This window comes from Cydia fagiglandana, chromosome 2 (assembly GCF_963556715.1).
Source record: "Cydia fagiglandana chromosome 2, ilCydFagi1.1, whole genome shotgun sequence".
Classification (NCBI taxonomy): Eukaryota; Metazoa; Arthropoda; class Insecta; order Lepidoptera; family Tortricidae; genus Cydia; species Cydia fagiglandana.
Genome location: NC_085933.1, coordinates 7,827,297 through 7,899,385, shown reverse-complemented (window position 1 = coordinate 7,899,385; position 72,089 = coordinate 7,827,297). Strand labels below are relative to the sequence as shown.

Below are 72,089 nucleotides of genomic sequence, written 5' to 3'. Positions count from 1 at the left end.
ATTTGTTTTGTTTATTTGTTTGTTTATTGGTACCCACAAGCACCCTTACCCCATTCTAGATGTTTCGCCATGTAGTCTACGCCAGCTAGCGAAGCGCTCGCTTAATTAATTTATCTGTTAATGCTAGCTGTTTAGAGAATTACACACCGGGACGCATTGTTGTATTCTTGCGGGACGAGCTATTGACGGGCGCCGCCGCACAAACAACGCCGCCAGCACCAACGGCATCCGCAGTTAACTAGATCTTTGAGCGCAGTAGGACTTCGGTTTGATCGTGTTTGCTCGCTGCTCACTAGTTAGACTGCGAATAACGGATAGCTTCTTTGTATTTCAATTCGCAACTTTACTAACTAGCTGCCGGTGACTGATTAACAACTTCAGGGTTCCGAATAACACGCTCTAATTATGACCTAACTTCATTAACAGATAGTTCATTTTAGTGACTGTATACTATGTGGTTGTAAACAATTAAGTGCTTGCCAATTTATAGATATAAAAATAACTCCCGGGAGTATTCAAGCGTTGTTACATTCACTACAAAAAAAGCTCAAAAAAAAAGTAAAAATGTAAAAAAAAGAAAAGTAAAAAAGTTAAAAAAAAAGTTGGTAGTAGTTAAGTAAAAAGTTCTTCCACCCCAAAGTACCTTTCCAAATAGAGATATATCTACAGTTCGCGGTCAAAGATATCTTTAGATTATTGTGTAGTAGAACAATTATGTTCTACTTGGTAGTTATTAGAGAATGACAGATACTTTTGACACGTAGTCTGATTCGCTACTTTTGATGCTGGCTGTACCAATAAAAATCCATTTTCTTATAGGCATAGGTACCCCAACAAATGCCAAATTTATAGATACGCAAAATTATCATTTTGGTAAAACAATCAGAGAATCGGCAATGTCTTAAAAGCTTTAATTTATTAAGTAGGTTATAATTCAATGTTCTGTTTCGTAAAAATCACCTTTTGCGTATTTTCATTACTGTTTAAATATTGAAATTTCGATAGCTACTTATGTCAAAAAAATGCACGAATGTCATGTGGTGATAGATATACTTACAAGAAATTGTTTCAGCCACGTGGCTACTTTTTCTGGTATCACGTTGTGAGCGTCAAATAGGTTTAGGTTAAAACATTTATTGATTGGTATGTAGGGTAGATTAAAACTCCGCGCTTTTTCTATGGTCGCTCTTTATAATTTAAGAGCAACTTTGTGATAAACTAGGACAGCCAGGAGGCCAAAATATATGTAATAAATGGAGTGTTCGTTTACGAATTCCAAGTCAAGGCCTGTTTTTACGGAATCCTCGCAAGCGGTTTTAGAATTACTCGCCGACGATAGACAGGCACGGGATGTATCTTATATTTGGATTTTTTTCTCATTTTGCTTAACATATGCACATGTCGATTCAATTTAGCAATATTTGCCAATTTAAGTAGCAGCAAACGCCTTTGCAACATCTTTGGTTCTGTTAACGGAGCTTCATTCAGTAAAATCGGTGGTAAGGGCGGTAGGATGTTTTTCCTCAATATTTCGTTTTCCACCATTCCTTGATTTGAATTTAAAATAAGTGGTGTAGTACTGCGACTTACTGATATGGCACGTGGATTTGTCAAGGTTTTTGCTAAATTTGGATGGCCTACATCAGAACCACCAGTTCTTAAAACATCAGCCTCAGTGTGCGGTTTGTCAGGCAGTTCAGGCAATTTGGGGTCTTTATTTGATACTTGTAAAGTACGAGACGTGGGTTCATCCTTCTTATCAAGAGTTTTATTCAGGATCTCTTGAAGTTTATTAATTTTATCATTTAATTTCTTAAATTCTGTCTGCAGTTGCAAATTATCCTCGGCATGCCTTAGCAGTTGTGGTGGAATATCAAATTGATTTTTGTTTATAATTGCACCCGCAATTGGAGGTCTGCCTTTAGATGGCTGGGTTTTCATATGAGTGAGTCTGTTAATTTTCGGTTTGTCTGTGATATTACCCGAGATATTTCTTAAACCTGAAAAAAATGGAAGATATGTAATAGTCATATTTTTTCCTTTGATTTTGGGCTTTGGTTTTGGCGTTGTAGTGTGCATACGAATCTTTACTGGAGGATTTGGAGATTCAGGTGGTTTTTCGTCTTCAATTTCAAAAACTATTTCCTCCTTAAGAACAACCCCTAAACCATTATCCGTCGGGTTATGAATAGTAGGAGGTATTGGTACATTGTGACTTAAACTGCGTCTAGGTGGCAGATCTTCAAATCTTTCTTTACTATCTTTATAATTAAACCACGGTAGTTTATTACTATCTTCTAATGATTCCAAATTATATTGTGGCTCAGTTCTTTCATACATATTTTCGTTATCTTTAAAGCTTGGTTTTAAATTTGTACTATCACGTAAATACTCAAGTATATTATGGTCGTCATGGCCAAAAAAAGGAAGTGGCGTTTTATTTTCACTATCTATTTTGCCATCTCTGGCATGTTCTAAAGACTTGTTCGAAGGAAAATTGTTTACGTAAATGATTTTAGAATTTTTATTATTTAAATCATTTTCAGTTGAATTTACACTTGCATCTGCACTGTCCGTATTTGGAACTGCTGTTGTGGTTAAAACCTGCCACTTTTGTCTTTCAGTTGATGGTTCTTGTGCATGCTTTTGTTTCTGATTTTGGTTCATGACTGTTTCTCCGTTTGGAGCTGGTGTATGATTTCCCTCAGTTCTTGCAATTAGTTGTTCCATCATTTCATTGAAATTTTCTATAGGACTTTTTCCTCGTGCGCTATTAGTCTCCACTGACACACAGTTTTTTATATTTGCAATCACGATCAGTGCGATGAAAACTGAAAATTACATAAAACATAATTTAGGCCCACCTGCACCATTTCACTAACCCTATTGTTAGGCAACTCCAGGTTCACCGGTTAAACCTGGAGTTGCCATGGTTACGAGTACAATTTGACACTAAGTTAACTGTTTAACCGCTTAACCCCGGGTTAGTGGGATGGTGCAAGTGGGCCTTAGTTAAGTATACATAACCGGACGATTTTTTTTATTTTACTTTATTAGGTACACTAAACAGACATCGTACAATATCATGGGTAATATATTTGCACATTATGGCTTAAATCTAGCACGAGATCCAAAGCAAGTGTACACAGCATGTTTTACAATTGAGCGGAAATATTACAAACTAATTAACACCATATTATAGCTACAGTGAAAAATATCAGAGAAGAAATAACTATCTAAACATTACAATATAACGAGTAACGAACTTTACATTAAATTATAAAGACTATTAAACATCACAAATGAAACAAACTTAAAAGAGGATTAAGGCAGATGTCATCAGTTAAGTGGGAGAAGAGGAGAAGAGGACGGCAGCCAAGCACTTCCTAAACCTAGCGATTAGGTACTTAATTTAGCTAACAGTGCTGGATAGTACAGGTATGGATTATCAAATAAAGTATACTATACCTACTGATGTAAGCTACTTACACACAGTTGGCTCCATGGCCATCGATTTCGGTCGACTCGCGCGAATCGCACTTTATATTGCCTCAATTATTCTCGGCTCCTGATTAATTTGTGTTATCGCTTTAATTCCAACTTCATTAACTTTCATTTGCTGTAAACACTACTAATGCGCCAGACAGAACTAATTGCTATTTTACCATTTACAGAGTGATTACTTACGTATTTTATATTGCGAATAGCTATTATGATGGACAAAAATCTATACTTTGGTTTCTAACAACTGATAAAAGGTACATTTTTTCAACTTTTTAAGGGTTACTTTTCTATATTTATTTTCTGCGTAGGGAGTTTTATTATTTTATTTTATAATTATTTCAAGGTTTTTAAACTAACCTAGGGTTTTATCCATTGGAGTATATAACCATTTTATGCCAACAATGCCTTACCTACATCATTTTGGAAAAGAGCTGACGTTAAAAACTGCTGAATCGATTTTTCTCAAACATAGCTAAGAAACACCACAAGATAACCCGTTTTCACGTAAAAAAACCGCATCGTAATCGGTCTATCCGTTTCAGAGCTACGATGCCATAGGCAGACAGATAGACAGATATTGGCGTTAAACTTAACACACCCTCTTTTTGCGTCGGGCATTACAAAACGATGTTCACCCTGTTATCGTTATTAAATAACTTGGGATTGCATAGTAGTTTGCACCTGACCTCCACAATATTAATGAGGGTTTGTTCACTAGTACGTAGTATAAAAATAGTAGTGTAAATGATTATATTTATTCATATTTATCCAATACCTTTAAACGAGCAATTCTTGTTTATTTATATAATATATCTCTGGGAAAACCGCATTTTGGAGTTTTTATATGTTTTCCAAGCAAAGCTCGGTCTCCCAAATATTTAATATTTATCATTTTTCGAGATTATTAACAACTCTAGCATACCTCCAAAAATGGGAATCATTTGTACAGAATTACGACACAAAGTACACTGTTTTTGCTCTTGAGTGTAAGAAATAAACCTTAAGTTTTACCAGCTGCATTCAACATTGAAACCCAATAACATTTTTAATTTACGCAATAGCAATTTACAAGTGAGTGGACATTGAAAAAAGCAATCTTGGGCGCCGTTAAGTTGGCTGCTGCGGCGGCATCAAGTAAACAGCTCGCTCCTGCCGCATTTCAATCGCTGAGGTATTTGTGTTTTATTGGAGATAGTCGGAGCGTGCGGCGCAGCCGGAACCACGGACGAAACCTTTGTTTTATTGACTCGCTTTATGGACTCGTCAATAGAGTTAGTTATTAATAGAATATTAGTTTTAATTTGAACATTTTACCGTTTTTAAGTATTAGTCAACGAAATAGAAACCCTTATATTTTCGCCTTATACCACACCTATGTCTGTCTGTCTGTCGCTTTTACACTAAGTATGTGTTGTTCGAAACGAATGGACGTCTTCAAAAATCATTTTTAACTAAGTAGAGTCAATATATCTACCTATATCGGAAATAATAACTATGCAAAGAAAAAAAAGTGTCACCTTCCGTGTAACTTTGAAACAAGGCAGTAAGGCTTAATAAGACTTTCAATTAAAAATGTACCGTTTTTTTTTAATTTGCCGTCTTTTTGTACTGATAGAATTGGTTTGCGAGACTATCGTATTAATCATACAATTTAAGTATGACGAGGGAAACTTGTAAGTCATACTAAACGTCGCTTATTATTATTATACTCGTACCTAGGACATAGGACCAACCAATTTCGTTAAACAACAAAATCAAAATCTTTATTTATTAAAGGGGCCCACAGACGGAAGCTGCAGCTACCATGGTAAGTACCTCGCCGGACGATATCAGCCTGTCAGTTGTTCGGAACTGTCACCTTTTGCGTTAACTTACAGGCTGATATCGTCCGGCAAACTGGTAATCTAATCTGTGGGTCCCTTAATTACGTCTGTTTTTAGCTTTGAGTCACGTTTTGCCGTCTACATTTTCTGTTTGATACTTCTATAATCTATAAAGCACAATTTACTTATTTGTGTATACGTGTATACCAACTTCATGATCCTACTCATTACTCGTTCTAGTTATTTGTTAGTATCCGCTAGCGCATAGAATGGAAAATGTTTGTTAACAGTGTTAACTGTCCACAGAATATTGGCGAGGGTCACGCTGACACGTGGTTATTTGTCTACGCGCACGTTGGAATAATTGAGGTGTACATTTTCACTTTGTTCCATTTCCATTTGATTAAAATGGTTGTACCTCACTTGTACACAACCTATTCGGGGTTTACTAAACGATTTGAACGGTTCGGCGGGCTGTGCAACAGCCGCTGACTTTTTGGGCCGTTTGTATAAATTTTATAAAATCTGTTAGTTATCAAACATCTAGGACAGAATACGGCGGGCGTAGAATACTTTTGAATACCAAATATTATTATGTTGTTCTGTCACATCACCAGAATAGTATCATATTTATTCATATGATCCTCTGAACACATGAAACACAATAAAATATATGAGTACGAGTATTGTGTTAAATTCTAACTAAGATTACTTTACCCTCTACGTTAGGTAGTTGGAGTGAGGATTAACAATTACATTTAATTTACGCATAGGTACATGCCATATAATCCATATACCTCCCATGTAAAGATTGATAAAAACTGAGCAGTGTTTATTTTTCTAGATGTGACCCTACCGAGGTCTTTTCGAGGAATGGGATGGGATCCTTAAAATAACTCCTTTTTCAAGAACCCTGCAATACAGTGCAGGTTTTAAAGGGTTGGTATAATATAAGGGTTATAACATGCATTCCCTCGACAACATCTAGAGTTGCAGGTGATGCGACCAAAGTCCACGGCAACCGCTTAACGTCAGACGCGTCGTATGCTTGTTTACCAATGTGGTATAAATAACAAGAGCAAATTCTTAATTTAAAAGTGGAATCTACAAAATGCAGCCAGTGAGGATTTATTTTATACGATTCAGTTTAACGTTCAATGTTTTATAAAGGTTAGTTACAGTTTACAGTGCAGTTTTAAATATATTAGCTACTAGGTCCCGCGGGTCGTCGGGTACATTTTATGGGTGTGTAGTAAAATTTTATCGTGTAACAGTAAAGAAGCAATCAGTCTGGTGGATATTGGCCTGCGGCATCCGTAAACACGTGCATTTTTATGCCCGTGCGCAGTTGCCACGATTATAGGACGCGCGATGTGCATTGCAATAAGCATCTGGTTCGGTTTAAATCTTTGGTATAATTGCTAGAATATTTATTGGTTGGAAAGGAAGGGAAAGTGGCTTTCGTACATAGGCAGGTATGGACTATAGGTAGCCAGAAATGAGGCTAACAAATAAAATGTTTGAAAATTGTGTAAGTATGGAGACCAATTATGGGGATAATAGGTCTCCATTCCTGCACATTTTAAGAACAACCATGATCCAAAATATATCTGGCACATAAAAGTAGTTAAAAAATATCTCCTTATCTATTTAGACGACAACGGTTTCACGAAGAGCAGCCGCCGCGAGCACTCGAGCCTGAGGAAGGACCCCCGACGGGCCTGAAACATGTCGCCAATAGCGACTAAAAATTCAAGTGAATGAAACATTTGTTGTCTAAACAGTTTAAAATATGTCTCACAAGTTTAATTTCGATCTCTCTTTTTTATTTATTCATGTTTCTATTCAAGGAGCAATTTTTTTAATGCGTTTTAGCCGGCGAACGTATTTCGTCGGGTGACGATACAATACAAAAAAAAAACAATATTATTATTTGTAATAACAGATCCAAAGGTGTTCAAAACGACCTTCGTTTTTAATGCCTGGAATACATGCATTTTCCCAATACAAAAGCACATGATGATTGCACCATACTTTCTTATACGTCCTGTAGAGGTGTAGAGACAATAAAATTTAGTAAGAAATCACTTCGCATGCACGCAGAACTAATATATAACTAAACTAGCGTCATCATCCTTAGTGTATTGTCAGGGGTGGTGGGATATGACAAACATATTAGTATAGCGGGTAAGTCCTGCGCAAACCGCGCGGAGCCGTGCGTGTCGGGGCCGGGGCGCACGGGATCTCGCCGCGCCGCTGCACGCTGCCCTGAGATCAGATCACACTGCGTCTGTTTTCATTTCGGCTGCACTGTTTAAACACTAGAATACATAACGATTTTATCTGTTTTCATGAGAAATAGGTCATCAGTGATATGTATATAGTATTCCGTCCATCCAATTTAAATCATTTGTTGGTTCGCAGTATAAAAATTATCACCTCAACTAATTTTGTAGGGCCTAGAAGTCATGTCGTTTGGTAATTTTAAAATAAACAAAGTAACAAAGGCTATTTATTTATTATACAAAAGGTTAATGGTACATAAATAATCATACAAAAGTAACTTAAATATATCTAAATATTAAAATAGTACCTTCTAGGAATTGGAAGTAAGCACAATAAACTAATTACCTCTATTATTTTTCAATGTACCTATACATTCAGTTACAGTGTAAAGAGGAAATGTATTAACTTTCAAATAAAAATAATCCATACATCTTACGGTGTTTCATTTAATATGTCTAAATAGAATAGAATAGAATAGAATGTAGAATGTAGTCTATTTAAAAAAACTAGTAAACTTAATATTATTCTAGTTAAGTTAGATTATTAGTAAGAACATTCTCAAAATATAATTTTATTAAGATCTTTCCATAGTTAGTTGTGCCCTGGCCATTGCCAGTAGACCAACAATCTATCCCACTTTTCTGAAAATATACGAGCACGTATTTTTGCCTAGTTAATCATAAATACAGGCTCAATGCTTTCCGCGCGAGTTCTAAAAACACTGTAACAATGAACTAACTTATAATAGTGCGGGCTTTGCTATTGGCAGCTAATTTCACTGAGCAAAACACCGAGCATTCACACTTTTTTTTCTGTCGACATATCAACAAATTGCATTTAGGTAGTCGACTGCAAGTGCTGAGGGTAGTTTTTGGGTTCTGTCGTAGAGATAAATATGTAGTAAACTAAAATCATGTATGGCAATATAATCATTTTTAAGTCATTAGATTAGAGTTACATTTATTGCCATTTAAAAATGAAGTACTATTTCTAATTCTATTAATAAATGCATTTTTGCTTAAATATTTATTCTTACATTGGCTTTTGCAATTATTTAGGTTCCAGCTGACGGATGGATTTAAGTTTGAATCCTAGATTACGATAAAAAAAATATAGTCTAATTTTTTGTTTAAAATGTCGTTAAAGTTAGACCAAGAAAAATCTGCAGCGATTTTGATAGCCTAGGCAGTACAAGTGTTACTTTAAACGTCAAACTTCTATGAAATTATAACGTATAAATAACACTTGCACTGCGTGGGCCATCAAAATCGCTGCAGACTTTTCTTGATCTAACTCTAACAACTTGAAGCTTAGGGATGAATATAAACAGAGACTTCCCATCTATTTACAAAAACCTGTCAGTCGGATATGGATATTACAAGCACCCTCTGTAGCCAGCAATTAAGTTCAACGAGCTTAGCAAACTTTGAGTCAATCCGGATGAAACCTTCTTAACTAAGCCTTGACCTAATGAACTAAATACTAACAGATTTAATTTCAACTGATCATTTGTAAACCTTGTAGCGTTGTAATAAGCTTAACAATATCGACGATTACGACGACGAATTATAAATTGATGATGATGATAACATATTTTATACAACTTCAATAAAATTAAAATTACAATAATTTTACTTGTACTATTCATGTAAACTTAATTACAATTATATATTTACAATATTTACATAGGTAAATACTTAATCAATTTAAGACGAACCCTAACCCCAATAATTTTTTAACTAAAACAAAACGTATTATCTTCAAAATATTCTCCGCTTGGCCTTGATACACAACGCAAACGCTTGTTAAAATTATCAACAATATGCCGCAGTATTTTTTTTTGTCCCGTATTTTTGGGCCAGCCTGTATAGTTAAAACATATTGTCAGCATGCATCCATTATGCTATTTACATATAAATAAATAACAAAATAATGATAGGACGACTAACAAAATAATCTTGGTTGACCAGTAAAGCTGGGCTATTAGCACTCCATCGTGTGACTCGTCGCATCAAGAACTAATGAATAATCAATATTGTGGAGTGAATCGCAGCCAGTTATGTTATCCCTTGCAGCCATATATTCTCGTTGCTCGGCGAGGACAGGTATGGACGGACGCCGGGTATCCAACGAAGGTGTAACCAACCATTATGTGTAATTGAAGAGGCACTTATTACGTTTGACAGCGGATAGACTCGCTTGCGCTCGGTGTATAATTTATACTCAACAATACTTGTATCTTATAATATACTATGCCTACTACTAATACTATAATATGGTCCCAAATAGAGAAACGTGGGAATGCTGTTTTCTTTTAATTTCACTGAAAGTTATGTCAAGACAACGGACTTTACTATCTAAAATAACAAAAACAACGTTAGCATTTGTTCAATTTTATCAACGTGATTTAAGGTTGAGACAAACTGAGCCCACACAACGTAACGTATTCAATGCATTGTGAAATCTAGACACTGAAATTCGTACGTATGCGTAGAAACATACGGCTTAGTTTGTCCCTACCTGTATTAAGTCTTAGGTGCTCATTTGTGTAAGATTTTATTACGCCCCGCCGGAACTCTAAAAAAGTCTTTCGCATCTACAAAAGTTTTATAAAATGAGAACGGTTAGTATACGTATTTTAATTTCCTCAGTAAATGCGAAATTAACTGCTCACACCACGCTATAAAGGTAACCGGGTATTAAAAGTAGTTGGAGTCGTGCGAAACGTTCCCTAACTTGGCCGCGTCCGTCTGCGGGGTAATAAAACCCGTCAGGATATCTCATGATATGCATATGTGACGAACCTGCCCACAGTACTTATAAACTATCAGTAACCACTGACTACTCATAATCATAACGTAGATATCTCCCTTATGCATGACTCAAATCGTGTAAGAATTATATTTGTGATTAGACTAACTTTTTAAAATCTTTATTTCCTACTTGTATCAATGGGTTAAATATTAGACATTGAAACAAGGAGCCAAATAATATACCTATTAATGACGTAATTATTTTTCAAAGCTTTTTTTTTAAAACAAATATCATCGGATTGGACCCAGGTTAGTACCAATGCGCTGCGCTGCTCGGAACGGAATGGTCGGATATCACATTTTGTTGAGGGAAGGAATTGTTAGGGAACCAAATTTATCCCAAACAGTTTCCCCTTTGGGTGAGAATACCTAATATAAACCAAAATAGGCAATCGAACTGTTATAAAAATATGTTTTTATTTTTTAATTCTGCCTTCTAGGCAAAGATCTACTTATACAAACCAATATTTACTTTGATTTTATTTATAATTTTAGGTGCTTGCTGTTATCTTAGAAACAATATTGAGTGCAACGGTACATAATTACTAATTAGGTCTTAAAATTCTCGGCCCTTGAATTTTAAGAACCTTTATTATGTACCTGTTGCACAAAATAATATTAGCTACGGGCTACGGCTCTACGGCGTAGCACTCGCATAGTTGTTGCTGGCTCGGGTAGGGGACGTCATAGTCACAAACGTAAAATACTATACTAACATAAAAATCAAGGTTAAAATGCAACGTTTAGATATTGAAACTCAATTGGTATTAGTTGTTTTAATCTTAATTAAAAAAATGCTTTAGGATACTGATTATAATATCCAAATGTGACTGACATGGTGCTGACACTAAAGGTGTGTCCAAATTGGAACAGCCCTACTGTTACCATTTTCTGCCTCGGACCTCTTCTAATACTTGCATTGCCAGCAAACTTACTTTAAAGACTAATTTCAAACATCCTTCAAAATCGAGCCGACGGTACAGTAGGTAGTTTATTCTAATATGAGACTGTAGGGGAGAACAAAACATGGTATCGAAAATTGTTCCTGGGAGCCATGAGGCCAATTTTAATAATAACAAATCAAAATGATATTAATAGATTTTATGAAACTAAATTTGTTTGTATACAAATATACTGCTGATCGAGGTACCTTAGTACCAACCGTTCTGGTGGTACAACTGGTACATGACGTTTGACAAATTTGATAGTTTTAATTTGTTGTAGATACATTATTTCTTAACATTTTATCTTTAAAGTAGGTATTAGATGATTTATTTCGGCAATAAAATTAAATCACTTGTGATTCCCAGCCGTGTCCAAGGCTTTATCAAAAATCTTTTAATAAAGTATCTATTTTTTTCGGTCTTGTGATGCTTAAAAACAAATTTTCGTACATCTCTTATAGTTTTCGATTTTCCTGCGCTGGCCATTTGCATTATTATTAAACTTCGTGTATTTTGTATCGTATGAAAAAACTTACCTACTTGCTTAATTCAATATTCGTTTAAAATTTTCATTACTAGCAATCTATGATTTTTTTTTTCAATTGCTTGGTCGCCTAATCGAGGCTGCTCAAATAGATACCCAGCCTAATCCTGGAGAATAGGTCCGAAGAGCTCCGCTTCAATGAAATCTAGTTTAATAGCTCCGCACGTAAAATATGAAGAATTTTTCTCGCATGCGTTTCTTTATTACACCTTATGACGAATGCTTGGCTTGGTGAAACTTGATTAAAGTGGGATAGGATTCTATTTTAATTTCAATTAAATTCCGGTAACTACGCGACTTGTAACTTTAAGTTTTTATTACAATACACCACGTATTATTATAATTGTATATTTTTATCCTCTTTTCAAATAATGAATAAGTTTATTTTAGTGAATAATTGTACCTAAGCCTATTGATCTGTATTATATTAGGTTTTTATAATTATGGAATCATAAAACTTAATTGTAATGAAGGTAAACCGTCTATACTTTTTACAGGTTCGATCCACCGAGGGGGCGACCGCCGTCCGCTATCATCCCGTACCTATGCCGCGTGCTGTTTTACCAATGGAATTAATTTCATAAATAATTGATGGGCCATATTCCGATGTTGAGTGAGCCGATGGAAATGCACTCGGCAAATTGACTGAAAACCGCAGTCAGAATCGGGAAAAGGCTAAATACCGGCTAATGACAGTGCAATTGATGCAGACTTTCTCGTAACCTCAAAGCCCACAACACTTTCGAAATTTGTCGGATATGAAAATAACATGGCCACTTAATTAATTAATTACGATAAAGCCTTTCATTCCAATTGAATGTTTACGATTTTATATTATCTAAAAGGTACATTTTCTGGACACATGAAATAAGTAAGCTAATATACATTCGGGCCTGAGAATTTGTAATAAAGCATTTGAAAACCTTTACAATGCTAGCATTAAATATTATTGTCTATACTAAATACCTCCAGTTATTGCCTGATTGTGATCGATATTTTTGTAATTAAATATACCTACTTTGTTCATTTATTATGTGGTGCACAAAAAATAATTTCCTGGCTAAAAAAATTTTCTATACTACAGTATGATAACAATAAATTTCTACTACCCAAAGGTTATCTGGAAGAGATCGCGATAAGACCGCCTATTGTTAGGTACCTGGTTCTATTTCCCTTTAAAATATTTTTGTAGTTTTCATATACGAGTATGTAAAATGTATAATTATTGGTGCAATAAAGAATATTTACTTACAAATAAGTTTTTCTAAGGTAAAAGTTTCTTCTTTTATTACCAAATACAGTAAATAATATCTTACAGTAGCTAATTACAAGACGACAATCAAGCATCCACAAGTCAACATTGATACGATAGAACTTAAAGGCTCTTCTCGCTGTTATTGCAGGAGCGAGAAACTCATGTGAAAATAACACAGTTCCCGGCTAGTTACGAAGCTCTATTATCGGATTCCCCAGCGTGATCCCATAGCAACGTAATACGCTTCTCATTCCGACCGGCTAGCACTAAATGAATACTAATTCCGACACAATCAAACTACAATAATCCAAAACTACATTAGCATGTTTATGGGATTGGAGCGCGAATGGTCCTTAAATATATTGTTTGCTCGCAGGCTATAAGTAAAACTTTTGTTTTGTATTTTTTTATTGATTGAATATTATTAAGACCTAATCTCTGTATAAGAAAACTATAAAATTTCGATAAAAATGGCGTAACTCATACCTTCAAAAAAGTTATCCATTATAATCTACACTGCTTACGAGATTTACAACGCTGATTGTATTTTGCAAATATCTATGTAGCTAAAAAAAACTATCAATAAAAGAAGGTTGCCTTGCGATCTAAATGTTAGACACAACGTTTACACCTATTAATGTCGTTTTATTCGCCTCTAACGCGATATGAAAAGTAACTTTACATAAAATTAAACATGCAACGAGAGATACTTGTCAAACAGTGAGGGCCCACGCCATAATTGTCCAAGCGGGCGGCAATCAACGCTTTACGCGAGTTGGCGTTCAGATTCAACATTACAAAATTATTCCTGTTTGCTCTTTGGCAATCATATTTCCACAGCATCGATGTTAAATACGCAAGTGTTATATTCTGTCCTATATCGGATCCCGACTACTCTTTTTACAATTTTACACGAATTTTATTATTTATCGCTGTTATTAGGATTATCGCTAACTAATGGCAAGTTTGTAATTAAGTGCGAAATTAGTGCAGGAGAACTCTGTAAACATTACTATTTAGTTAAGAAAGTTAAAAAAATCAAATGAAATAAAATACGTAGGTAATCAATGTAAATAACTCATTTTCCACATACGTAAACATTTAATTAGGTATGTATGACAACCTAAACAAAAAAAATACATACATACATACATCCCAAGTGTACTAAATATATCATATCATGATATGATGATATGATATGATACTAAAACTAGCCACGCATACAGATCTCAATTCTTTTGGCCGCGAAGTCACCAATGATGCATATTCTTGATATTGAACTCTCTCATTTCACTTTTTTTTTAAGTACCTAGGTAACAATTTTATTTTTGAGAACTTATTAATACAAAAATCTTAAGAAAACAGCAAAAATGCAGCATGGCGCATATTTATGAAGATCGGAATCTCCTATATAGGTCAGTGTAATTTGCATCTGCATAATAATATGTTACCTTAACGTATTAGAAAGTTAAATTAATAAATAAATTATTGCTACCACGACAAAATCTGTACAAACATATTAACGAGAGATGTGATTGGAAAATCTAAACAAACAGTGGGCTAAATATTCACTGGATTTATGCATATTGGATTGGTATTCAGACTCGCACTATTGTAATCTAGGTTTGGCCGCTTGATTGCAGGGTTTGTTTTTACGATCTGCATTTGGAACCTTTGTAGCTGTTTCATTTTTGGACAAAATGTTTGCAAAATTGTGACCAGTGTCCTGTTTATCAAAAGCTTGTAACTTGTAATACAAGCGGAAGTCCCTTTTTGACAGCTTTTGTTAGAAAGTGACTTCCACTTGTATTACAAGTTACAAGCTTTTGATAAACATGGCGCATATCGTGGACTTTTTTCGTTAATGTACAACCTCCTACTTTATTGAAGATGGATAATAATTTACTAACCTATGTCACCGGCGCAGTAGTTAACTGCCATGATGGAACATATTATGTACAGTCGACGTCAAAGATATGTTTACACTTTTTTCCTTATTACAAAGGAGTAAGGTGCAAAAGTGTAAACATATTTTTGACGTCGACTGTACCTAATAATTAGATATGTTTAAAGAATGCAATGATGAAAACTTTAAGTAAAAGAAATATGTGTTATAAGTACAGTCGCCATCAGATATATCGGAGCAGCCAAGGTGTTCACAAATATCTGAACACGCCTCTATTTTCAAGGCGTTAGAGTGCGCGTTCAGATATTGTGAACACCTTGGCCGCTACGATATATCTGATGGCGACTATACCTTCAGTTATAAAAAATAAAAAACCGGGCAAGTGCGAGTCGGACTCGCGCACGAAGGGTTCCGTGCCATAATGCAAAAGCAAACAAAAAAAAGCAAAAAAAAACGGTCACCCATCCAAGTACTGACCACTCCCGTGACTCCCGACGTTGCTTAACTTTGGTCAAAAATCACGTTTGTTGTATGGGAGCCCGATTTAAATCTTTATTTGATTCTGTTTTTAGTATTTGTTGTTATAGCGGCAACAGAAATACATCATCTGTGAAAATTTCAACTGTCTAGCTATCACGTTTCGTGAGATACAGCCTGGTGACAGACGGACGGACGGACGGACGGACGGACAGCGAAGTCTTAGTAATAGGGTCCCGTTTTACCCTTTGGGTACGGAACCCTAAAAACGGTTCGTCTTCAGGAGAGATCAGCACGTTGGTCACGTAACTTTAGAAATGGACCTCATTCGTTTATTCATTCGCCTTAACTGTGATTAAATAACGTTTTCATCTCTTGTAAAATAAATAACTATTACCACTCTTGTGAATAAAATACGTAGGTCACGGCATAAGTCTTGTCGTATGACAAAAGTATTTATTGTTTTTCGAAATAATTTCCACCGCACTCAATACACTTTCCCATACGCAAGAACCAGTCATCAAACCAATGCTCCCATTTTTCTTTATCAATGGAATCACATAATGTTTCCCAGGCTGCGATTAATTCCTCCTCCGAAGTAAATTTACGTCCTTTTAGTTGTGATTTTGCAAACGGAAAAAAACCAAAGTCGCATGGTGCCAAGTCCGGACTATAAGGTGGATGGTCCAATACTCGAAATCCAGATTCTTCAAAAGTCTGTTGAGTTAACTGAGCACGATGCGCTGGAGCGTTGTCGATATGAAGATACCACGAGCGCATAGGGGATCTTGGTCTGAGATTTTTCAACGCTGTAAATAATGGTGGCAAACAAACTTCAGTATACTAACGAGCTGTGACTGTGTTCTGTTTATCTAGCACAACATTGGCCACTAAGCCCGTCTTACGAAAAAAAGACACGATCATTATTTTTCCAACTGAACGTGATTTCTTCACTTGTGTAGGCTGATCTTCATCTTCGAAGACCCACACTTTGTTCTGTGATTTAGTTGGTATATCAAAAAAATACAACCAGCTTTCGTCACCTGTAATAATTGAATTTACAGCACTGTGTTGTCCCAATTCAAAATCTTTCAACATTTTTTTGCACCAAATTACTCGTGCCACCCGTTGTGCGTCGGTCAACTCGTGGGGTATCCACAGGGTACAAAGTTTTCTAACATTTAAATGGTTCGATATAATTCTTCCAATACTTCGTTCGGAAATCTTCAGAGTTTCTGCTAATTGCTTATAAGTGATTCGTCTATCTTTAGTTATAGCTTCTCTCACACGTTCAATGTTTTTTTCAGTTATGACTTCTGTCGGCCGGCCTGAACGAGGATCGTCTTCTAAATTAAATAACCCACGCTTAAAATTTAAGAACCATCTCTCAATGGTTCTTAAGGACGGACAATCCTCACTAAATACCTGCTTCATTTCCTCTTCACACTGTTTAGCAGATAGTCCGCGACGAAAATTGTAGAAAATAATAGCACGATAACCGATAGTTGGAAACGACGTCATAGCGACGTATTAAAAAAAAATCCTGATTAAATTGCGTTAACAGCTAATTGTTTATATCTTGTACTTAGACAATACAAAGAGGGTACTTTATAATAAAGTAAACAAATTGACGCCGCGGTATGTTTAAGTGCAGTACGACAAGACTTATGCCGTGACCTACGTACAACTATCTCAACAGTTTTTAAAAATAACTATAGGCTGAATTCTACTGTACCTAAAGATACGAGCAAAATATTTTATTTATACGATTAGCGCATTAGAGCGGTTCGAAGTGGATTCACGAGTTTTAACTCCTAAAATCAAGGCTCGGAACCGGTTTTTTGTTCATACAAAAAATACCGGTATTATTACGTTCTTTTTCGTTCTTTGGTTTATTATTTCATTTTTAATGGGACAATCTAATATGTAATACAAAGTTGTTACGTAAATACATGAGTCAGTCCCACGTAAAGACCATAAAATAATTAAAAATATTGGGCTATTTTGGGATTTTAAAAAAAACCGGTTCCGAGCCTTGCCTAAAATTTATGTGACGAGCTAGCGAGTTCGAAGCGCGTGCGAAGCGTCTCCATGTATTTCAGCTGATCATTTTTTTGAACGTCCGGTCTGTTCTGCTCTACAGATCACATTTTTCGATTGATTCTCCTATAATTTTCTGATCATACTTAATAATACATATATGGACGTTACAGGCGATTTCATTTTTGGAAATACATATTACAAAATTGTGGAGCCATAGGGACCGGTGCGCGAGGTCTGCTGCTTACAGAGCCACTAATATTTATGAGATAGAGTCATAAGGATATCAATCCTTTGTCTTAATGGTTTATTCGGGTAATTCCCACTAGGTACTTCAAAATGTCAGGTAATTCTGAAAATTGCATCATTTTAAAGTCCATTTTTGGCATTACCCGACAATGTGAACCAGATTACCCGTATACATTATATTGACAAGTTCCTCGCAGGTGGTTTTGATAAGTTGGGTCGGAGATTGTAGTGTACTGAACGAAAGGGGCTGACTGACAGATAACTTACAGCTACAGCTAGATAATTAGTGCTACTAATTGAGGAACATATTGTCTGTACTTTTGATTGACATACAGACTGAACAACCTGTAGAACTAATATTGCATATATGTATATGTAGAACTATTGCAAACGTAAATGTTTACCTGAAGTATTAGGTACCTATAACAGGCATTTGTGTGTACAACTGTAGACACAAGAGTATGTTTAGTATATATAGTGGATATTGCGACGGTAGTTTTTTCAAGTGCTGTGGAAATGTCCATAAAAAATGTACTTAGGTATTGAGCTTATGTACTTATGTATTATCATAGTTCACTCGGATACCTTTGCATCTCAAAGCATAGATTTTCATTAAATATTGTTCATAAGGCTACTTTTGAGCTTAAGTAAAGTTAAACTATGACATATCGCCAAGAGTAGGAATGACTAGTTAATCTTGGCTATAATATAAAGAAACACAGAAAGTGTACGTAATGAACGGCTCCTTCTCACATAAATAGACATTTCCAGAAGAGTGTGCTGGCAAAAAACAGTACATAACATGCTAGCACATGATTGGCGCGACAGTATCTCGCCCGCGACTCCTGCGAGAGAGACTACCCTACCCGTCCCTCTTTAATCACATAATAATACAATTATATAGGTTTCACATGGGAGGCTTCTCTTACCTTACTCTACATAACCTTACTTACAGTCAAAAGAATGCCACTTAGCATACATCGTGACGCTTGTCACAACGCTGGTTTTCAGGGCAACCAGAACATTCAACTGCACCTTCTGCAGCATAATATATTGCGCCTTAGCTGTAGAACTAGCGTATATTGCGTTTGTCCGGGGGACGTGCGTTCTGTAAACACGTGTTTTAATCAAGCCTGTTGCTTCGCTTCCGTTTGCTGCGGCGCTACGCTTGCCAAAGAAAAACTTTGCATCTGTTTTATTACGACGGATGCGGCTCGGCCTCAGGGGTTAATTTCGACGTCCACGGATTAATTGTTTTAGGTATAGGTACATAGTATGTGGGCAGGGCAAACGCTTGCAAAAATGAATTGCGAAATAGTTGCCCTACAAAAAAGTTACGGACTTTGACAAAAACTACATTTAGGTAAAAGTACCTAATTACTTTTATCAGCCATATGACCTACTTCAATCGAAAACATGATATATTAAATATACTCCTTAGTAAGATAAATATGGTATTTAGCTTATAACAATCAACTAGGTATTCCAAATTACAAACCGTTGAATAAATTATATTTGGATGTCGACATCGTACGTACGTGTAGGTACTAGTTTCTCATCAGGTTTATTTAGGGCTTTTACAATCAATCAAAACGTTTATTTCAGACAAACAGTCTAATCCATATAAAACATCCATATAAACATATGCATACCTACCTAATATTATAATAATTAGCTTAAATCTTTTTTGTGTATAGGTACTATTCAATGGCCTTAAAACGAGACTAGGTATTGACAAAGGTTCGTCGAATCCTCATTGAAATCAAATACTAGGTATGTAATTCCGTTGAATGCCTAGTCAGTCGATTCCTCCTGGGTGAACCAGTCCCAATGAGGCAATAACATAAACATTCAGTCAAGCGTGAATGTGCAATGAAACTTAATAAATCTATATAAATAACAACAATTCACTTACTAAAAAAGTGTCCAATTGTTTACACGAGTTGTTCCCGAATGCCCGTGGCCCGTTGTTCGGGATAATCGAGGTGAACAATTTTACGCCTCGGGCGCCCGGGCCGGACTCACTCGATTAAAGCCGCCCGAACACGGAAATTATCAAACGAAACGCACCGACAAGTCAGCGGGCCGTGAGCGAGCGCCCCTAGCTACATTTATAGTTTTTGTCCAACTCACTCGTATCGAATAAAGATGAAAGTTTGGTGCACTCCACTTTGTACGAGCCAACAACTGTTTTAAGGCACCTCTCGTTTTGAACATCCGTTTAAATGGGGATTTTCAGGGATTATGTTGAAGTACGGTACTTAAGTACCTTAAAATTCCACATTTTAGGTGTTAACAACGCGTAATCGGTGTATTTTATTTTATATATCGCAGCCACGTGGGGCCTACCTAAAAACTATAGGTACCCATGGAATATCGGTTAATATATACGTATACATTGCCATCACACACAATCGTCTACTTACATTTAGTACCTACCTATAAGGCCACTTAATACCACACTGAATTCTGTTACTGTAAAAATCTCGCTTCGTACATTCGTACATAGGTTGTAATTAATAATCATGATGGATCGTAGTTAAAAATTGGGTCATTATTTCAAATCGCACTGTTGAAATAATAATTAAACAATTCATGTTTCATATTTACATGAATACCTACACATTACACAGGTCGAAGCGCTAGTAGCCTAACGGCAAGGCGTGAGTCGAAGTCGGGAATTCGAACCCCGGCTCAATTATCCGTTGTGATAATTAAAGCCCCCGAACAGGCTTCCTAAGTAAATAACCCGCTTACATTGCATCAATCACCTCACTTTATTTATACTTATCTATAAGTTATAGCAAAGGCCCATATAGAATTTTCTACAGCAAAAATTAACATTGTTCAGTCTCAAATGCTTTTTATTGCTTTATTTTAGTGGACATTTTCGAAAGCAATTCCTTAACGAAAGCTGCCAATATCCCTGGTTCACATCTCGGTTCGTAACCCATAAGTTGGCGCATTTTTACGTCTGTAAATTATACTTTTACGATCGAAAATCATTTTTATGTTTTCGGAGGAATTTAATATCACGCCAGCACACAGCTATACTCTGCACATTCGCTCTTTTATTGCGCTGTAATTTTATTGTTTTCTCAATTTTTATTAACTATTAACTAGCTACTTAGGTTGTGGTATAGCCGATCGATAAGCTTTTACTGTATCCTATTTAATACCTACCTATTTTCACCACGTCTGTGCATTCATTTTAAAAGCATTATTATGAGGCTTTGCAGGAGTAACGCAAAAAGATAATATTTCCCGGCATAAAGTTACAAAGAAAATAGATAATTGCTTAAAGAGTTTTCACAACACACCTACGATTCTGTGGGGATTTTCAAAGGAATTTTATGTAGCTACTCAGTTTTTTTTTTGTTCTTAGCAATCGCTTTAAGCTTTATTGTATACAGTTTTCTATTTACGGCGTACCTACCTGTTTACGCTAACTTTAGCCCCCGGGCGGCGCCGTGTCATAGTCCAAGTCTATGGGTTAGCGAGTGCAATTAGTGCAAACCATGTTATGTCGAAATAAAGACTGGCACACGCGATGCATTCTCTCTATTTTGGTGACGTAATTGAATTGTATTCGATTAAAAACTTATGCATTTATAGCGCACACGTTTTACGGTGTATTCACAGGTAACCAGGCCTATACGTACGAAATTTAAGGGCATTTTCAATTAAAAACGTGTATTTATATTCAGTGTGTAAATTGAACGGTGGTTATAGTATATTAAGATAAATTTTGGTTAGAATGACAATGAAAATATTAACCATACAAAATAATTCGGTCGGCAATGTAAAGCAACACACAACTTACGAGATACGAGCTTTTTAAAGTAACTATCAACGCTTGCTGGCGACCAGGGACCGTGCGCGTTGGGAGGGTCTGCCATCTTGTGGCCTGAATCGGAAACATATGTGCACATGTGTATTGGCAAAGGAAGTGCTACTATCTACCGTTCTTGTCGGTACGTTTTCTTGTGCATAGTAGGTTTTGCCATCTTGTGGGCTACATCGGAAGCATAAACGACACATTTACGCCTCCCGCCAAAACTGACAGCTCTTGTGGTGCCCCCTATAGTTTCATGCACAGGGCCGCGTATTTAATACGTAATGTCATGCCATGAAGTGTCTCGTAATGTTTGCAGGAGGTAGGTGCATTGCTGCTAAGTAAATTATCAAAAATTCATTACGGGGTCATAATTATGAGTATGAAGATTAAACTTAATTAAGTTTTAACTTAAAAAAACTATTTAATTACCTGATGATGACGCGCGATAACATATATTGATCCCTAACGTACAACAACTCGAGTAAGGTGGGTAAAAACTTTACAAAAACAATTTATATTAAAGTTTATGACATAATGTGTAACTTCTCAAATCTTTTTTGTTTTGTTTTTTATGCTAAAACAATAGTTATTTGTACAACAAGAGATCAAAGTTTGAAATTTCTTCGAGTGCTTATTTTGAGTCCCGTGCAAGCGAAAGATTCTATAATAGATTCACGAGCGTAGCGAGTGAATCTAATTTAGAATCTTGAGCGTAGTAAGGGATTCAAAAGCGCACGAGATGTAAATAACCTCACCACCGTGCACCAACATTTTCACCATCAGAAAACCGTGAGTTTTATACTATAAAGCAAAAAATATTACACCTAAAGCCAAGTCACAGTTACGCACACATAAGAAATAGAAATTAACGATCCTTGTATTTTTGAAAACAATCACAATCTACCGTAACACCAGCTGATTAAAACACAACTTGTCATTGACAGTGACAGCCGTGTATGACAACTTGACATAACGGATGCGTTCAGAAATAAATCTTCGGTTTGTTCCTAAATCAATCAAATAAAATTGTATAATGAATTGCCTGGGATGCAGATTGAATATCGACAGGGGGGAACTACTTGCTTGTAAAGAGTGTAAGGATCCCTATCACTATCGCTGTCTCAATATGACGTCAGCTTACTACAGAGAGCATCAAGACACCTTGCGAGCTCACTGGACATGCCCGCGATGTGACAATATCACAAGACGACGCCGGAATGACGATGAGACTCCAGCATCCCCAGCATATCTAGACCTGCATAGGCAAACGGCACAAATTTACAATTCAAATATCACAGATATGTCAATCGTCGATGAGTCTCACATGTCGGAAGATACGGAAATAAATATTAGCTCACAGAACCTTCCCAATGCTTCAACCACAAACGATTCAGAGATTTGTGAGTTAAAAGCCCAAGTTAGTGCCTTGACACTGCAATTAGCAAACGCCCATGAAAAAATCGACCGGCTAAATGCAGATATTGCTGGACTTAACAAAAAGCTTTTCGAACATCAGAAAAAAGGGATCATTTACAAAAAACTACTCACCGAAGCGGGGCCTATAAAGAAACTAACCCCCTTAAAAAAAGAGCGACTAGTTATAACGCGAAATAGTGAAGAGGTCATTGACAGTGATGATGACACACCGCAGTATCTTTCACCCGCTCGTTCCTCACTGAAGGAACAAGAAAACCACTATGATCAGCCATACAATGATATTCCCATAGTATTGGAACCGAAATCGTCAAACACTTATAGCGACAATAATTAGCGATCATACTACAGAAAATGTAACGGATGACAAAGAAATCACATGCAACGCTCCTGAAGTATGTGACAGAAAATTATGTATTATTAGTAGTAACAACACTAACAAGCTACTTCAAACTGCGCTCGCTTTTTTTGAAAGCTATAAAATTTGTCACTACATCAATACAAGCGCTGGGATATACCAGCTACTAAACGACGTTGAATTAAAAGCACAAGACTTTTCAATGGAAGACTACGTAGTAATACTGATTGGTGAAGCTGATTTTCAAAACACTATGGACTACCACAAAATTGTTAGATTTCTAAGATCAAAGCTTGAAAAAATTAATCATACGAATATAATTATATGCTCACCGAATTTCCGACTGCATAACTCGGGAATATTCAACAAACGAATTGAATTATTCAATAAGATACTGGGTAGGGATATCTGTAGGTATGAATACGCTTACTTGTTGGATAGCAATAAAAATCTAGATTACACATATAAAATGTTTAATAGGCGATCAGGTATGATAAATAATACTGCCATGAAAGTTATATTTAGGGACTTAAAGGCAAAAATGTTAGCAATAGATTGCTATAATCACAAGGAATATCATAACAGTTCCCATTTAACTGAGGAAGATGAATTACACGGTCAAAAATTAAGGATACCACTTCTGCAATCGAAATATGTATCTAATAGTACTCAAACTGATAACAGTTTTTTTCGAGCCTAAACATTTCGATTCTGAGGAAATCAACTGTAAATTTAACACCCTTGTAATATTACATCAAAACATTGCAGGTCTATTAGCCAAAAAAGATTTACTTGAATTAACTTTAAAAGATTTGTATGCCTACAACGGTACATATGTAGATGTAATATGCTTGTCTGAGACATTCGTTCGAACAGGAGACGAAGCAAATATTAACATTGAGGGTTTTGAATTAGCAGCTTATTTCTCAAGGTCAAAAAGAAGAGGAGGAACTTGCATCTTGTGTAGAAATCATTTGGAAACGAAGCCTCTTAACTTTCTTAATGAATTAAAAACCGAATTTTGCTTTGAAGTTTGTGGAGTAGAAATTAAACATCTCAATTGTATCGTAATTTGTATTTATAGGATTCCGAATTGTAGTTATATTTTGTTTTTAAGTAGATTGGACGCTCTGTTAAAAATTGTTATAGCAAAAACAAGAAAACAAATAATCATAGCGGGCGATTTTAATATTGATTTTCTGAAGCCGTCTCACCAATTAGATGAATTTAACAACATCATCCAAAATTACAATTTTAAAGCCCATATCAATTTACCTACAAGACAAAATGCCTGCATTGATCAGATATTATCAAATGTTCCGGACGCAGTAGGTGAAGTGCTTCCATTAGATCTGTCTGATCATAACACAGGGCAAATACTTCGAATACTGAAGCCTGGAAAATATATTCCCTCCCCATATGAATATGTCAAGAAAAGAGACTTTAGCCATGAACGCGTTGAAAAGTTTCATCACACTTTAACATGTCTGTCATGGAATGACGTGTACTCTGAACCGGACGCTAATGTTGCTTTTAACAATTTTTATGATTTGTATACGCTATTCTTTAATTTGTGTTTTCCTATTTGTAAAGTCAGAGTTAAAAAAACACGGCATTGTACTAAATGGATTACTAAGGGTTTGAGAAATGCTCTAAAGACTAAACGACAACTAAGATATAAGTTTTACAAAGACAAGACAATGGAAAGTAAATTGAATTATAACAAATACAATAAATTGTTAAAAAAGTGTATATTAACATCTAGAAAGTTAGATAATAAGGCAAGACTAAATAATGCTAAAAATATCTCGAAAACTAGTTGGGAAATCATAAATAAAGACACAGGTAAAGTGAATAAAAGAAATAAACTTATTGACAAAATTACATATAATAATCAGACCATAGATAAACCAAATGACATTGCAAATGTATTTAATAATTTTTTCATCGACACCACTCATAATAATTTAAATTTTAATAATATGGTTAATCAATATGACCATTTTCTTCAATTCAACAATACAAATATGTTCATTTTCCCCATTGACTCAATAGAAGTAGTAAATATAATAAAAAAACTGAGAAACACCCGTTCGGTGGGCTATGATGACATCCCTACACATATAGTTAAGTCAACAAGCGACATTATTGCCCCTGTACTTTCACATTTAATCAACATGACCTTTCAACAGGCAGTGTTTCCTGATAAGTTAAAGATTTCCATTGTTAAACCTATTTTTAAAGCAGGAGACAATAACTTTCCTGGAAACTATAGACCAATTACGCTTATACCTATTTTCGCTAAAATCTTGGAGAAAGCAATGTATACAAGGCTGTTGTCTTTTATTAAAACTAGTGAAATAATAAGTGACCACCAAAATGGCTTCCAAAAAGGTAAATCCACCACATTGGCCACATTTAATTTAATAAACAAGATAGTTGATAATGTAGATAAGGGTCTCAAAACTGTTGCCATATTCTTTGACATGAGCAAAGCCTTTGACCATGTATCGCACAGGTTACTACTAAAGAAATGTGAAGCCTATGGCATGAGAGGACTGGTAAACTCGTGGATTGAGAGCTATCTCAGCAATCGTCGCCAAATAGTAGAAATAGTAGGTGTAGATGATGAGAAAATGCAACAGAATTATAGCTCAAACATGTTATGTAATAGGGTTGGAGTACCTCAAGGGACTATACTTGGCCCTTTATTGTTCCTTTTATACATCAACGATTTACCTCTAATTACAAATCACAGTTGTACCTTATTTGCGGACGATATCTCAATTGTTATTTGCGATAGGGATAATGAAAATTATGAGAATATTATTAATAATGCTATTGCTGACATAATTAAATGGTTAAATGATAATAATTTACAAGTTAATATTGATAAAACAAAGTACATCCAATTTATTAATAGAAGAGGAAAGAAGGAGAAACTGCATATAGCCTATAATGGACACACTCTCGTAGAATGCGATACCACTACGTTTTTAGGATTTGCCCTAGATGATCGATGTACTTGGAAAACGCATGTGGATAAGGTATGCTCAAAAATTAATAGATTTGTATATGTTTTATGGCGTTTGACACGCATAACTGATATGAAAACTGCTATAATGGCATATCATGCTTATGTTGTATCCAATTTAAGGTACGGTATATTGATTTGGGGCAATTCATCATATGTAAATCATGCCTTTATAGCACAAAAGCAATGCATTAGAGCAATATGCAACATCCCTCAAAACTGGCCTCAAAGAACATCCTGTGTAAGTTCTTTTATAAAATTGAAATTGTTAACGGTGCACTCGATTTATATATACGAAGTTTGTGTATTTGTTAAATTGCATCCCGATATGTTCGTCATGAAAAGAGATATAACACATTTTAACACTAGATATCCTGACAGGCTAGTACTCCCTAATATGCATACAGTTATGAAAAATAAAAGCTGCTATGCAATGTGCGTTAAAATATTTAACAGACTGCCTGACGAGCTTAAACAGCTACCACTTAATAAATTTAAAAACAAACTGTACTCTTTCCTTGTTGACAAGTGTTACTATAGTCTGAATGAATTTTTAGATAAAACTATCACTTCATAATCTTTTGTATAGGTGAACCAGGATCTATTGAGGGTGCGCCATGTTACGGAAATTTGTTGGTACTAATTTCTAGCAATGGCAACAATTTTAATAATAGACAACATCTACCCTCTATGATAGTTGTCAATATTGACAATGTAAACATTGCTTTGTCTAGTTTCGTGTGAATTATTATTAGACTGCCATAATCATGCCGAAAGTTTTAGATTTTACGGAGAAAAAAGTTGTAAATAGTGTATATAGTTATTTATTGGAAAAAAAACGTGCGGGAGATAAATTTCTTCCATTAGAAAACATAACGAAATTAGCATCTGAATTGACGGGTAAGTTTCAAACTTATGGACAAATGTCACTATAGTCAGGTCGTCACGATTTGGTTGATGTCTTGTAATAATTTGATTTGTGTATTAGGTGTATCGCATGCATCGGTATCACGGATTGCTAGCGAAGGGCTTAAGGGCGGAATTAAACGACCAAACCTAAAAAAAAGAAAACAAAAAAGAAAATAGATTATAACTCTTGCGTTACTTATTAACTTTACGCTATTCATTTTATCTAAATCGAGTCAGCAATTTAAGCGTAATAACCGAAGAAATATCCAAACATCAAACTTCGCACTTATTAACGTTGTCGGAATAAAACAAAAATCATCTGCCAATTTCCATTGTCCCCACTATACAAATTGTTGCTATATAAAATTCAAAACGAGCGCCCTCTTGACAATACTCCCAAGGTTCTGGTTTACCTTATAACAGTCCACGTTAATGACTTAACTAGTTTAATAATGCATGTTTTGTTTTAAATAATAATATTAATTAAACTTAAATTTAGTATAATTTTAATTTGCATGGCTTTTTAAAGCCTAAATGTGTACGGCTCTATAAATAATAATGTAACACCATTGTATACCACATTTAATGGCAAATAAATATATTTCTATTTCTATTTCTATTTCTAACTTTGATCTCGTGTAGTACAAAAAATTTTTCACCCTAAGCAGTGAGAACATACCTAGAGGGACAGAGATAATAGAACCCAAGTATATCGAACTTGTATTAGACCCCGCATGTTGAAATGACATTTGACTATAAAAGTCACTTGAATGACATTTTGTCTCACTCAGTGAGCAAAATGCGATTTTGCTCACTCATACTGTGTCACTAAGTGAGCAAAATGCGATTTTGCTCACTGAGTGAGACAAAATGACTCAGTGAGCAAAATCGCATTTTGCTCACTGTTTTTAAGAAGCAAAGTAGGTACCCTTGTTCGAGCTGCTGAGGTGAAAAAAGTTTATCACTACACAACAATACCTACAGTGCCTACTTTATTGGTTTGTTACTTACCTAGCAACCATTGACACTAAAGCCGTCAAACGAAAATAAATATTTCAGAAGCCGTCATAGCAACGGGATTATAGTTTTAGCATTAGCATAATATACATAGATTGTTGATTATTTTACATTTCTTAGAACTAAATATTTATCACCAATAAGATGGAATTGAGGAGGAATGTGGATATTTCTCCAAATTCGGACTGTTTGAAAGGTGTTGTGGCGTGTCAGTGCGAGTTGGGTCGAGAGAAGTTACTCACAGCTCCTCCCTATAGATTTGCTTATAAAAAAAGTGACGACAAATCGCGTGTATCAACAGCCCCCTGTGCCAGGCAGCTCGAGCTCTTCAAATGCCCCACCAGCCAGATACTCGTCACATTCAAGTCTCCCTTTCACCTCAACGAATCTTTCAGCAAGGTTTTCCCAGCGAGCACTCAAGTTAAATTTGTCAAACGCAAATTAGCCAAGTTACTTTCCGTGTCAAATAACAATCTCATATTAACCAAAAACAGAAATGTACTGAATGACAGCAGCCCATTGTCCGACTTAAGGACTGACGCTCTTGGAAATTTAGTTATTGATGTATTCACAAAAGACTCGGAGGAATTCCATCTCTCATCTATTCCGGTGGAGTACTACGTCTATGATCTCTTGCAAGCAGTTGCCCCAAAAAAGCGAATGATACCGTTCATTGCCATTAAATTTAGAGTGCGGAATCAAAATGGAATATTTACACGATCGTACCATTCTATAATGAAAGTTCATGAAGTCAAGAAGAATCTGGCGGGGCTATTTCAAACCGATCCGGATAACTTGGTACTGTTGAGGGGGGAAAATCCCCTTGCAGACCGCATGGCTCTTTTAGACCTAGACTTTGATAAATACGGGATTGTGGAAGTAGAGTTACTTACGAAAAATAAAGAGGTGTTAAATTTAGATAAACTATACAAAGAAATGCCGGTCAACGATATTTTATCAGTCAATGTGCGATTTGGTAACACTGTAAAGGCAATCAACGTTGAAATATTTTCTTTACCAATGAAAAAGCCTTATTTGGGCGGATATAAAAATATACATACAGGTAAAAATACAACATACCACCAATAAACAATAGTCCACTATTTAAGCTTGCAATTTCATGTCCAACATCTCAGCTTTACCTAGAGACCGCGTAGGTATGAGCTATAAAAGGCGATTTTTAATTATTGTTATGATATTGGTGCGCGCAATTTTGATATGTTTACGTTAAGCTTACTGACTGTCGGGTGACGATCTAAAGCTTAACGTTAAACATTATCAAAATTATAAGTTCTAAAATTTAAATAGGTAGGTACCGTTCTCGTTGCACAGTCAGCATCAAATATGAATTGATGATAAATAAATATTATAGGACATTCTTACACAGATTGACCAAGCCCCACAGTAAGCTCAAAAAGGCTTGTGTTGCGGGTACTCAGACAACGATATATATAATATATAAATACTTAAATACATATAGAAAACAACCATGACTCAGGAACAAACAACAAATCAAACAAATATCTGTGTCATCACACAAATAAATGCCCTTACTGGGATTCGAATCCAGGACCATCGATCATTCAAATCATCATCAGATCATTTTAATATTTTATTTATTTAATTTTATTTTTTTATTTTCAGAATATTTTAGAGATGATCATTTTAATGATCAGGATGATCATTAAAATTATTGTAATTTATTCACGTAAAATATTTTTAGGACAAATTTATCATCATGCCTACACGCAGACACCGCAAAAACCTGAAAAGCTACCGCCGGAAAAGAAGAATTGTCGAGATACACAAACAGCAGAGGAAAAGGAAAAGATTTATGTAAGTGCGTCAAAATTACACCATTTATGTGGTAGGTTAAATAGGTATATACGATTAAAAAATAATAACTAAACTGTTAAGGGGCATTTTCATTAACTTGCACTTTAAAGCGCGACTTAAGTCGTGTTTCAGTAACGTCTAACCGTTACATTCCTGACTAAATGTATGATGGGATTTGACATTGACCGTCAGTTTTGTAACGATTGCTAACCGGCCGTTAAAGAAATGGTTAGGTAGATTAGGTAGATACCTCTAAGTATGTAGGTATGTAAGTATGTATGTACAATTGTACATACATCTTAAATTGCATTTATCAATTCGTTTTTTACATAGGTACGTATTTTTGAACGCAGTATCGATACATTTATTTGAATTTAACTGTACCTAAATTTGAAAGTTTAAACCTCACTTTGTAAGCGTTCCTAATGTTCCTATTGGCGCTAGCTACAGCAATGACTAGGAACGCGGTTCTGTAGACATTGACAGTCTTTACTAAATATTTACTTATTTATTTTTATTGCCTTTTTATAGGACACTAGCTACAGCCGAACAACACAAATGAACTCAACCCAAGCATACATACCGAACGTCACAGACAGAATCGTGGTGCCGCAGCATTATGAGACCTACGAGGAAATGAAGACGCGCCTGAACCATGACCATTACGCCTCCATCATCCAGCGGGCTTTCAGGCATCATCAGTTTAGGCAGAAGGTGGAACGGTGGCTGAAAGTATGCATGTGAGTTTTTGTTAACTACCTCCATACTTAATCCCTACTAATATTATAAGTGCGCAAGTAAAACTCTGTCCTGTTATTTTATGTTTTTTTAAAGGTAGGACTACCTGTACGTGTTTAATTAATACAATGAGAAAGAGACGGATAGCATGTCTCGCGGGCGAGATACCTACTGTCGCGCCGCTTTGTGCCTACACAATATACAATACACATCCTTGGGTGTCAATTTAACACTGTCATTTAAAGATAAATGAGAAAGCAGTCGCTCAAAACGGGATTCCAATTAGGTTTGGTAATATCTATTCGGCTGTTAAATCAAAACTGCCGTCAAGACGCTCGCTCATTTTTTGAGTTCTGTAGATATAATGGTTCCTCTACACCAGCGGTCGGCAACCTTTTAGCAGCCAAGGGCCACATAGTATTTAACGAAGATGACGCGGGCCGCACTTTGGTATAATATTTGTGACTTTAGCAGACATTGTCGATCGTCAGTACTGCATACAAAATAGCTAGGGAGGCTCGCGGGCCGGAAGGGAGGGGTTGGCGGTCCGCATGCGGCCCACGGGCCGCTGGCTGCCGACCGCTGCTCTACACGATGGGCCAACGCCGGCCATTCCAAGGGACGCTGCCATGCGGTAGAATGAGATAGCAATATCACTTGCTCCCTCTAACGCATAAATTTTTTGGCTTTTCCATAGAAAACGTCGACATCTGATCAGCCAAAATATATGAAAAAGTAAAATTTTTTTTCAAGATTTCGGGGTTGGTGCCATAATAAAAGCAGCTCAGTTTAGCGAGTAGAATCGAGCCCTGGATTTAAAGCGCCATGGTCAAACACACCCTGTATTGTTGTATTAGATAGCTACCAAGTTCCGATTTTTGTGGACAGGGAAAGAATAGCTCGCATGAAGGAGGAAGATCGTTTGGAGCAAGAAGCAATGGAGAGGCGTTTGCGCCGCGACCTTATCACCAAGACCTTCCCTAAAACGAGAGAAGACTTCGATCAACTTTACGCAATGGTATGTGTAACATGCACAATAGATGTAAGAAGTTTGTGTTACACAAATATTGAAGTGCTTAAATTAGATCTTTGGTTGGGATAGGCAATGTTGCAGTTGACGGTACCTACAACCCAGAATTCTCAGATTCTTTGAGGTCTCGCGGTAATTAAATGTACTTATATCCACCAAAACTATCATTTACTTTCAGGTTGACAGATGGAAACACGCTGAGATATCCAGAATTTCACAACTGCATTCAAAAGGACCAAAAATTGCCGAATTTACACTATTACTGGATAAAGAAGTCGAGCTGCTTCGATGCATCGAGTCCTATCGAGTCAAAATGAAAGAAGACAGCCGAAAGATCAAAGAGCAGCAGTTTTTAGAAGAAATATCCAAACCTATAGCATGGTTCGGTAAGGACGACAAGCTTATAACAATGGAGACTGTAGAAATACAAAGGGCTAGAAAACTAAAGGAACTTTACAATTGCTTTCTACGTGAAGATATGGAAATAAAAGAACGCTTGGAGCTTCTCGTGGATATGAAGTATGCTTTGACTGAGTTTCGCCATCCTCTGGCCGAAGAAATCATCACATTACTGGACAGAGAATGCGACCTCGTCGTTAGAAGGTGCGAAGACCAACAGCTCGACTTTCTGAGAAGAAGAATCGCAGCTAGCGTGTTACAATTTATCAAAACATCTGAGCTGAATTCTGGGGTGACAAAATGCAAGGACATCAGAGATTACAGGAAGATGGAAAACACTCGACTACACTACTGCGAGATGTGCAATAAAGTGAAACCTTATTCCGACTTCCCTCTAGACGCAAGAATGAGTTGGTTCCTGACTTGCAAGTCGTGTTCATGGAAGGACGCAAACGAGAACCTGTGGATCGACATGACGCCGTACAATTTCATACTGAGAGCCGTGCAGCGCGACGAGCGGCGCCGCAAGTGCTGGGGCTCGTTGGCGTTCGTTCTTCACGAGAAAGATATCTTCTTCATAGTGGAGAAACTCTGGCATTCGCATTCCGCGATCAGCGAATGCAGAGACGTGACAGAGTTGAGGCTGTGCCGGTGGAACGTGCACGAGGACTGGTCGCCGTGGAACTGCTTCCTGGTAACAGTGGCAGAGATGAAGGCGCACCTGCGGCTGGAGCGACCGGAGGAGGTGTACGACGAGGAGCTGGTGCAGAAGGTCGCGAACAAGCACAAGCTGGCGAAGGCCAACTTCAAGCAGATGACCACCGTCAATAAGCGCTACACGGAAACGGGCACGTGGCAGGGCGTGCGGGCGCCGGCGGTCGCTCGTGTGCCCGCGGTAGAACCGCTTTAACCTTTTGAATGACGCAAAGCACGTAGGCTGTCGCGCCGCAGCGTAACGCGTAACGGGCGATTATAGGTTGTCAGAAAGTGTAATGCACAGCAAAGTAGTGGCACGTAGCGTTAAGCCATGCATCGACTAGGCGACAAGTGTTCCACGGCATTGCGCGATATCTGCAAAGTTAGAAGTTAAGGGACTGCTTGGCTTGTCTGACATATGTTGCCTAGTGAAGCCCAGGCCTAACAGGGTAGGTAAGCATCCACCAGAGCTGAACGCAGTTGCAGTTTAAAGATGCATTCTCAATGAAGTACGCAACAAAGTGAGAATAAACGTCAGTTGGTGACATTTTCACATTTTGTTTCACACATTGCATATGCCACGCCGAGTGAGCTTGGTTCGACGCTACCACGATCAATTCTGGCGGATGCTCTTCTATGTCAAAATGTTTAGATAATTCATCATCACTTATACATGATCATCACTTATATATCCTTTTTGAAATCGTTAATAAATCATGATTACCTAGTTATTTATTTATATTTGTTATGCACAGTAGTGTAGTGTAGTCTTGTCTAGTTTTTTGTTGTTGCCACAGTGCATACTGAAGATAATAAAGTGCAACAGTGCTGTAAGCTTAAAAAATACCTTTGTATTCTATTATCATAACAAAATGTATACTTTATTGTTTCTTAGATGAGACAATGTTAACTTGGTGATTTCAATGTTTTAACACTAAATAAGAGACATCATCTGGTCTTTGTAATCATGTGAGTAAAGATGCAACTTATAGTAATGGTAATAGAACTATAAAGAGAAACATGTCAAGCTAGAGGCGCTGTCGATCCAGCAATGTATTTTATTGCCGATTTCATACCGCACAGGAGTATCAAAATAAAATCAGCTTATTTAAATTGTCCTTGTTTTAATAATTACACGTAATACTTTATAACATAATTACACATTACATATACAATAATAATTTCTCAAGATATCAAACTCTCGTGGTACTCTAAAACAACATACTATATTCAAAACCCAAGTGTGATAAAGGTGATATTTCATAACGAAATGCACGTTAAAAGCTACTCTTAGACAATACATACACGTGGTCAATAAATTACGTAAATATAATTTAGGCATCTGTACAACAAACAAGTCTCCAATTGTTAAATAAAACGTTACCAAGAGGAGTGATCCCGCCGCTGCGGGTTCCGCGTCACATAGTAAATGATTCGAACACCTTACACATGAAATAAAGCTGTCAGATCGCTGACGGTAATGCACGCGAGTCGCGTTCTTTTGGTGATTGTCTGCCTGAAAGTTGTTGGCTATTGAGACTATTGTAAAACGACTGGACTTTGTACGAGAATTCAAAACCATATAATGCAGTCTCAGGCAGACAACCACTGTCGATCAATCACCGCCGGACAATGACAAGAGCGGTTGCGGCCCGCGTCAGTTTCAGATTTACAAAGCAATGGAGGTACGGCAGCGACGCAGGACCACATGGAAGGGCGAGCTGAAAAATTTCATGGCCACGTCTTGAATGAATTCACTCATAGAGTGGGCATGCTATTTTGCAGCTGGGTGTACATTGTCGCCCGACTGTCGCATACGGGGCGTAACCGGTCTGGCCACTGCTCGAGATCAGGCAAGAACTCGACAAACGTACATTGGCACCAGCCCAATCTCTAAATGTGTAATACATAAATGTATACATAACAAAATTCATTTCATACCCCGTCTGTTAATGAATTTTGGAGAATCTCAAAAAATAAGGCCGATCACATCTTTTAAAAAGTAAAAATATGTTACAAATTTAATTAGATATTCGTTACTTCAAATTCAAGATTTACGATTTATCCCATAAAATCAGCATAAAATGTGCTCCCGTAGTACAAATAAAGATGTGTATTAAGTAATCGGTGCGCCTTAGCAATTTGATATTTTATAAAAATATTAATCTAAACATCAAATTTGGAAAACTCAATTTCCGCTCTAATGTACAATCAGTCAATCGTAAAAAGAAGTCTTTAAAAAGTATAAAAACACAAAAATGGAGAAAGATTAATATCATGCTTTCACCTTCTTAGCCTATCCGCTAGTCAATAAAGTCCAACATCATAGATCGTCCTACTCGTAAATACCTCTAAACAAATAATAGTTCTCTCATTCGGGGGCAATAACGACAAGTGTTTGTACATTGTTTGATCCTCGCCGCGCCGGACGCAGCCGCACGTCGTGGACCCGGCACCGGACACTCCCCTCCGGCACGCTTCAGCACGACGAACGACACGGCCCACGCGGGGTAACTTCTCTCATCAGTTTCATTTCTAATATTTGCGCCTACGCTCATTGGAACCAGTCGAAACTATTTACAATAAGGATGTGCCTCGGTAGAACAATTAATAAATTTGTAACTCTCTCGGAGTATTATACAAAAAGTGCGGACACGATATTCACAGAGAGAATTACGATATCAATATACACTTACTGTACTATTTTTGCACTTTTATATTGCCAGTTCGGTGGCTTAAACTCGGAATATCTCAATTTAATTAAGACTCCATAACCCATACCTGATAGACGTAAACTAACTATACCTTAATGGTCTGCGTATATTTACACGACGTTTCAGAGAAGGGAAATATATCGATACAAAAAGTTGAGGTATAATAGCCGTGTGCAATCCACCTATCGTTACATTACAAATGGCATACTCTAGTAATAGTGGTTGACAATATACAGCCGTTAACGTGTCAATTTACACAGAATGATAGCACGAACTAACATCGTCAATAAGTAGGAAACGTTCAAATCGGAACCGACGACCGGAACATATTTCGCAGGCGACACGGGCGTCGGGGGAACAACGCGGTTTACATTTTAGCTATCCTACTATAATAAAATCTAATATGGTGGAAATTTAACTAGCCGAGATCCTTAAAATTCGTCAAAGTGCCTTTAAATCCATTCAACGGGACCGATTTACACGTCGATTAAGTAACGAGTAAAATTTGGTGCGGTACCGTTTAAAGGAACATACTAATTCTATTTCCACCCTACAACCGTCATGTAAACTAATAAAACTCAACTTTTTTTACAACGCTTCACACTATAACCGTACGCCGCACGCACTAACGTTCTCGGGCGGGCACATTTACGATTTAACATCGTTCACCGGGACCGACAGAACGGAAGGATCGACCCTCGCGACGTCACCGGAAGTAGATCAGGTGTTCCGGCACGTTCACGAGGACATGCGATCGGGCTGGGGCCGGCAGTAGTTGAGGCCGCTGAGCGACATGTCCTGCGGCACGTCGGAGGGCGAGCTGCCGTAGCAGTGCGCGGGGTAGCCGGCCGCGGCCGCCGCGTAGGGCGCGGGCGGCGCACCTCCCGCCTCCGCCGCGTCCGCCGCCTCCGCGTCGCTGTGCTCCATGAACTTGATGATCAGATGCGTCGCCTTCACGTGCGCCACTATCATCGCCTCGCCCTGGAAAAGTATTAACGTTTTCATATCGAGGTGCTACGATAAAGTCATTTCCTATACAAATATGACGATTTAATGTCACTACCACACTCTGTCCCTTCAAAGTCTGTGCAAAACTTAGCGTGGTATTCCACCTGTCCAATTTTTTGGTCCAATCTGCGTTGCATCTCATTTTATCACTAAGCAAAAGGGTAGGGGGGGGTAGGTACGTTGTGGGCTACTTTCCCACTTACACTTATACCTACACTTACACGTACACTTATACTTACACTACACTTAACTAATATTAATACTCTTATATAAAACATAATATTAATATATACACATATTTATTTCAAATCAAGAGTGAACAGGCACCTTCTGGGCGAGCTCGCTCCATCGTAGGCCACGTCTACGCCTCGGCTAGTCTGTGGCCATGAGTAAACCCATGCATAATAAAAAAAAAAAATACATTTTATACATTTATTTACATTTACACAATAATCATATATACGTTATATTTACATATCGTCCGTCAATTCTTGACGTTGCCAACAAGTCGGGTGCAATGCACACGCGCACCGCGATAGCAATCCTTTGTTCGGAGCGCCCGGTTCTGAGACCCGCTCCGTGCCGACCGGCCATCGCCGCTCCCCGCTTCAGTCTATGCTCATTACTGACGCGAAACGCATGTCGCTTGTGACCGCTAGACGCATTACGTTCGCTATCGCTTATGCTTTTGTTGACGCTTAATTTCTATTTCTATATTTCTTCCGTACTGTTACCTTCTGTGTTTCTATCTTCCGAACTTTGGACATTCCTTCTGTGTTGTATATATTCTTGACATTATAATATTTATTGGAGAAAGTGGACGTTTGGATTACTGTGGCTGAGATACGTCACGCACCCTATCTACATCCCCATACTGGTGACCCCTGAAGAACACAGTACCAAGAGGATAACATCAGAAAACCGTACGTAGAAGTGTCGAGCAAAATAGACAAAGGAAATACCGTTATGTCGCCCATTACACAAGTACCGGCGGCAGTGCCTGTTCCCACTGCACCATCCGTCACAACTGCGCCGCTCGGTTCCACTACAACAACGACTCCGTCATCCGAAGTTTTTAGAGTCGGAGTACGACTTCCACCTTTTTGGCCAGAGGAACCCGCGATTTGGTTCTCGCAGGTTGAGGGTCAGTTCGACATAGCCGGCATCACCAATGACCTGACAAAGTTCCATTATGTCGTCAGTCAGTTAGATCGGGGGGCACGGCAGTGCCCCCGCCAAGTCGAGCGCGAAGCAAACACTGCCGTACCATCCTTTACTGGAACCATTTCGCCGCATTTTCAGGCCCCTATTTGAGAACCTTTGGATAAGACCAGAACGCAGAAATTTTGGTCATCCAGTAAGCTATAATCACATACTTAAAATCCAAAATTTCAAGTCTGTAGGTCATTTAGTTTCGAAGTTAAGCGAAAGCAAAGTTTCGCATTTATGAAACTCACTCATGATCATCAGAATAGAACTAGTACTTCCCATAAACTCAGAGAGCTGAAATTTGGTACAGAGTTAGGGTTTAATGGCCACATAAAGGGAAAACCTAAAAATATTGCAATATCAGTCACGTTTTAAAGATATAAGAACTGCATAAGTAAGTTTGTAATCCCATATAAACATATGATATTACAAAGTTACTGTTGCAGTTCCCACAAATAGTAGGTAAAGTAAAGGTACACTACGATGTACGATGTGAGTATGAATGAAGATATGTTTAGTTATGATATGTGTATACATAGTATGGGTATGAGTACCCGAAAAGAAGGACTGCCTACAAAAAGAGATGAGATCCCATCAAAAACATTACATGTAAAAAGGTGCAAGTCTCGCAACGCTTTTACTACAAAAAAGTTTTGAGATGTAATATGAAACCAAGTCGGTTATTTTAATCAGTGCCAGGGGGTTTCTACAAAAAGAAGTGAAATCCCACCAAAAACATTCTGTAAAAAACTAGCCAAGTCTCGATGGAGCTGCTTGTTTATCTCTAAAAAGTAATGAAATCTAGACAAAGTCGTGCCAAGTCTAAGGTTCCTTACTGCGATTTCTTTATTATTATAGTTAATGTTGTGTGACTTGGCCGTTGAAGGGTACACAAGGGTACAAAACCAGGTGCTGCATGACACCATTGCACCAATCTGTCGCCAGAACCGCTACCCATTGACGATGGAAAATTGCCACTTGGAAAACGTTGATTCAATAACCAGTCAATTGTAGGCTTGATAAAGCTGCGTATTTCAATAATACTTATGTATGGGCGAGCCTGAAACAAACACTTCTTTTTGGTGCAATGGCAGATTGCAATGGTGTCATGGAGCACCTGGTTTTGTACCCTTGTGTACCCTTCAACGGCCAAGTCACACAACATTAACTATAATAATAAAGAAATCGCAGTAAGGAACCTTAGACTTGGCACGACTTTGTCTAGATTTCATTACTTTTTAGAGATAAACAAGCAGCTCCATCGAGACTTGGCTAGTTTTTTACAGAATGTTTTTGGTGGGATCGACAGTTTGCAAAGGAGGTCAGGGATATTATCACCAATCCACCGGCAACTGACAAATATGCTAAGCTGAAGAGCGAACTCATCAGTCGCCTGAGCGATACCACCGAGCGACAGATCCAGCAGCTCCTGCATCATGAAGAGCTGGGAGATCGTAAGCCGTCTCAGTTCCTGCGTCACCTGCAGGCTCTGGCAGCTAAGCGTATATCGGACGACGTTTTACGCATGATGTGGACCAACAGATTACCCGCGAGCATCCAAACTGTCCTCGCAGGGCATCCAGATGCTTCGTTGGACATTATCGCAGACCTTGCTGACAGGGTCCACGACATCGGCCCACGCTGCGCTTGTTCGTCGCACGTCGCTTCTGCAGGCTCCGAGCAACCTGGCTCCAGTACTGACGCCTTGGCGAGGGAGATAGCTGCGCTTAGGAGAGAGGTTCGTGCCTTGAAGATGGACCGTGAAGGAGGAAGATCCCGCTCAAGGAATCCCAGCCGCTCCAGAAGGCAGAGTCGTTCCAGCACCAGGTCCCAGTCCAGTTATAGGAAATTTCCCATCTGCTGGTACCATTCAAGACATGGCGAGAACGCTAGCAAGTGCGTACAACCCTGCGACTACAAGAAGTCGGGAAATGCCATGGGCAGTCAGTAATGGCGACTCCTGACCGCCCTGTCACATCGCGTCGCCTGTTTGTCACCGACAGAAGGTCGAAGCTGCAGTTTTTGGTCGACACCGGTAGCGACCTCTGCGTCTTCCCCAAGTCGTTACTGCACGAGCGTCGAGCACCGACGGGGTACAACCTTTCAGCAGCCAATGGGACACCCATCGAAACCTACGGTTACGCGCATCTTAACCTGGACCTTGGACTTCGACGCGACTTTCCGTGGCGTTTTGTGGTAGCTATGGTTACTAAACCAATTATAGGGGCGGATTTTCTAGCGCACTATAATTTAATTGTAGATTGTGGTGGTAAGAGGCTAGGTCGTATTGTAGATAACATCACTAGTTTATATGTTAATGCTGTTTCTGCTATTAATACTAGTGATATATTTTCTGTAAAGGTCATGAACGGCAGCGATTCCTGCTACCATCAAATATTGTCACAGGAATATCCTGAGATCACACGACCTGCTGGCATACACCGCACTATACCACACAACACACAACACCACATTCGCACCACTCCAGGTCCCCCGGTATCCTGCGCTCCGAGACGTCTTGCCCCTGACAAGCTGAAGCTGGCGAGGCAAGAGTTTGAAGGTATGTTGGCTAGCGGCACGGCACGACCATCAGAGAGCCCTTGGTCTTCACCACTGCACCTGGCGCCTAAAAAAGATAATGGGTGGCGCCCTTGTGGTGATTACCGTCAGCTCAACGCCCGTACCGTCCCTGACAAATACCCCATCAGGCATTTGCATGATTTCACCCACAGCATATCTGGTTGTAAGGTCTTTAGTACCATTGACCTCGTAAAGGCTTACAACTAGATACCTGTATGTCCGGAGGACATACCGAAGACGGCCATCACTACACCCTTCGGTATGTTCGAGTTTCCGTTTATGACATTCGGACTCCGGAACGCAGGCCAAACCTTTCAGAGGTTCGTGGACGAGCTGACACGCGGGCTGGACTTCGTCTACTGCTACTTGGACGACTTCTTAGTCTTTTCCAGAGACGAAGAGCAGCACAAACAGCACCTACGTGAAGTTTTTACCAGACTCCGAGACTACGGCATGGTAATCAACGTGTCTAAGTGCGTCTTTGGGGCTCCACAGGTAACTTTTTTAGGTTACCTGATTTCTGAGAGCGGTACCAAACCCTTAGACACGAAAGTCCAAGCCATACGTGACTTTCCACCACCCAAGGACGTCAAGCAGCTGAGGAAATTTTTGGGTATGGCCAACTTTTACAGGCGATTCCTGCCACATGCCGCTCAAATCCAAGCACCTCTCAACGCACTCCTGGGTGGAGCAGTCAAAGGTTCCAAACCCATCAACCTGACCGGCGATGCTCTGAAGGCTTTCAACGAGACCAAGGAAAGCCTATCCAACGCAGCGTTACTTGCTCATCCCGATTGTCGGGCTAAGCTGGCGTTGGTCACAGACGCATCAGACGTGGCACTGGGTGCGGTACTGCAGCAGCAGCTGCAGGACCAGGTATGGCAGCCGTTGGCTTTCTTTTCTCGGAAGTTGAGTCCATCCCAGACCAAATACTCGCCGTATGATCGCGAACTGCTTGCGATCTACGAGGGTATTAAGTATTTCCGACATATGCTAGAGGCGAGGCACTTCACGATTTATACTGACCATAAGCCGATCAGTTTTGCTTTCCATGAGAGGAAACATAACTGTTCGCCTAGGCAGTTTAGGCACTTGGACTACATATCCCAGTTCACAACCGATATAAGGCACATATCCGGCAAAGACAATGTTGTGGCCGACACCTTATCTCGGATTGAAGAACTGGCGATACCACTCGATCTTGCCGACCTAGCTAGATCTCAAGTGTCTGATCCCGAGCTTGCTGAGTACTTGGCCTCGTCATCCCTGCGCTTGGTAAGAATGCCATTCACGGGTAGCCCTGAACCCTTGTACTGCGACGTCAGTACGCCGACTCCCCGACCATTCGTCACCAAGCAGTACCGAAAAGCCGTTTTCGACAGTCTCCACTCCTTAAGTCATCCTGGTGCCAACACAAGTGCTAAGATTGTAGCCCAGCGTTTTGTATGGCCCAGCGTAAGGAAGGACTGCCGAGACTGGGCACGAGCTTGCGTGCCATGTCAACGGTCTAAAGTGAGCCGTCATGTGTCTGCACCTCTAGGCACATTTGAACTCCCTCGGGCTCGCTTTCAACAGGTACATATTGACCTAATCGGTCCCCTCCCTGTTTCACAAGGCTTCCGCTATTGCTTGACGGCCATAGACCGCTTTACGCGGTGGCCAGAGGTCGTACCAATAGCGGACATCACGGCAGAGACGGTGGCCAAGGCATTATTGGCTGGCTGGATATCCAGGTTTGGGTGTCCTGTAGATATTGTCACAGATCGTGGTCGACAATTTGAGTCCACACTGTTTCAATATCTATCGAAGACCATCGGCTTCCAGCATAGACGCACGACCGCGTACCATCCAGCATGCAATGGCATTGTGGAACGTTTCCACAGGCAGCTCAAGGCCGCCATTACATGCCATGCTGACGCCAATTGGTCCGAGGTGTTGCCTCAAGTGCTTCTCGGCATACGCAGCGCTTTTAAAGAGGACTTGCAAGCGTCCTCAGCCGAAATGCTTTACGGCGAGCCGCTGCGACTTCCAGGCGAATTTTTTGACCCAAGCGTACCCGGTACCACTGATGTCACCGATTTTACCGCGCGGTTACGCTCATTCGCCTCGAAGTTGAAGCCTACGCCAGCTTCACGCCACAGCAAGGACAGGATCTTTGTGTTTAAAGAGTTAGCGACAGCTGAATACGTCTTCCTCCGCGAAGACGCTTCACGCGCTCCTCTAACGCCTGTATACTCAGGCCCGCACAAAGTCCTGGAGAGGACTGATAAAGTTTTTAAACTCCTCATTAAAGGCAAACCGGTTACCGTGACCATCGACCGATTAAAACCAGCGCATTACCTGTCCGGGACTCGAAGCTCGCTGATCAGGGGTCGACCACATCTGCCGCACCAGAAAACATCCTGCGCGGGAGGCAGCATAGTGACCCTGGGCCAAGTCAGGCTAACGTACCTAAAACTACTCGCTCGGGAAGGCAAGTACGTTTCCCAGATTATTATCGCCCTTAACCAGGTCTCTGGGGGGGGAGTGATGTGGGCTACTTTCCCACTTACACTTATACCTACACTTACACGTACACTTATACTTACACTACACTTAACTAATATTAATACTCTTATATAAAACATAATATTAATATATACACATATTTATTTACATACATTTTATACATTTATTTACATTTACACAATAATCATATATACGTTATATTTACATATCGTCCGTCAATTCTTGACGTTGCCAACAAGTCGGGTGCAATGCACACGCGCACCGCGATAGCAATCCTTTGTTCGGAGCGCCCGGTTCTGTGACCCGCTCCGTGCCGACCGGCCATCGCCGCTCCCCGCTTCAGTCTATGCTCATTACTGACGCGAAACGCATGTCGCTTGTGACCGCTAGACGCATTACGTTCGCTATCGCTTATGCTTTTGTTGACGCTTAATTTCTATTTCTATATTTCTTCCGTACTGTTACCTTCTGTGTTTCTATCTTCCGAACTTTGGACATTCCTTCTGTGTTGTATATATTCTTGACATTATAATATTTATTGGAGAAAGTGGACGTTTGGATTACTGTGGCTGAGATACGTCACGCACCCTATCTACATCCCCATACGTAGTTCAGGTGTGCGACGCTGGGCTTACAACGCCTACTCCCTCAAGTCTATCATACACGTCCCCGTCGGCCATGGCTCTGCCGCCGCAGGCCATGGCCGAACCCATCCCACTCATGGGGTGGGTCGTACACCCTGGTAATGCTGGTGGTCGGTTGGGCGTCGCACATTCCATCTGCCCCGGACCACCAGTAGCTAAGTATGAAGGCGACGTCGTAACCCGTGAGGACCTGAAAACCCGAACGGAGTACGACAAACTCTGGAGAGTCCTGTAAGGCATGGCTAGCAATATGATTTCGATCAAATTGCTAGCTATGCCATACGGACCTCCGTCATAACCCGTGAGGACCTGAAAACCCAAGCGGGTTATGACACACTCTGGAGAGCCCGAATGGCATGGCTAGCAATATGATTTCGATCAGATTGCTAGCTATGTTATGCGGACCTCCGTCATAACCCGTGAGGACCTGAAAACCCAAGCGGGTTATGACACACTCTGGAGAGTCCGAATGGCATGGCTAGCAATATGATTTCGATCAAATTGCTAGCTATGCCATACGGACCTCCCGGTTCCGCTTAAGGTGTAGGTGACTTAAGCGGACTACACTCACCTGCCTGCGTAAGTCCTGCGCAGTAGAGCGCCGTAAGCGGGGATGCAGGAGTCCTGGGGGCCGAGGCCTGCAGGGGGTCGGGGTTAGTTATCCCCTGTGGGCCAATATGCCCTTTTTGGTCCGAATTTCCGGCGAAACGGTGGCCCTGCAACTAGCCACTGCAGGGTATTGGACACGCGTCCCGTACGGTCGAGGTGGTACGGTCCGCAGGCGAGGTGTGGGGAGGGGCGTCCTCTGGGAGGATGCCAGGGACTCGGCCATGCTGACGGGGCAAGGGCGCGTGGAACCACTGGGAGAGATAGGATCGTCTCTCCCAGCCACGTGTCTGCAGCTCCCGATGTCGCGCATGAGTCTCACCTCTACACACCTATACCTTTTGGGTATTCCTTGACGACCGGTCTGGCCTAGTGGGTAGTGACCCTGCCTGCGAAGCCGATGGTCCTGGGTTCGAATCCCAGTAAGGGCATTAATTTGTATGATGATACAGATATTTGTTCCTGAGTCATGGGTGTTTTCTATGTATTTAAGTATTTGTATAATATATATATCGTTGTCTGAGTACCCACAACACAAGCCTTCTTGAGCTTACTGTGGAACTTAGTCAATCTGTGTAAGAATGTCCTATAATATTTATTTATTATTTATTATTTATTATTCCTGGTGTCCAAAGTGACATCCCCAAAGGTGCGGGCTCCATGGAGGGTGGGAAGCTCGAGAGGTGAATTTTAGACATTTCAATAATGGAAACGACACGTGCTTACAGGGATGCACAAACAACCCTGCCAAGCACCACTACACACGGCGCTGTCCCGACAGTACCGACACGTTACACACACACACACAACACACCCCGTGGTGGCGCTGTCTCAACAGCACCGCCTCGCAAGGGGCAGCCCGCAGCAGGGATTATAGCCGCCGGGAAACCAAAGGCACGCAAACCTGCTACGTGGACGCCCAAACCAGTAGGCTCAGTACCACAGCGTACCCAAGCCCTACTGCCAACACCGGGGACATCCACGGGCGCTGTTCCGACAGGAGGGAAACCCCCTGCCACGGAGCAGACCCCAATGATGGAACCAGTGCTGGACCCCGTCTCTGCTCAGCTGGAGGCGGGTTGGACCGTCCAGGTGTCCAGAAAGGCGCGGAAGTGGAAGCCCGACCGACGGGTGAAAACTCCAGTGCCTCCGCCCCCCCCTGTTACAGCTGCGGCTAAGCCACACAAGCTTAACAGGAAGCAGAGACGGAAGCGAAGGGAGAGGCAAGCCGCTCTCAACAACACCGCCCCGGCGCCTCAACAAGGCGCCCCTGGGAAGGGCCAGGCGCAGGCAGCAGCTGGTCTACCAGCAGCGAACCGTGCCCCTCCCCAGGAAAAGAGGGTGAAGGCCAGGACCAAGGGGGGGAGTAGCCAGGGTGCCCGGTCTTCTGCCAAGAGGGCTCGTCTGGACGAGACTATATCTCCCAGAGGCGAGCATAAGAGGCAGAGGACTGGACCGCCTGGAGAAACCCCCCATGCCGACTACGCAGAGGCGGCAAAGGCTGACCTGCTGGTGGCGGTGACCACTGCCACCTCGGGACACCTGACCTCGCAGCAGTCGGATGAGGTCCAGAGGCAGCTGCTAGCCCTGCTCTCGCAGGAAGCCAGGCAGCCCACCGCAAGCCTTCCCGCAGGCCCAATCTTCAGGGGCAAGCCCGTATGGGCGAATGGCTCCCTAAGATTGTGGTGCGAGGACCAGGCCACTCTAGCATGGCTCAAGCGCAGCGCGGCTACCATCACCCTTGATGAGGGGGAGAAGGTGGTGGTCAAGCGCCAGAGCGAGGTACCCAAAAGAGTACGCTGCGGAATCCTGTTCCCGGGCGTCTGGGAGGACTTCGGCGAGGTTGGCCGAGCCCTCCGCTATCAGAACCCGTGGGCGGAAATAGACCGCTGGCTGCTCAACCGGCGAGAGGTGCAGGGAGCGGAGACGTTCGCTGTTGTCAGTGTGCCGGAAACAGTCGTGCAGCCCCTGGTAAACCGCGGACGCCGGCTCGGCTTCATGCTGGGTTCGGTAACTCTAACTCACAGGTACGTGCCGAAGCGGTGGAGAGAGGTCAAAGTCATCTTCATACCGAAACCAGGTAAAAGCGATTACTCGGATCCCAAATCCTTCAGGCCCATCAGCCTGACCTCCTTCATGCTTAAAACCTTGGAGAGGTTGTGCGATAGGCATCTGAGGGAGAGGGTGCTGAGTAACGTGCCCCTGCATCCCAACCAACATGCCTATAGCCCTGGCAAGTCTACAGAATCGGCGCTTCATGCAGTGGTAAGCAAAATTGAAGTAGCGATTAAAAACAGGTCCATGTGCTTAGGAACCTTTATAGACATAGAAGGAGCCTTCAACAGGACTAGGTTCAGCAGCATTGCAGCAGCACTGGTAAGACACGGTGCGAATGCAGTTATGACCAAATGGATAAACAACATGTTGAGCCAGAGGGTCATAAAACTTGGGACAGGCGAGACACAGCAGGCATTAGTGGCGAAGGGATGCCCCCAAGGGGGAGTTCTATCGCCACTCCTATGGAACCTAGTGGTGAACGACCTCATAACAACATTAAACAACAATCACTACTACACAATCGGCTATGCTGACGACATAGTGATACTAACGAGCGGCAACCACTCAGGTAACGGTATGCGATGTCACCCGCTCTGCACTAGCCATCGTGGAGCGCTGGTGCGTTAACAACGAACTCACAGTCAATCCCCGCAAGACGGAGCTGGTAATGTTCACCAACAAACGCAATTTGGGAAACTACCACCTTCCCAAACTGTTCAATACAGAACTCCAACTATCTTCAGAGGTAAAGTATCTAGGGGTAGTGCTTGACAACAAACTGAATTGGAGTAATCACCTAAATGGCAAAATTGATAAGGCTACAGTCGCGTTCTGGCAATGTCGTAGAATGGTGGGTAGAACCTGGGGATTAACTCCCAGGCTAACTCTATGGCTTTACCAGGCAGTGATAAGACCAATAATAAGCTACGGTGCGATAGTATGGTGGCCACGCACCAAACTATCCACTGTGGAGGCTAGACTACAACGACTCCAGAGGTTGGCCTGTATGGCGACTACGGGCTGCATGAGGACAACACCTACCGCGGCCCTGGAAGCCTTACTGGGCCTCCCGCCGCTGCACCTCTTTATACAACAAGAAGCGCTGGCTGCGGCGGTACGTCTCAAAAAATCTAATCTCTGGAGACCGCCTAGGGTGCCACACACCGAAATCCTCTACGAGGCAATAGGTAAGGAACCGCTTATAGAAGCGGTGACTGACAGGATACCCAAGCAGTTCGTCTTCGACAAGAAATACAATTACACGAAGAACCCCATGAAGGACTCAACCCAAGGGAGCTGAGAATCTTCACGGACGGATCAAAAACAAGGTCAGGCACTGGCGCTGGGGTTTTCTCAGAGGACCTAAACATACACATCTCGACACCACTTGGTGCCCATAACACAGTCTTCCAGGCGGAATGTATGGGCATTATAATGGCAGCACACGCAATCGGGTCAAGGGAAGTAATGGACTACCCCATCCGCATACTCTCTGATAGTCGGTCAGTACTACAAGCTCTACAAAGTTATACTTTCACTTCAGGGCTAATTTACGAATGTCACAAAGCTCTGTCAGAGGTATGTACCACCAATGGCGTAACTCTGCAGTGGATCAAAGGACACAGCAACTCACGAGGTAACGATGCAGCCGACATCTTGGCGAGAGGTGGCTCGGAACTGAGGGTGGCAGGACCTGAGCCAATCCTACCTCTGCCATATGCCTGGCTCCGGAACACGCTGCGACACAACACCAAGGTAAAACACCAACAATACTGGTCTAACCTAGGCACCTGCAGGCAGGCGAAGGAAGCCCTCCCGACACTCAACCCCAATCTGTCGCGGAGGCTTCGACAGCTGAAGAGACCACAGCTCCGGCTTATAGCTGGGGCAATAACTGGACACGCCTCATTTAACAAGCACCTACTAACCCTACGTGTTACAGATAGCCCCCTCTGCAGAGCGTGCATGGAGGCAGAGGAGACAGCCGCCCACGTCATTCTCGAATGCCCAGGGGTGGCAAAATACCGGGCACAACACCTCGGCTCACCGGGGTCTCTCCCAGAAGTCGTCGGCAACGTCAAGGGTCTGCTAGGCTTCTTGGTAGAGTTGGGCTGGCAGGAATAGTGCCGCCAACCCATTACGCAAAATAGGCGCGATATTATGACGTCGAGTTGCGGAAACCAAGCCCGCGAAAACCTATAACCTATAACCTATCACTAAGCAAAATGTGAGACGCAAATACACAACCAGGACCAAGAAATTGGACCCTTAGACGGAATCTACGAAAACGGATGCACTTAAATATTTATAAAAGTATTCACTTTAAAACTAAAGTCAGTAAATTATCAGATAATCCCTTTCACCGTTTCTTTCCGCCATCGCTCTAAGCCACAACAGGCAATTCTCAACTATGCCTTTCACCTGAAACTTCGCCTCGCGCACCTGCGAAATAAACTCTCGCCCACGGTATTCCCGAACCGATACGACTCCCAAACCTTCAACATAACAGCTTACTTTCATCTTAAATACCGGCAACGCACCCGTAACCGCAGGTGTCCACGGGCGACAATAATCGCTTAATACCATCTGGCGATTCATCATATTATACGTATATTCATAAAAAAGTGTCGGCGGTACTCACACTGGCGGTCAGCGACAGGAAGTTGTAGTACTTCTTGAGCGTGGGGAGGAGGGCGGCGTAGCTGGGCACGCGCTGGCGCACAGCGGCGGCGTGCGCGGCGCCCAGCACGGCCGTGTGGCCCAGCAGCAGCGCCGTGTACGCGCCCACCATCGTGTGCTCCATGTGCGTGCCCGCGCGCGCCAGCACTGAGGCGAGGAAATCACACTCAGCGGGTCACAGATTTTTTTTAATTCATAATTTTTCTCAAAAATGGACGGCAAGGTCGACTTTGCCGTTTAAAAAATTGGTCGCGAAGCCCTTATTCATAAACGTCTGCTAACGTTGACATGCCGATAATAATCGTAATCCCTTTCCATCATACCGATACCACAGAATAAATAATAGTACTAGATACAGAAGACGCGTCTAACAAAACGCGTCTGTTACGATCAGCATAAATATGGCCGCTAGGTGGCGACAGCGCCACTCGCGGCTTATGGCTGTCCCCAAAATTGGGGTGGAACGGATGTACTTTTAGCTACCTGTAGCAAAGCGACGAAATTGCGGAGTGAACCACGCCTGCCAATACGTCGGAAGGGGACAAACGATTATTATCGGCTTGTCAACTTTAGTAGACGTTTATGAATAACGGGGTAAGTTTGCTTGCTCTGACTCCGGATTTACATAGGATACTGAGCGCTTATCCTTTTCGACGCCGTGTCAAACACAAAAGCTGTCACTCGAACGCCACGTCACGTCACGTCAAAAGTAATATTGAACTTTATGGATATACATGTAGGTTTATGTTGCTCTGTGGACTGTGACGGATTAATCTTCGGCGTTGGACCTACGGTGCGGCGGTGAATGATATATCCGTCATTGGCGTCAAAAAGGTAAATGCACCCCGCAACTTTTAGTATAATGCTTGCACGCGGCAGTAGAAAAGGCGGGGGCCGAGAGCTACATGCGTGATCGGTATGCTCAAGCATTTTGGAATAAGGTGGAACTCGCAAACATCTTCATTAGCACAATTAGCCCGCGCCTTTACTTGTTCCGGTCACGTAGATAACGGCTCCTAAGAACTAATTTGATTGACATTTCTCTAAAGTAATCATTAATATTAAGCTCGGAGAAACATTAATTAAAACTTGAAAACATTTACAATTATTTACCAAATCATCAGTAGCCGTAGAGGACTGAATCACCATATAAAAATTAATTTCAATTAAACAGGGTCCAGGCCGCAATCGCATACTTATGAGCAGAATAGTCAAATGTTCGTCTGAATACTTACGTTTCGCAACAGTTTCGTCGATGTCATCTTGTTGTTTCTTCTTGTCAGTCTCACCATCAGATTCCTTCTCGCCATCGAGCAAAGCATCCGTGTTTTCTTCGGCTCTCCTAAAATATATTAAAATATTTGAGTTATAATACCTAAATCAATGGCTGGTTATGCAACTATATACCTATAATTTCTTATTGCCATACCCTCAAACATCCCTACTAATATTTTAACTGCGAGAGAAACTGTCCTTCTGTAACCTTTTCACGCTTAAACCGCAAAACTGATTTAGATTACATTTAGTATGGAGATAGCTTGAAGCCCGAGGAATGACATAGGATAGTTTTTATCAATCCTCATCAATAAATCTGGACAGGAACGGCTTTGGACAGAGTAGCATGGCGGTCTTTGGTGTCGGAGGCCAATATCCACTGGGTCGTTGCGCCACAGCAGTAAGTAAGTAAATATCAAATCGAAATTTATTTCGACTTCACACTTCAAAGTCTGAAATTTATAACTCATATACACGTCATGGCTTACCATCTATTCTAGTCTATTTAAGAAACTCGAGTAGAAACGGACCGCGATGGTAATTTTATTTTAAAAATCGGACCAAAAAAACCTAAAGAAACTAATTGGTGACCCCTGTTCTACGTCAACAAATGCAAAGTTCGTTCGTTCGTTCGTTCTGGTAATTACATGCATTATCAACCTATCAGATACAAACAAGTAGCAATAGTGTGCAAGGAGCATCATAAGATTACCTGGCCAGGTCGACCCGCTTGTAGAAGAGGTCCACGATGAGGTCCAGCGCGGAGACGGTGCGCGATATGATGTCCTCGTCGCTATCGACGCGGATGCGCACGTTGAGTAACCGGTTCTCTCCTCGTTGTTCAGGACCAGGTCTAGTCTATGATGTGTATATGTTTACCTGGCCAGGTCGACCCGCTTGTAGAAGAGGTCCACGATGAGGTCTAGCGCGGAGACGGTGCGCGAGATGATGTCCTCGTCGCTATCGACGCGGTTGCGCACGTTGAGTAACCGGTTCTCTCCTCGTTGTTCTGGACCAGGTCTAGTCTATAATGTGTATATGATTACCTGGCCAGGTCGACCCGCTTGTAGAAGAGGTCCACGATCAGGTCCAGCGCGGAGACGGTGCGCGAGATGATGTCCTCGTCGCTATCGACGCGGATGCGCACGTTGAGCAACCGGTTCTCTCCTCGTTGTTCAGGACCAGGTCTAGTCTATGATCTGTACATATATATTTACCTGGCCAGGTCGACCCGCTTGTAGAAGAGGTCCACGATCAGATCCAGCGCGGAGACCGTGCGCGAGATTGTCCTCGTCGCTATCGACGCGGATGCGCACGTTGAGCAACCGGTTCTCTCCTCGTTGTTCAGGACCAGGTCTAGTCTATGATCTGTACATATATATTTACCTGGCCAGGTCGACCCGCTTGTAGAAGAGGTCCACGATCAGATCCAGCGCGGAGACCGTGCGCGAGATTGTCCTCGTCGCTATCGACGCGGATGCGCACGTTGAGTAACCGGTTCTCTCCTCGTTGTTCAGGACCAGGTCTAGTCTATGATCTGTACATATATATTTACCTGGCCAGGTCGACCCGCTTGTAGAAGAGGTCCACGATCAGATCCAGCGCGGAGACGGTGCGCGAGATGATGTCCTCGTCGCTATCGACGCGGATGCGCACGTTGAGCAACCGGTTCTCTCCTCGTTGTTCAGGACCAGGTCTAGTCTATGATCTGTACATATATATTTACCTGGCCAGGTCGACCCGCTTGTAGAAGAGGTCCACGATCAGATCCAGCGCGGAGACGGTGCGCGAGATGATGTCCTCGTCGCTATCGACGCGGATGCGCACGTTAAGTAACCGGTTCTCTCCTCGTTGTTCAGGACCAGGTCTAGTCTATAATGTGTATATGATTACCTGGCCAGGTCGACCCGCTTGTAGAAGAGGTCCACGATCAGGTCCAGCGCGGAGACGGTACGCGAGATGATGTCCTCGTCGCTATCGACGCGGATGCGCACGTTGAGTAACCGGTTCGCGTTCTCCTCGTTGTTCTGGACCAGGTTTATGAGCAGCAGCAACACCTGGTTAACATATAATTAAATAATTTAGCCTATATGCGTACCACCACTGGGCACGTGCCTTTTCTCATGCACGAGAGGAATCTGGATAGCTCATGTTAGAAGTTAAAAGCGAGAACTCAGTTTTTATCAAGTACCTATGCCATTTACAAGGAATCCGTAAAAAGTATTTTTTTTTTACATGGTCAATAGAGTAGTCTCAAAGAGATTAAATCAGTCACTCTTCACTCTTTGTGAAAAGACAAAATGATTTGGTTTAAATGTAAAGTAAATAAGAAAGATAGCTGAAATGTTAACTTGAAGATGAAAGCGTCCTCAGTTTCTGAACGTGATTTGTTTGGTATGCAATACTCACACAAACACTGAACTCGAAGTTTTTGCTATCAGGTATGAAGTTCTTTTGGTTGTTAAGGAGGGTGAGGCACATCTCCATCACGCCCGGCTGCTCGCCTACAACGCGCGCGCCCGGAGACACTACAAAGCAAAAAATATTTATATTTAGCTTTATTGAAGTCTATGTTCTGCTGTGACGGTGGTTTCATAGATATCGCACATTTGCACCACAGAGAGCTAAACGTATAGGAGTATAACAAATAGCTCTTGAATTTCAAGAACTATTTACTATGTTACTAAACGCGACACCGTTTATAAGCACTATTATGCCAATGTTTCGCCGTCGATGTCCGCGAAACGAAAATTTGGAAAGTGAAGCTCAGCATACTTGAAATAATACCAAGGCACCGCTAGTTTGGATTGGTGGAACAAATCAGCAGCGCGAGCTGCAGGCGGAGCGCCGGAACAGCCGGTGGTCTCGCTCTAACAGTACTGACCGTTGCTGGGAGAGAAGGAGTGCGACAGGTTGACGAGCACTTTGACGGCGGGCAGCGCGGCGTCGAGCAGCGCGAGCTGCAGGCGGCCGGCGGCGGCGCGCGCCTCGCCCGCGCAGCGCCGGAACAGCCGGTGGTCTCGCTCTAACAGTACTGACCGTTGCTGGGAGAGAAGGAGTGCGACAGGTTGACGAGCACTTTGACGGCGGGCAGCGCGGCGTCGAGCAGCGCGAGCTGCAGGCGGCCGGCGGCGGCGCGCGCCTCGCCCGCGCAGCGCCGGAACAGCCGGTGGTCTCGCTCTAACAGTACTGACCGTTGCTGGGAGAGAAGGAGTGCGACAGGTTGACGAGCACTTTGACGGCGGGCAGCGCGGCGTCGAGCAGCGCGAGCTGCAGGCGGCCGGCGGCGGCGCGCGCCTCGCCCGCGCAGCGCCGGAACAGCCGGTGGTCTCGCTCTAACAGTACTGACCGTTGCTGGGAGAGAAGGAGTGCGACAGGTTGACGAGCACTTTGACGGCGGGCAGCGCGGCGTCGAGCAGCGCGAGCTGCAGGCGGCCGGCGGCGGCGCGCGCCTCGCCCGCGCCGCGCCGGAACAGCCGGTGGTCTCGCTCTAACAGTACTGACCGTTGCTGGGAGAGAAGGAGTGCGACAGGTTGACGAGCACTTTGACGGCGGGCAGCGCGGCGTCGAGCAGCGCGAGCTGCAGGCGGCCGGCGGCGGCGCGCGCCTCGCCCGCGCAGCGCCGGAACAGCCGGTGGTCTCGCTCTAACAGTACTGACCGTGGCTGGGAGAGAAGGAGTGCGACAGGTTGACGAGCACTTTGACGGCGGGCAGCGCGGCGTCGAGCAGCGCGAGCTGCAGGCGGCCGGCGGCGGCGCGCGCCTCGCCCGCGCAGCGCCGGAACAGCCGGTGGTCTCGCTCTAACCGTACTGACCGTTGCTGGGAGAGAAGGAGTGCGACAGGTTGACGAGCACTTTGACGGCGGGCAGCGCGGCGTCGAGCAGCGCGAGCTGCAGGCGGCCGGCGGCGGCGCGCGCCTCGCCCGCGCAGCGCCGGAACAGCCGGTGGTCTCGCTCTAACAGTACTGACCGTTGCTGGGAGAGAAGGAGTGCGACAGGTTGACGAGCACTTTGACGGCGGGCAGCGCGGCGTCGAGCAGCGCGAGGTGCAGGCGGCCGGCGGCGGCGCGCGCCTCGCCCGCGCAGCGCCGGAACAGCCGGTGGTCTCGCTCTAACAGTACTGACCGTTGCTGGGAGAGAAGGAGTGCGACAGGTTGACGAGCACTTTGACGGCGGGCAGCGCGGCGTCGAGCAGCGCGAGCTGCAGGCGGCCGGCGGCGGCGCGCGCCTCGCCCGCGCAGCGCCGGAACAGCCGGTGGTCTCGCTCTAACAGTACTGACCGTTGCTGGGAGAGAAGGAGTGCGACAGGTTGACGAGCACTTTGACGGCGGGCAGCGCGGCGTCGAGCAGCGCGAGCTGCAGGCGGCCGGCGGCGGCGCGCGCCTCGCCCGCGCAGCGCCGGAACAGCCGGTGGTCTCGCTCTAACAGTACTGACCGTTGCTGGGAGAGAAGGAGTGCGACAGGTTGACGAGCACTTTGACGGCGGGCAGCGCGGCGTCGAGCAGCGCGAGCTGCAGGCGGCCGGCGGCGGCGCGCGCCTCGCCCGCGCCGCGCCGGAACAGCCGGTGGTCTCGCTCTAACAGTACTGACCGTTGCTGGGAGAGAAGGAGTGCGACAGGTTGACGAGCACTTTGACGGCGGGCAGCGCGGCGTCGAGCAGCGCGAGCTGCAGGCGGCCGGCGGCGGCGCGCGCCTCGCCCGCGCCGCGCCGGAACAGCCGGTGGTCTCGCTCTAACAGTACTGACCGTTGCTGGGAGAGAAGGAGTGCGACAGGTTGACGAGCACTTTGACGGCGGGCAGCGCGGCGTCGAGCAGCGCGAGCTGCAGGCGGCCGGCGGCGGCGCGCGCCTCGCCCGCGCAGCGCCGGAACAGCCGGTGGTCTCGCTCTAACAGTACTGACCGTTGCTGGGAGAGAAGGAGTGCGACAGGTTGACGAGCACTTTGACGGCGGGCAGCGCGGCGTCGAGCAGCGCGAGCTGCAGGCGGCCGGCGGCGGCGCGCGCCTCGCCCGCGCCGCGCCGGAACAGCCGGTGGTCTCGCTCTAACAGTACTGACCGTTGCTGGGAGAGAAGGAGTGCGACAGGTTGACGAGCACTTTGACGGCGGGCAGCGCGGCGTCGAGCAGCGCGAGCTGCAGGCGGCCGGCGGCGGCGCGCGCCTCGCCCGCGCCGCGCCGGAACAGCCGGTGGTCTCGCTCTAACAGTACTGACCGTTGCTGGGAGAGAAGGAGTGCGACAGGTTGACGAGCACTTTGACGGCGGGCAGCGCGGCGTCGAGCAGCGCGAGCTGCAGGCGGCCGGCGGCGGCGCGCGCCTCGCCCGCGCCGCGCCGGAACAGCCGGTGGTCTCGCTCTAACAGTACTGACCGTTGCTGGGAGAGAAGGAGTGCGACAGGTTGACGAGCACTTTGACGGCGGGCAGCGCGGCGTCGAGCAGCGCGAGCTGCAGGCGGCCGGCGGCGGCGCGCGCCTCGCCCGCGCAGCGCCGGAACAGCCGGTGGTCTCGCTCTAACAGTACTGACCGTTGCTGGGAGAGAAGGAGTGCGACAGGTTGACGAGCACTTTGACGGCGGGCAGCGCGGCGTCGAGCAGCGCGAGCTGCAGGCGGCCGGCGGCGGCGCGCGCCTCGCCCGCGCCGCGCCGGAACAGCCGGTGGTCTCGCTCTAACAGTACTGACCGTTGCTGGGAGAGAAGGAGTGCGACAGGTTGACGAGCACTTTGACGGCGGGCAGCGCGGCGTCGAGCAGCGCGAGCTGCAGGCGGCCGGCGGCGGCGCGCGCCTCGCCCGCGCCGCGCCGGAACAGCCGGTGGTCTCGCTCTAACAGTACTGACCGTTGCTGGGAGAGAAGGAGTGCGACAGGTTGACGAGCACTTTGACGGCGGGCAGCGCGGCGTCGAGCAGCGCGAGCTGCAGGCGGCCGGCGGCGGCGCGCGCCTCGCCCGCGCCGCGCCGGAACAGCCGGTGGTCTCGCTCTAACAGTACTGACCGTTGCTGGGAGAGAAGGAGTGCGACAGGTTGACGAGCACTTTGACGGCGGGCAGCGCGGCGTCGAGCAGCGCGAGCTGCAGGCGGCCGGCGGCGGCGCGCGCCTCGCCCGCGCAGCGCCGGAACAGCCGGTGGTCTCGCTCTAACAGTACTGACCGTTGCTGGGAGAGAAGGAGTGCGACAGGTTGACGAGCACTTTGACGGCGGGCAGCGCGGCGTCGAGCAGCGCGAGCTGCAGGCGGCCGGCGGCGGCGCGCGCCTCGCCCGCGCAGCGCCGGAACAGCGCGCAGAACGTACGCGCCGCGCCCAGCGACTCGCCCACCAGATACAGCTGGTTGTCCTCGTTCTGCTGCGTCACCTAAGGAACATAAAGCAATATTATCTCGGTATCCGCGGAATAACCCGAAGGGCCACGCTTTGTGGCTTGAACATGGAGTGTCTCTCGTGGACGTCCAACCGTCATAAGGTACCTTTACCCGTGGGATGTCATATAACTTTACTATATCGTATCTAGTTAATCTATAATTCATTTCACGAATGGGGCCGTAGGTCGCTCAAGGGGTTGAAAAAACTTAGTCAACGTCCGCAATCCGTAGTTTTCAGGAGTTATTTGGGCAACGTCGATGTTGGTAATAAATAAATATCTGCCCTACTAACATTATATCCAGCCCATATAATATACTCACGTTCTCCAGCACGCGCAGACAGCGGTCGGCCTTCCTCAGCACGTCCACGTCGGCCGGGCCCCAGCTGGCCGCCGGCGCCTCCAGCCGCGCCGCGCAGTCCTGGATGGTGCGCACGATGTGGTCCACGCCGCCCAGCACGCGCAGCTCCTCCTTGAACCACTCGCCGGCGCGCTTCGAGGTTAGCGATAGTAGCGTCTCCATGGCTAAGTGGCCCACCTGCAAAGGTGACGTTTTATACACTGCAGGCAATAGTCAAATAACAACAAATTGGACCGGATCTTTTAACAGCCACCAATTATACATACAGGGAAGTAGCATAGTAGGGTAGTAGTAGTAGTATTCAATCCGTGTACACGTAATGACCTTTTTAACGCTTATGGTAACACTCCATTTCTAACCGCAGCTGCACTACCGGTACTTACGCGTAGTGCAATTTCCATAGTAAAATTGACAGTAATGCAGCTGCGGTTAGAAATGGAATGTTACCCTTATGCATATACCCGCACCGTAGGTCCAACGTCGGATTAATCCGTCACAGACCGTAGGTCATATATATGCAAAGTTCAACTTCAGTTTTGGCACTTCGGTAACGGGCATCTGAGTGAACTTTTGTGTTTAACACAGCGTTGAAAAGTTAAAGGCATTTGTTGCGCCAGGTAAGGCACGTCTTTATGCATTTTCGTGACGGCTCGTTCTGCATGGATCCGCCTAATGAGGCTTTTAGTACAAATTTGGTTTCCAAAAATATTAATTTAGCTTTGAACAATAACCATGTAAAAAAAAATCTTTTTATATTATAGTTCTGATGTTACCTATTAGAACCTTAGGCCCACCCCAAACTTGAAATAATAAGAACACTGGATGATGACTTACGGTAATGTTATCCAAATCTAAATGCTTGGCTTTCCCTTGGCTCTTGATTTCCGCGCACAGCTCCCGCACCCGCTCTTGCGTCTTTGCCAGCTGGGCAGACGTGAGCCCGCAGTCATCAAGCGCATTTCTATAATAAAAATGTTTAAGTGAAATCGTAGAAGTATAATAGACGATTAAGAGTGGACGAACCCTCGACATTTTAACTGGAGTCGTCTACACCAGCGGTCGGCAACCTGCGGCCCGCGAGCCCCCTGGCTATTCTGTAGGCCCTTGGCTGCTAAAAAGGGTGCCGATCGCTGGTCTACACCATCATATCAGCCGAAAATGCCGAAATACATGTAAAGATAGGCCCGGCCTCTCCTCAATGTAATCCTTGATGAATGGTGATTGAATATTTTGAATAGTTGAAATTACCCCACAGGCGAAATTGCCCCGCTGCACCTTTTACACTTTCACTGTCAGGGTGATGCAACAAAATAAGAAGTATTGTATCATAACTAGAAATAACTTACTTGTGCGATACATCAGATTCGAGCAAATTTAACATGAGCTCCAGAGACTCCCGGTCCAGATCCATGTTGAGTCGGTCTTGGGACAGCACGAACATGACCGTCGCCGTGCACAGACCCAAGCTCTGAAAATTAAATGCGATTTGTAACAACACAATTAAATTTTTCATCAAGCTTTAAATTTACAATGCTTGTATTACTACTACTACTATTACTCCGTTGGCTCAGCGATCCAAAATGAGAGTTGGCCTCCGAAACAAGACAGCGCCACTTTTCTCCGTCCTGTGCGACCTCTCGCCAATTGTTGACTCGAAGTTTGCTCAGATTCGCCTCCACCATGTCGCAGCAGCGATATCTGGGGCGTCCGGTAGGACGTCTTCCTGCTGGACGGCCCAGGTATGCTCTGTTCACGTTCCGATCTTAATCCATTCTCTCAAGGTGGCCCAACCAATTGTGACTTTGTTTATTGGGCCTCATTATTTCATTGTAATGTTATAGTGGGACCCACGGAACACCATCGATGGTGCAGGCCGGGGTTCAGGCAGATCAAAAAGGAGAGGCGGGACGACTTAGACGCATTTTATCCGGGTTTTTTGTTGGAGCTTCGTAAAAAATTACGCAGACTTATTAAGTTATAGCTCATTAGAATCGTCTCAAAGAAAAGAAAAAAGAGTAGTAGAATACCTAATCTAGTGCCCAAGAAGAACATAATAGTATAAAAAATATATACATGATAAAAATCATGTTTACTAAACATGTTTTTTGTGAATAAAACAATTTATTAGATAGATAGAACAAATACGGCGAAGTAAATGCCCCAATAATAAGAAAATCCTCTCTCGTATCCTTAGCTACTTCGGTCACGTTACGCACAAGGAAGATAACGCCATGGAGAGGCTTGTTGTACAGGGCAGAGTGGATGGCACAAGACCCAGATTGCGGCCTTCAATGCGATGGACCCACCAAGTTAAAGCTCTCACCGGGTCACCTTTAAATATGTGCGTGCGGAATGCAATAAATAGAGAAGCGTGGCGGGAAACAACAAAAAAGGCCGTACAACCACCTCAATGACCACGACTGCTCTGACAAGAGTATCCGACTAAGAAGAAGAATAGAGAATAATAAAATAGAAACGTCAAGTTTATTCATACAGAAAATAAGGATTAAATTTGAATACAGAAAAATCTTCGCCATTCAAATTTAAACTATATTACTTTGACATAAAGTGCCCATGTCGAATACTAGTGCAGCGTCGAGCACTAGTACTTCTACCTTGTCCATCCGTTTTTCTAAGATCACGTAAGCCATAGTAAATGTATAGCGAACATGATCTTAGAAAGTGGACAGGCCATACGAGTACAAAATGCACATTCGTATCTGTCATGTTAAGTGAGGCCCTATTTGATAGATGGCAGCACTCGCATCACATCGGATAACAGAATCGAACCCTATGTAGGTCACGTTACAGTTATAATCAAATTGACCTGAGATGCTTTTAAGCTACCTGTGCAACACACAACCTTTTTATATAAATATACGTTTTATTGTCTATGTTTTTTTGATACTATTTTTGTCTGTTTATTAGTGACATTACATTTCGCAACCTTCTACACTACATACTTTTTTCATACATGAAGTTTTGTTCTTATGGAAACCTTTTTTCAAACACCTATGACATATTTTATTCTTTTTGATAAATTGCCACCTACCATTGTGACAAGTTTGTCAAACTGTCAATAAATGATAGGTGGCAATTTATCAAAAAGAATAAAATATGTCATAGGTGTTTGAAAAAAGGTTTCCATAAGAACAAAACTTCATGTATGAAAAAAGTATGTAGTGTAGAAGGTTGCGAAATGCGTCATCATAATTTGTTACACGGGTCTAAATTTGAACGCGTCGTTACTGCGCACATCGACGTGGAGGACAACGACGGCACCACCGACGGCGACTCCGACGACGACGACGACGAGCAAGTGCCATCGACGTCTGGCGTGACTGCGCCCGCGGCCGGCAGCCTGCCCGACGCGCCCGCTGCAGCTCCACTACCTGACGACTCGGAACACGATATTCTGACGCATGCGACCTCTTCATTACCCAAAGTGCCTTCTGAACGGCCGTTGTTAAAAATAGTTGCCGTCACTGTGTCTGGACCCTCTGGTAGCGTTGACACATTCGCGTTATTGGACGATGGGTCCTCAGGCACGTATATTGACTCTGAAATTACTTCACGAATTGGAGCGAAAACCTCCGATAGGGTAATTCACGTAGATTGCGTACTTGGTTTAAGCAAGGACGTTAAAGTGCAGTATGTCAATTTTAATATACAGGGTCGTCATTCAACCGAAGTTCACTCTATTAAAAAGGCTAGATCGACTAATAGTTTAGGTGCTGCGCGGCAGTGTGCGCATCAAGATAGTGTGCGCAAATACTCTTATTTAGCTGATATAGCCGGTGAATTTTGCTACGGGGACATAAAGCCCATGCTGATCATAGGACTTGACAATTGGCATTTGTCATTCGCTAAAGACGTGCGCAAAGGAACCAGGACACAACCTGCAGCTATTTTAACAGCTCTTGGCTGGGTTTTGTTTGGTTTCGGTTGCAGCAAGACTAAACGGGTTGACGTTGTCAATCATATCGCAGTAAGCGAACTTGACTCCGATAGTGATTATTTTACTGTAGAGCGACTTATTAGGGAGCAATTTAAGATCGATTCAATTGGTATATCGAAAAAAGAGGCCCGCAACGCTGATGATGAGCGTGCCATACAAGTACTAGAGAGCACAGCTCACCGTCTGCCGGGTGGTCGTTTTGAGGTAGGATTGCTATGGAAGGCTGATAATATGGACATTCCTGACAGTTACAAGTTAGCACTGTCCAGATTCCTCAGCTTAGAAAAGAAAATGATTAAAGATCCTTGCTATGCTGAACGTTATCGTCGCAATATTCATGACATGCTATCCAAAGAATACGCTGAACAATGTTCTTCTCGCCCTGCTTCTGGACGTCCCGTTTGGTATCTACCGCACTTTGGCGTGATTAATCCAAATAAACCCAATAAGTTGCGAACGGTACACGACGCGGCTGCAAAATCTCACGGCGTGTCATTAAACTCTTTGTTATTGACTGGCCCTGATCTTTTGCAACCTTTGCTGGGTGTTTTGATGCGTTTTCGCGAGGGTGCCGTCGCTTTAAATGCTGACATTCGTGAAATGTTTCCGCAGATCAAAATTATTGAAAAAGACAGAGACGCGCAAAGGTTTTTGTGGCGAGATACCCCGGGTGAACCGATTAGAACGTACCGCATGTCATCCATGATTTTTGGCGCCGCGTCGAGCCCATTTACTGCCATACACATAAAAAATAAAAATGCTTTAGAATGGCAGGAAACTTACCCTGACGCGGCTCGAGTAATCATCGACGACCATTACATGGACGATTGCATTACTAGCTTAGACGACGTCGGCAAGGCTGCCAAGCTGGCAGCCGATATTTACACCGTACACGCTCACGCCGGTTTTGAAATGCGCGGCTGGACGTCGAATAACCCTAGTGCGCTTTCGTTGTTACCTAAAGAATCATTGCTTGAGGTCCCTCACTCTAATAATGTTGACGTTGAATTAGGTCGTCTGGCTACGCCGGTTCGCACGCTAGGTCTTATCTGGCAACCCGGAAACGACCTGATTGGTTTTAATACTGGTATTAGGAAAGATACCGCGTTGCCAGAGAAGCTAACAAAGCGAGAGGTTCTAGTGCACGTAATGAGAATTTATGACCCGCTAGGAATCCTTGCACCAATCGTCGTTCGTGGTCGTATTATGTTTCAAGACGCTTGGCGCAAGGGTTTGAACTGGGACCAAGAGCTTTCTCAATGTGACAGCGCCGCGTGGAAGTTATGGTTTCAAGACCTGATCTCCACTTCCAGTTTACGGATACCACGCCGCTATAACTTGAGCGATCTCGAGGTAGTAGAGTGCCAATTGCACGTGTTTTCGGATGCAAGTGAGTCCGCATTCGCCGCTGTGGCCTATTGGCGCTTTCTTTATGTAAATGGCGATGTTGGGCTCTCCCTCATCTGCAGTAAAGTCCGCGTGTCCCCAATTAGGCCTGTCTCCATTCCTCGTTTAGAACTTCAAGGTGCTCTAATGGCCGCGCGTCTTGCCACGTCGATATGCGAATCCCATCGACTGAAGCCAATGAGACGTGTTTTCTGGTGCGACTCAATGACTGCGCTGGGTTGGCTTCGCAGTGATGCGCGCACCCTTAAACCCTTTGTATCTCATAGAGTTGGCGAGATACTGGAGCTTACTAACATCAGCGAGTGGCATTGGGTGCCGAGCGACCTAAACGTAGCCGATGATGCCACACGTGTCAAACGTTTTGTGCTCTCTCCAGAATCTCGCTGGATCTCAGGGCCTACCTTTCTCTTTTCCTCGGACTGGCCCGCTGAACCTCAAATTGATGTCAGCGGACTAGGCCGCGAAGAGTATAAAAATATCATTCATCTTATCGCAGAGACTGATCTGCCCGCACCCTTAAACCCTTTGTATCTCATAGAGTTGGCGAGATACTGGAGCTTACTAACATCAGCGAGTGGCATTGGGTGCCGAGCGACCTAAACGTAGCCGATGATGCCACACGTGTCAAACGTTTTGTGCTCTCTCCAGAATCTCGCTGGATCTCAGGGCCTACCTTTCTCTTTTCCTCGGACTGGCCCGCTGAACCTCAAATTGATGTCAGCGGACTAGGCCGCGAAGAGTATAAAAATATCATTCATCTTATCACCGAGACTGATCTGCCCGCACCAGTCTCTGCGGATCCAAGTCGATTCAGCTCATGGCTGAGAATGGTGCGAGCAACGGCAAAAGCGCATCAATTCATATCACTATTGCGAATGCGTAGTATAAGAAGACGAGACGTTAACTTCAATCTTCCTCGTCTTGAAGGACTCTTATGTTCCTTCCATCCAAGTTGCACATCCTCTCCTGGTACCTCTAATCCCCCTAACATCCTACCAAGAATAACCGCGACCGATTTACGCCTTGCCGAGCGCCATATTTTGCGGCAAAGCCAACTGGATTCCTTCAAAGAGGATATTTTGCGGATAAAAAATCGAGACCCGTTGCCACGAAGCAGCCGCCTTTTCACACTGTCCCCCTTCATAGATGACAACGAACAACTTCGAATGTCCAGTCGTATAGTCGCAGCACCAGGCGTCACCGATGAAGTTAAACGACCGCTGATTTTAGACGGGAAACATCCAGCAGTACGCCTACTAATAGCCAGATATCATCAAAAAGCTGGTCATGCGAACAAAGAAAAAGTCTTGAACGACCTCCACCAAAGATTTTGGATTTTAGGCCTTAGAAATGCTGTCCGTGTAGTGGCCCATGACTGCCAGTTTTGCAAACTTCACCGTGCCAGAACTTTCCAACCACCGATGGGAGATCTACCGGAGGCTCGTTTGGCTCATCATCAAAGACCGTTCTCTTTCGTCGGCCTGGACTACTTTGGACCCGTACTTGTTTCGGTTGGTCGAAGAAGGGAGAAGCGCTACGTTGCCCTATTTACGTGCCTCGTCATCCGCGCCGTACATCTTGAAGTGGTACACAGTTTATCGACGGACGCAGCCATAATGTGTCTACGCCGTTTTATTTCTCGTCGAGGAACACCACATGAGATCTGGTCAGACAACGGAACAGCCTTTGTTGGGGCAAACAGGGAGTTACGAGCTCTTTACGGTGACTCTGTTGAAGATTTTGCCGCCAACGAATCAATCAATTGGCGGTTCATTCCTCCCGCAGCACCTTTTATGGGTGGGGCGTGGGAGCGGTTAGTTCGCAGTGTTAAAGAAGCTTTAAAAGTGACCCTCAGAGAACAGGCTCCCTCAGACGAAGTTTTAAGCACACTATTGGCGGAGGCTGAAGCCCTAGTAAATACGCGTCCGCTTACGCATGTGTCGCTTGATCCCGAAGCTGAAGAGGCTCTAACACCGGCCCACTTCATACTCACATCTCCACCTGGCCGCCCCATACCCGCTACCCTGACCGAGGCGGATCTCCTTAGTCCAAGCAAGTGGCGCAAGGCGGTGAGACTGGCTGACCATTTCTGGCAGCGCTGGGTAAAGGAATACCTGCCCTACTTGGCGCCACGTACGGGGGGAGGGTCGCCGCCTAATGTCGCAGTAGGCGATATTGTGATAGTTTGCGATCCTAACCTACCAAGAGGCTCGTGGCCCAAGGGTCGCGTTACCGCCCTTTACCCTGGTAGAGACGGGATAACAAGAGTGGCGGATGTTGTTACCGCCGTTGGCGTGTTGCGCAGACCCCTGAGAAAACTAGCGAAGGTCCTCGTCTCTCTCTAAAAAAGGGGAGAATGTGCAACACACAACCTTTTTATATAAATATACGTTTTATTGTCTATGTTTTTTTGATACTATTTTTGTCTGTTTATTACTGACATTACATTTTGTTTTACCGTCGAAACCAGTGCCTTATTATTTTTACAGTCGTATCTATAAAACTACCGTTCCGTAAGAATAATAACTGGAAATGTAATTTAGGGAGCATATTACAGAGTTAACGAGTGCTTCATGTTAGTTATAAGAATGTGTTCCTTACATATTTTTTAATGGAGCCGTTATAAAGCTTGAAAGACAATTGGTAAGAACTAAGCCTTTACTTGTGTCGCTATTTGAGAGTTGAATGACAAAAATCTTAGTTGTATGCTATTGTCGCATGCTGCATATCATTTTCCGCTTAACATCACTTGTCGGAAGTAGCTTTATAATATAATGGTAAGATGAAGTGAAACAAAGTTAAGCTCTAAAGAGTGACGAACGGCTGGCGGTTGAAAACGAGAAAATATAATAAAATCTAAGGGTTGGCTTGTAGCTACTGTTTTTATTTTGTATATATAGGGACCGTGCGCGTTGGAGTCTGCTTCCTTATATGCTGAATCGAAAACTTGATCTTGACTTGACATTGGCACTTCACACCCATAAGCATGTGCTGTCGCTTACGGTTCACTTTCCCTATAAATTATAAAAAGTTTCATAGCTTTCTATATAAAAAGTTTCATAGTCTTCAACATACATCTGTCAGTCCGTCGATTATTATTGATGGATGCAACCAGACCAAAAATATAAGCCTATATGTAAATGACATATAGGCTTATATTTTTGGTCTGGTTGCATCTGTACCTGGTCGTTGGTGGCGTCGTGCAGCGCGCTGAAGAACTTCTGCACGGTGCCGTGCGCGCGCAGGTGCATGCGGAACGCGGGCGCCGTGCACTTGCTGGCCAGCGTGATGGCGGACAGGCAGCGCGTCGATATCGGGTTGTTGTCCTGTTGATTACATATTACATATGGACATGGAATAAAAACTTTTTACAAAAAAAATTAAACCGACTTCAAAAAGGATGAAATAAAATATTATTCTTTTTTAAGTCTATGCGTTACCAAGTGATATGTTTGAAGTCATCATCATTATCATCAAAATAATCATCATCATCAGGTCTACGGTCTACTTCATCAAATTGGTGGTTTTCGGGAGAAAATGCTCTAGTTGCTTAAGAAAACGCCCAAACCACCATGCATGTGCCTTTAAAAATTGAGGAGTTCCCTCAATTCCTCATGGATCCCATCATCAGAACAGAACCAAATTAAAATGGGACCATGGGGGATTTCGGAGGTAGCACCTTTCAAACAAAAAAAGAATTACTCAAATCGGACAATGGATGTCGGAGTAATTGGTGAACATACATAGAAAAAAAAAATAAGCACAACCAAATACAGAACCTCCTCCTTCTATGAAATTGAAGTCGGTTAAAAAACAACCCCTTGATTGCCCATAAGATTGAGAAAGCATAAAGGCAGTGATGACCCTGGCAATCTGATTTTCAACTGATTTCTGAGTTTTATTTGCTATGACTCCCTATCCTCGAACATATTTTTTTTCCGACAGTTACATTATGAATCATTTAGATGGTGCGAGAAATCGCATGCGATTTTCGTAACATTAAAGACTACTGAAGTGAGCACATTTGATTGACGTATCAAATGTCGCAATGTAACGTCGAATACAAGTTCTCGTACCGTCTGCAGGAACCTTTACGTTAAATTAAAACAGGCAGTAGCATTTTAAAGTAACTCACCTGTAATGCGTCTAGAAGGTAATCTACATCATCATTAAATTCTTGATACTCTCCAATCTCCTGTATTTGATGTGCTTTCTTCACATTTCTCACTACTGTGTAATACTGTAAAAAAAAAACAGAAATAAATTAACAAACCTGCTTCAATGAAACTGTACTTACACTTTTCCATTACTTTGTATTTCGAATAATGGCACTATCATTCTAGGCTAGGTTGTTCACCAAATGCAAACAATTTTGGTTGCCTGACAGCTCCATACTTTTCGTTTTGCGACCAACTAGGTGAATGACCCAGTATCATTGCACCATAATCCTGACCTTGCTTTGGCCAATGACATAACTCAAGATTACATAAACAAAAAAATACTAATTATGTTCGTTTTATTATCTATCCATAAGTACTCAATACTTCATAAATACGATTTGTTAGCCGTTCGTCTGGCTCGCATTTGGTCCAGGTCGCTGTTTGTCCAATAAGCGTTTGGTCCTACTCACGCAATTTACAACTGTATTGCCAAATTATCTTTAATGTTATTTTACAACAGTTTACTACTACATAAAAAAAATAATGAAAAATGTACACATACCTCCTTAGCTTCTTTAGCACACCTAACACTGGTATAGGGCTTGACAGCTTCAATGGATGTTGGGTCATCCATGATGGGATCGGGTGCCCTATACCTAGTGACCTTCGTGAGCTCTTCGGGTACCTGGCTGGCTGGGTTCCTTACTTCAGTGTTCTCGGGCTGCTCAGGCCGTGGAGTTTCATTTCCTTTCTGCAAATTATATAAATATTTGACAATTACATCAATCAATAATAACACTTGCTATCAATCATCAATAATAAACGTGAAAACAGACTTTATACCATACAAATTGTTATTATGATAACAACCCATTGTTTTGTGGTAAATTTGACCTTATTGTGATAGTCTCAAGTTCATGATGATAACTTTATGCATGAGTACTTACATCATTGGCCCATTCATGTTTATATAAATGGCGTCTTTTCCTTGCTGGTAGTGGAGATGGATTATCATTAACAAGTGATTTGCTCTTGAATATAGAACCCTTCTTTTTGGTTATAACTAATTTCACACTAGGTTTGTCTTCGACATGCTCATCATCAATGCCATGCGGTGATTTAAATACATCCTCCTGTTGATTCTTTTGAGAATCATCCTCAGAGAATTCAGTTGGACAACTATTATAATCAGAATCTGTAGCTTGAGTGGGAGGTTGTGAATGACTACCTGCATCATTTATATTTGATTCAGGTGCAGTTTCCATTTGTTCATCTTCTAAAGGCTCATGCTGGTTTTCTTCTTGTTCATGCGTGGGCTCCTGAGACAGCTCAGCTCCATAATCAGGGCTAGAGTGCTTGTTTTGTAGTGCTTTAGCTTTTTGCTTTTTGTGCTTGACTTCTGTTTTCCCCTCATCTACATTTGAGCCCGACAATATATCAATCAAATCATTCTTCTCTATATGAGATTCTGCTTTGCTTTCATTCTCCGCTGCAGCAGCCTCTAGCACAGCAGCCTCATGTTTCTTTCTCCCTCTTCTACTTTCTTTTTTAAGGTCACTGACTGTTTTAACGGTTTGCTTGCTTGAATGGCCAGAAGTCAATTTATCCAAATAATCATCATTTTCATTGTAGTTAATAACTTGTCTAGCTCGACGGGCCCTGCCACCCTCTGGGGGCTTAGGTTCTGGTGGTGGCTCTGTTGGTAACACGTCTATCCTAGGAGATTTATGTGATGACCCAGTGGAATCAAGCTTTGCTAGTTGAGACTCAATATCATCTTCCCCACTTGGAGCTTTATTTCTGTCCTTGTCACTATCATGACCTGGGGAGGCAAGGGTCTTGTAAAGATCATATGTGTCTGAACCAGGCAATGGCGATGTAGCTTTTTTGGCATCGTCATCTGTACTGGCTTTGTGATGTTTCTTATGTGACTTGTGTTCTTTTTTATCCTTTTTCTTTTCTTTTTTGCTTTCTTGGCTGAGACCACTACATTTGATAGTGATTTTAAGACCCTCATGTTTTGGTGAACATATTGTTTCCATGGATGGGCTCTTTTTGTGATCTATACCAAGATCTGAATGCATGTCCATAGATGAATGCCTGTCAGAACCAGGTGATGTGAAACCTTCATTAGAATCAGTACTGACTATCCTCGATGTACCCTTTGATATTCTTAGTACAATAGGAGGTGGTTTTCTTTCTTCATTACCATCTTTGCTTGTAGAGGGGCTCACCACCTCTTTACTAGTTGAGGGACTGGCCACTTCAACTTTAGGGGGCACAGGGCTTGAGACCAACGGGCTAGTTTTTGGTGAAGATACTCTCGGAGCTAATGATTCATATCGTGAAAACTCAGGAATGGGACTGTTGCTGCCATCTTCAGCATAATTAATTACTTTATCACGATTGCGAACCAAATACCGTGTACTCCTAGGTTGAGCATTTTCAGGCTGTGGTTCTGCTTTCTTGGCAGCCTTTGTGGCCACAGAACTTTTTCTAGCTTTAGCCTTTTCAGAGTTCCGCCGAGGCAATTCTGGTGATGAAGAGTCCCTGTTGTACGCTCTACTTCTTTTGGTAGCTTTCTTTTCTTTGCTATTCGAAGGGTGCTCCGGGGATAATGGAGCTGCAGGTACTGGTGGTGCATATGTAATTTGAGGAACAGGTGGGAAAGGCTCTGCATTGCGCGATTTGAAAAATTTCTTAGGTTTAGGTGGGGGTTGATCTGTTTCCACCGCAGGCACTGTCAGCGGACTGTTCTGATCTTGGACTGGCTTTTTAAGAACATTACTGGTGTAGGCTGTAAATATGAAAAAATATATCATCAATTCCAAGTCATGGGAAATTGTACTATTATGTTTATTGTGGAATTAGTCAATTTGTATCCTATGATAATAAGAACTTTAATTAAACCTTCATAGGAAGCAGAAATCCACAATCTCTAATCGGAACTATAAACTACGAGTGTGTTAAAGTTTAATTGAACAATTTAGGTTTAATTACATTTCTAAGTTGTGGAGTGGACCAAAAGGCGGCAAAGACGCAGAATACATAAAGTACTTATTGTATAGATAGAGTATAATATTTTTGAAATGTTATAAATAATTAAGTACACCAAATGTGTGATAATCCTTACCGTAAGGAGCGCTTCTAATCGACGTAAAGCTTGTGATTCCCCACTTCCCGACCGTGCCCGCTGAGCGAGCGGCCGTCGGGCAATTACTATTTTCTCTAAACAGGGCACTATCAAGCGGCACGGCCACACTGCCGCCTCGGCCTCTGCCCCAGCGCGACATACTGATAATTTCATTAATAACGATGACACCTGCACCGTTTCTCCCGAATCAATCACCTCTTCAAATGTCAAAACAGCAAGATACAAAACATGCCGTCCTATTATACGTAATATAACTGACACTCAATACGCGACTACAATCACTTTTAGCCTATTCTTTTACTTTCTCCGAATGATATGAAAACACAATCAGTAAAGATACACCCGCCATTTTTACGGCAGCTAAGTACTTTTCTCACAGAAGGACGCATCGACTGGATGATTCTTTAACAAGCGTGGCACGATTATGTAACTATCGTTAGAATTACCGATTTTCTTTGAACATATGAGGTAGATAAATTAATATCGACTAAAACAAATTTTGATTATGACAAATCCGACACAAACTACGATGTTGTCATCTCATAGCACAGACGGCGCCATATTGGAAAACAAGATGAAGTAATAATTCAACCAATGGGGCAATGGCGAAATGAATACAATACAAACTCAAAACTTCTTGTCTATGGTTTACTAACCATAAAGAAAATGATGGAAAAGGCCCGGCTACACTTGTATTTATTTTTTTGATTATTTCAAATATGAATAAGTTTTATGCAACACAGACATATAATTATATTTCCTTCTATCAATCATGATTTCCAGAAACCGTGTAGTGTTATAAATCGCTGCGATTATAGTGACATCTAGGTTAACAATTCAGATATAGTGTCCAACTGTGGTTATGCAGCCAGTCAACCATGAATAGATGTCGAGTTAAGGTCAATAATATGTAGATGGCGCTAAAACTAAAAATTATGAGATCTTATCAGGGACAAGTCATTTATTTGGTGAGACATTATCATTCATAAGTTTCATAACGAATTCTTTAGAATATGACGTTAGTTTAGTCATCGAACCAGCGGGCATAATAATATCTATGTACGGCGAACCGTCTTACACACGGACACATGGACCAAAGTCTTGGCTTTAGTACGCCCGTCTGTAACGGCTTTTAGGCTGTCCGCAGACGTTAGGTTTCCTGATCAGGAATGGAAGTTTGCAAATTGCGGGCACTTTACTCTGTGACTCTTATTACGCCTTGATTGGAGTAAGACAAAAAGATTCCCGCAAATTTCGGTTTTCGCGATAACCTACTTAGGCCCCCATTTTCTAGCGCACTATGCATGTGTATAGCGACGTCCCGTTCATACCTGTCATTCCGTACCATATAATGTCGGCTACATACGTAACGATAAATCGTAGCGATTAAACTGTGCAGTCCGATTTGCGCAGTGTTATCTACCGTGTGTATGACAAATCGTTGTCGATTATAGTATAGGTTATTATGAATGAATGAAAATCTTTATTTCAGGCAACTAGTGGCCCATACATAAATACCTTAAAACTAGCATACATATTATAAAAATATATTTTAAAACTAAACACTACAAATCACATTATGGCTGCGATGCATTACGCAACCCCGCAGTGTCAGGGAGCCGGCCGCGGAACCGCCGAAACTTGACACCCTTCGGCCAAAACTCCTCCTTGGTGAAGGTCGCTAGATGATCAGTCGGAACGCTCACCACAAACGAATTAAAATTAGCATTGTGTCGAGATTCCAACTTCGCGACCCTCAGGATGAATCCGGTCTTCGTTTTCACATACTTTACGATGTCGTCGACCTTCGTAAGGTAATGTAGACGGGACACATACAGCAGCGTCGACGGTGTTGCAGGACGCAGCAAATGGTTGGGTCCAGTCGGTGCGGTACCACACTGATTCTGACGAGCCGGTTTTCTTCTCTTCTCCACCTTCTTGAAACCGTCCGCGTCGCATCACGACTCCCTTAGAGTCGGCTGTGATTGGTCCTTGTGAACAGGTTCACGAAGGCTCTGCACCCCTTTCTTCGGCCGCTGCTTAGGCTTGGACACAGCAGACGGCTTAGCAGCAGTAGCAGCGTAAGAACGTTTCGGGGTTAACGTACTCTCGCGTGACGTGCGCGTCTCCGGTGACGTAGACGGGCGGGCGGCGGGGCGCGGGTCGGCCGTCGCCTGCTCAGCAATCGCCGACGCATCCAAATTCGCGGGTTCAATACCGCCGATGGACACATTCCGCGCAACGTGACACACGGCTATGTTAGAGGTATCTGACCTACATTCCGAACGTGC

The 72,089-nt window shown here is 42.8% G+C and overlaps 4 protein-coding genes across 4 annotated transcripts; 2 read left to right on the top strand and 2 right to left on the bottom strand.

The window, feature by feature from the left end:
* Window positions 1-1,034: 1,034 nt before the first annotated feature.
* On the bottom strand, window positions 1,035-3,601 carry LOC134679600 (uncharacterized). The gene is made up of 2 exons (XM_063538551.1): window positions 3,490-3,601; window positions 1,035-2,831 (listed from the first exon to the last, which is right to left on the bottom strand). Exons 1-2 carry the CDS (start codon window positions 3,509-3,511, stop codon window positions 1,294-1,296), a joined length of 1,560 nt encoding a protein of 519 aa, XP_063394621.1. The 5' UTR covers window positions 3,512-3,601; the 3' UTR covers window positions 1,035-1,293.
* Window positions 3,602-28,473: 24,872 nt separating this feature from the next.
* On the top strand, window positions 28,474-33,666 carry LOC134674988 (IQ and ubiquitin-like domain-containing protein). The gene is made up of 5 exons (XM_063533134.1): window positions 28,474-29,494; window positions 30,155-30,267; window positions 30,799-31,007; window positions 31,894-32,023; window positions 32,214-33,666. Exons 1-5 carry the CDS (start codon window positions 28,576-28,578, stop codon window positions 33,342-33,344), a joined length of 2,502 nt encoding a protein of 833 aa, XP_063389204.1. The 5' UTR covers window positions 28,474-28,575; the 3' UTR covers window positions 33,345-33,666.
* Window positions 33,667-34,234: 568 nt separating this feature from the next.
* On the bottom strand, window positions 34,235-70,387 carry LOC134674995 (protein wings apart-like). Its single transcript, XM_063533143.1, has 14 exons — window positions 69,778-70,387; window positions 67,592-69,441; window positions 67,207-67,395; window positions 66,620-66,724; window positions 65,667-65,810; window positions 58,466-58,587; window positions 57,954-58,080; window positions 57,081-57,296; window positions 56,551-56,752; window positions 52,821-52,939; window positions 52,305-52,468; window positions 50,372-50,478; window positions 49,099-49,283; window positions 34,235-36,825 (listed from the first exon to the last, which is right to left on the bottom strand). The coding sequence occupies exons 1-14, from the start codon at window positions 69,935-69,937 to the stop codon at window positions 36,583-36,585; spliced, it is 3,933 nt and encodes a 1,310-aa protein (XP_063389213.1). The 5' UTR covers window positions 69,938-70,387; the 3' UTR covers window positions 34,235-36,582.
* Window positions 37,482-40,018, top strand: LOC134671867 (uncharacterized). Its single transcript, XM_063529728.1, has 2 exons — window positions 37,482-38,160; window positions 39,365-40,018. The coding sequence occupies exons 1-2, from the start codon at window positions 37,819-37,821 to the stop codon at window positions 40,010-40,012; spliced, it is 990 nt and encodes a 329-aa protein (XP_063385798.1). The 5' UTR covers window positions 37,482-37,818; the 3' UTR covers window positions 40,013-40,018.
* Window positions 70,388-72,089: the final 1,702 nt, after the last annotated feature.

What these genes read in the sequence shown, in the direction of transcription:
- LOC134679600 (XM_063538551.1), bottom strand. Translation starts at nt 3,511, where the DNA reads ATGGCCATGGAGCCAACTGTGT. An exon ending in GGCCATGGAGCCAACTGTGT is followed by an intron (nt 2,832 to 3,489) that starts GTAAGTAGCTTA and finishes TGTAATTTTCAG; the next exon opens with TTTTCATCGCACTGATCGTG.
- LOC134674988 (XM_063533134.1), top strand. Translation starts at nt 28,576, where the DNA reads ATGGAATTGAGGAGGAATGTGGATATTTCTCCAAATTCGGACTGTTTG. An exon ending in ATATAAAAATATACATACAG is followed by an intron (nt 29,495 to 30,154) that starts GTAAAAATACAA and finishes AAATATTTTTAG; the next exon opens with GACAAATTTATCATCATGCC. An exon ending in AGGAAAAGGAAAAGATTTAT is followed by an intron (nt 30,268 to 30,798) that starts GTAAGTGCGTCA and finishes GCCTTTTTATAG; the next exon opens with GACACTAGCTACAGCCGAAC.
- LOC134671867 (XM_063529728.1), top strand. Translation starts at nt 37,819, where the DNA reads ATGTCGCCCATTACACAAGTACCGGCGGCAGTGCCTGTTCCCACTGCA. An exon ending in CGCCGCATTTTCAGGCCCCT is followed by an intron (nt 38,161 to 39,364) that starts ATTTGAGAACCT and finishes TTTTGGTGGGAT; the next exon opens with CGACAGTTTGCAAAGGAGGT.
- LOC134674995 (XM_063533143.1), bottom strand. Translation starts at nt 69,937, where the DNA reads ATGTCGCGCTGGGGCAGAGGCCGAGGCGGCAGTGTGGCCGTGCCGCTT. An exon ending in GATTAGAAGCGCTCCTTACG is followed by an intron (nt 69,442 to 69,777) that starts GTAAGGATTATC and finishes TCATATTTACAG; the next exon opens with CCTACACCAGTAATGTTCTT. An exon ending in CGACGAAACTGTTGCGAAAC is followed by an intron (nt 49,284 to 50,371) that starts GTAAGTATTCAG and finishes TCCTCGCCTCAG; the next exon opens with TGCTGGCGCGCGCGGGCACG.